General features: G+C 32.7%; 9 protein-coding genes and 2 pseudogenes across 13 annotated transcripts; 8 read left to right on the top strand and 3 right to left on the bottom strand.

Annotated features, from left to right (window-relative positions):
• Nucleotides 1-5078: 5078 nt before the first annotated feature.
• On the top strand, nt 5079-7112 carry LOC100800324 (exopolygalacturonase). The gene is made up of 5 exons (XM_003528582.4): nt 5079-5444; nt 5536-5859; nt 5958-6247; nt 6321-6546; nt 6662-7112. The coding sequence occupies exons 1-5, from the start codon at nt 5235-5237 to the stop codon at nt 6878-6880; spliced, it is 1269 nt and encodes a 422-aa protein (XP_003528630.1). The 5' UTR covers nt 5079-5234; the 3' UTR covers nt 6881-7112.
• A 1468-nt stretch (nt 7113-8580) lies between these two features.
• Nucleotides 8581-10091, top strand: LOC100817927 (multiple organellar RNA editing factor 3, mitochondrial). The gene is made up of 4 exons (XM_014778219.3): nt 8581-9041; nt 9126-9223; nt 9452-9517; nt 9618-10091. The coding sequence occupies exons 1-4, from the start codon at nt 8590-8592 to the stop codon at nt 9836-9838; spliced, it is 837 nt and encodes a 278-aa protein (XP_014633705.2). The 5' UTR covers nt 8581-8589; the 3' UTR covers nt 9839-10091.
• An 838-nt stretch (nt 10092-10929) lies between these two features.
• LOC100799789 (aggrecan core protein) lies at nt 10930-14988 on the top strand. 3 transcript variants are annotated; one of them, XM_014778218.3, is made up of 3 exons: nt 11546-11633; nt 11776-13074; nt 14652-14988. In XM_014778218.3, the coding sequence occupies exons 2-3, from the start codon at nt 11812-11814 to the stop codon at nt 14823-14825; spliced, it is 1437 nt and encodes a 478-aa protein (XP_014633704.1). In that variant the 5' UTR covers nt 11546-11633; nt 11776-11811; the 3' UTR covers nt 14826-14988. The 3 variants fall into 3 exon arrangements, with proteins under 3 accessions (XP_040873359.1, XP_014633704.1, XP_003528629.1); XM_003528581.5 differs by having other exon boundaries at nt 11546-11638; XM_041017425.1 differs by having other exon boundaries at nt 10930-13074.
• A 4343-nt stretch (nt 14989-19331) lies between these two features.
• Nucleotides 19332-20223, top strand: LOC100527415 (APETALA2/ethylene responsive factor-like protein). Its single transcript, NM_001248822.2, has 2 exons — nt 19332-19580; nt 19767-20223. The coding sequence occupies exons 1-2, from the start codon at nt 19391-19393 to the stop codon at nt 20075-20077; spliced, it is 501 nt and encodes a 166-aa protein (NP_001235751.2). The 5' UTR covers nt 19332-19390; the 3' UTR covers nt 20078-20223.
• Nucleotides 20224-26512: 6289 nt separating this feature from the next.
• On the bottom strand, nt 26513-27333 carry LOC100818469 (uncharacterized). The gene has a single exon (XM_006583953.4). It carries the CDS (start codon nt 27203-27205, stop codon nt 26657-26659), a length of 549 nt encoding a protein of 182 aa, XP_006584016.1. The 5' UTR covers nt 27206-27333; the 3' UTR covers nt 26513-26656.
• Nucleotides 27334-30370: 3037 nt separating this feature from the next.
• On the top strand, nt 30371-33942 carry LOC100817397 (putative protein phosphatase 2C). Of its 3 annotated transcripts, none has more exons than XM_041016889.1 (6): nt 30371-30940; nt 31224-31478; nt 31569-31877; nt 32535-32652; nt 32947-33170; nt 33591-33940. In XM_041016889.1, the coding sequence occupies exons 2-6, from the start codon at nt 31236-31238 to the stop codon at nt 33798-33800; spliced, it is 1104 nt and encodes a 367-aa protein (XP_040872823.1). In that variant the 5' UTR covers nt 30371-30940; nt 31224-31235; the 3' UTR covers nt 33801-33940. The 3 variants fall into 3 exon arrangements, with proteins under 3 accessions (XP_040872823.1, NP_001242855.2, XP_006582948.1); NM_001255926.2 differs by having other exon boundaries at nt 30806-30940; nt 31231-31478; nt 33591-33942; XM_006582885.4 differs by lacking the exon at nt 30371-30940 and adding an exon at nt 30975-31146 and having other exon boundaries at nt 31231-31478.
• Nucleotides 33943-34996: 1054 nt separating this feature from the next.
• On the top strand, nt 34997-38303 carry LOC100527697 (uncharacterized). The gene is made up of 8 exons (NM_001249210.2): nt 34997-35224; nt 35312-35442; nt 35805-35882; nt 35977-36021; nt 36155-36199; nt 36311-36362; nt 37290-37386; nt 37776-38303. Exons 1-8 carry the CDS (start codon nt 35116-35118, stop codon nt 37939-37941), a joined length of 723 nt encoding a protein of 240 aa, NP_001236139.2. The 5' UTR covers nt 34997-35115; the 3' UTR covers nt 37942-38303.
• A 1513-nt stretch (nt 38304-39816) lies between these two features.
• On the bottom strand, nt 39817-45412 carry LOC100799258 (uncharacterized; annotated as a pseudogene).
• Nucleotides 45413-49068: 3656 nt separating this feature from the next.
• Nucleotides 49069-50796, top strand: LOC113002169 (abscisic acid receptor PYL4-like; annotated as a pseudogene).
• A 1260-nt stretch (nt 50797-52056) lies between these two features.
• LOC100816858 (uncharacterized) lies at nt 52057-53555 on the top strand. Its single transcript, XM_003529502.5, has 4 exons — nt 52057-52449; nt 52542-52593; nt 52700-52767; nt 52906-53555. Exons 1-4 carry the CDS (start codon nt 52309-52311, stop codon nt 53392-53394), a joined length of 750 nt encoding a protein of 249 aa, XP_003529550.1. The 5' UTR covers nt 52057-52308; the 3' UTR covers nt 53395-53555.
• A 135-nt stretch (nt 53556-53690) lies between these two features.
• LOC100815996 (pumilio homolog 24) lies at nt 53691-60133 on the bottom strand. Its single transcript, XM_003529500.5, has 17 exons — nt 59841-60133; nt 59663-59716; nt 59508-59569; nt 59315-59396; nt 59084-59207; nt 58923-59006; nt 58455-58569; nt 57594-57744; nt 57385-57498; nt 57213-57284; nt 56211-56261; nt 56058-56108; nt 55686-55793; nt 55403-55603; nt 54510-54584; nt 54172-54419; nt 53691-54071 (listed from the first exon to the last, which is right to left on the bottom strand). The coding sequence occupies exons 1-17, from the start codon at nt 60018-60020 to the stop codon at nt 53939-53941; spliced, it is 1905 nt and encodes a 634-aa protein (XP_003529548.1). The 5' UTR covers nt 60021-60133; the 3' UTR covers nt 53691-53938.
• Nucleotides 60134-62536: the final 2403 nt, after the last annotated feature.

The raw sequence follows: 62536 nt of genomic DNA, 5'->3' as shown, positions 1-62536 counted from the left end.
AAATTAATAAATAAATACACAAAAAATGTTTTGGGCCAATGGCTGAATTCCTTATTATTCAGAAACTAATTGTTACAAACAAAGAAAAAAAAATCTTAAGGGATGTCTTAAATTTCGACTGCCCTGAATTTGGTTGATTAGTACATTAATCGGAGCCTCCAGTTTTTGTAGTTTAAAATATTCAATTTTGATCTTTACAGTTGTAATTTTATTTAGCTCTTTTGATATTTTTTAAAAAAGTTTCCAACGCAACTACATCTTGATTTTTTGAAACTGGTACAATATTGGAACCGATGGTGTAAAACGCTAAAAAGATATTTTTGACGATATTTAACTGTCACAAATTTAAAATCAAGGCTTTGTTGTAGTGATTGGTCCATCATAACCAGGCCTGGCGGCTTTAATGAATGAGTTGAAACTTTTGTTGGTGTTTAGTCAGATCCTGCATGGCTGCAACGACTGAGCTTTTTTTTTTTTTTTTTACGGTTTTACATCGTCAATTCAAGTTTGGTAGCGATTTTACAGAATCTAAATATAACTTTGTCAAACAACTTTAGAGGGAGGATTAAGAGTTAGAAAATTGCAACTATAAAAATCAAGATAGGATGTTTTAAACGACCAATAGGGAAGGGAAAGTGGTTGCTACAACTACAAGGAATCAAGAGAATAATTAGAACTTCTTTTTTACTCCAATTACACGTTTCGGCTGAATCAAATGTGCTTCCAATAGATCATGTTTTGTATTAAGAAAGCCACTAATTCTTATCTTATATGATAAGGAAAACTGCTCTGTAGCACTGTATAGTTGTTTTATATAGCTGCAGTAAGTTGCAATTTTTTATCATCATCATTCCACCTTTTCCTAGCCGGTGCCTCTTTTTGGTTTACTTAATCTACTGATTTTTTCTTATTTATGTAATAGTCTATTTTGGAGAACTTGCCTATAATGGACAGATCCTGTAAGTTGTTTTTGTGTGTGTCAATAAAATTAGAATCAATTTTAAAACTCTCTTCTTTTAATGACTTTTGTTGGTGGGAGTCTGTCTTATAATATTTTTGGCAGCTGCTTATAGTTCTAACAGAATAGGTCGTTCGAATACAAATTCAAATAGTTTTGCTAGCATGGGTTTGGTTTTGCCCCCCATGGTCATGTTTTGACCTTTCTCTTTTTTGATTTTTAATGAAATCTTTTGGTAGGCTTCGTCAATCAGTTTTGTTGGGGTGCCAACCTAGTTGGGATCACCAACTTTTCTGATTTCTAACCCAGGCTTATAAAAAAAAAGTGTGCGTAGAATATTTTGGCTTGCTGTTTTATTACTTCCTACATTTTGTAGCTTTGATCATGAGCAGTCAATCACACAAGACTTTCAGGCTATACCATGGATGGTGATTAGTGCCAAAAAATATATAGAAAGGAAGATAAGAAAAGAAAATTGTAAGTGTTCTGCCAGCTGTATTGTTTGTCTAAATTCAATCTTCTTTAGTTTTAAATCATCTGCGAATTGTAAGCTCTGATTTGTAATATTAATTCGATGCTCTGTTTTAACAATATTTCACGTAGAAAAATTCTCTGAAAAATGGAGTGCAAGTGTATTTGTTAAGTCCTCTGAATTCATGTTAGCAATAAAATATTTCTTATTTACGATTTAAATTATGGAATTTGAGTATTTGAAAAGAAAATTTAAATAAATCATGTAGTGCATAAATTTTGTATAATTAATGATTGAAATAATTTGAAAATATATATTCTAAGGGTAAGTTATACACAAAAATCAATAATAAGTTATTAGTCTTAGTGATATTGGACTCGATCTCTTAAATAAAGTTTTAGGTTTGAATCTTGTGATTGAAAAATATAATTGGGACGAGAGACTCATTAAAGATTTCCATGAAGAAGATTAGTCAGTGATCAATATTCAAGATGATAAAGATGTTAAAGAAGTTTGCATGAGCTAGTGAAGAAGTAAAGAAAAATAGGCTTCCAAGTTTCAACCAGTTGTCGTTGATGCGCTTCTGATAAGTGAAACTCGTTGTTCTAACCCAGGAAAGCGTACTTGGAGCCTTATGCTACAAACTCCTTGTTCTGATCATCATTATTTGGATAAATCCATTAGTCCAATTGACGATGCACTTTATTCTTACCTGGTATTTGATGCTATACCATGAAATAGCACCTTTCTATTTTCTATAAAAATAAAACCTTATTCTGCTAGCTCATGGGACCCAACATGTTCTCCCTGAGATTGAAAGGAATAAGCAATGAAATATGAATATCGCATCACTCCAAGTCCAACACTTTATTTGTAATATCTATTACTTTTTTTCTTTTTCTTATCTTTGTTTCTTTATATGTCCTAGAGTTAAAGTTTCTAAATCCTACCTATCATTTTCCAAAAGGAATAATTTTACTGTGAAGATCAAATCATCGAGATGCTTATTTGACAAGCATAATACCACTACTTAGACTCCATTCACCAGATAATGCCATGGTTGCGAAGTAGGATCAGATGCGGTTCTTCTTCTTGTAATCAAACCATAAAGTCCAAATTAAACTGGTTCCACATTACCATAACAATCAAAATTTCAAAATCATTCTTTATTACTTCGATAAGATACAAAATAGACCCATAGGGCAAGGATCAATTCTTAAGCCTGGTTAATGAGGGAGTGATATCAATATCCATAATAATTATACTAGAGGCATTGATTCGTTAATAAAAAAAGTAAATATTGATCCAGTTAGACTAGTAAAGGGAGATTAAGAATTCAAACCTTGATTTAGCATAGAAGATAATCAAGATACTGTACTTTTTAACTCCATATTACTATGGGACACGAGGATCTTTGACAAAATGGGATGATCACACCTTATCAACAGAATATAGCTAACCCAAGTAGTCTATTACTAATTTGGACTTAGGAGTAACGACCTCAACGATCAGATCACCTTATGTGATGCTTTAGTAATTAAATTAATTCAGCAAATTTGGTCCCACAAGGTGGGAAGGTACAGTGCCTTGCGCGGACCTATAATATAAGCCCTCGGTCTTAGACTTGTATTCAGAAAATTATCACTAACATAGTTATCACTTTCTTGAGCAAGACATGAAAACTCAAGAAGCAGAACATGCTAACATTGGACTTGGGTCCTCTGGCCAGCAGAAGAATTTTTGGAACCTTTCATCAGAGCCTCAAATTCTGTGTCAATACAAATTTTATCCAACGTATTTGACTGCTAAGGTCATTCAGATGAAAGTAGAGGACGTGAAATGCAATGAAGCTGCTTCAAGATTCATAGCTGAAAACAGAACAGAGTTGCCACAAAGAGGCTTGGTTGGGTGATGATGATCCGTGACAGACAGAAATCTTCACAGTAGGGAGTAATAGGTAGTCTTTTTTTTTTTTTTTTTTGTGATTTTAATTTTACACCTCATCTCTAATCTTCTTGCGAATGTTTAGTACTCCTAGTCCTCTTGTACCATGTTAAATTGTTAATGTATGAAACAGCTAGAAGATCCACTCAATGGTTTTTCCTGCCAGTTATGTACAAATCAAAGTTAATACTATATACTAACCGTCTTTGCTCTCACAAACGTGTACTGCCTCTAGTGTGATTTGAGTGCAGAAACAAGATTGAAAGTCAAGATCACGGGTTTATTAAATTAAACAGACAAAAAGACGTTGCGAAAAATAGATCAATGTTTATTAAATTTGAATCTTAATTTTATTTATGCACACTCTGATATGTAAGCTTGATGGCCTTTGAATTTTTGAAGTTCAATTGTAAACCTGGTAAAGCCAAATTAAACTTTAGATAAGCTTTTCAAACCGGATTGAATTCAGTAATCAGTATATTGTGATTATATGACGTTGTTTCCCTCAATACCTTTCTCTTCATTCCTTGCATTAATTGCTTCCTTTGAGATCTCCTTCTGTCACTTTGAATTTTACACTCAATACCTATCTATTTCGTGTGAATATGAATATTCAGACCAATTGAACTAGAACTGTTTGCCTCTGGAGTCTGGACAATTCATCAATGGATTTGGGCGATTCAGATTTAATGTAGACAAAATTAATAACTTTGTTAGAATTAAGTAAGTGTTGCATAAGGCAATTCTTTTAAGTTACAAGACTGAAATATGTGAGGAAAAACATTGAAACGAGTATTTAAGTTGAAGAATTGAATAGAATTTTAAAGTTTGAGAATTGGATTAAAATATAAAATAAATTTAAAGAACAAAAATACTAAATTTACGTGTCCCAAAATTTAAATTTGAAAAAATGAATTCAAGATTAAAATGTGTAGATACTAGATACTACTATACTAGTATATATAGGTGATGGTTTAACCAAACCACTTTTAAAAATATTATTCTTAGTATTATTTAATGTTAAATATTTAAGTTACAAAGTTTTTTCTTACTACTGGATCTCACCATTTTGTCTATTAATAAGTCTTTAATTAGATATTATTATCTGATATACATAATTTTTGCAGGGCAAGTGGACTATACATGTGATTGGCTGAAATAACATTTTCATGCAATTAGTTGTAATTTTTTAAAAAAATATTATTTTATGTTAATATATTAGATTAATTTTTCCTTGTGGAAAAATCTATTTACTATTTTATCATTTTGTTATAATTAAATTTTGTGATACAAATTCAATTAGTTATATATAAAATACATAATAATATACGATATTAATGCGATAGATAATAGTACATTTTTTTATACAAAATAAATAATAGTACGTAATCATTTTATTGTAGCACATAAAATTATAGACAGATAAAAATACTGCTAGTAGTATATATATATATATATGCGTTGTAAGTTGAATTGGCTGCTGAAAGCATATGTGTGCCGCTGTGGAGACAGCATATACAATTTTGGATCAATTAATGAAGGGACTAATTAAAGTTGTTTGTTTTTGTCCGTAGCTGCTGTCAGGAGATGTGGCAGCTAGTGAATCGTTCACTTTGGGAAGAACCTGAATACACAGAAGCATACCACTAAAATTAGCTAAACTAAAAAAGACAGAAATTAGAAGCTAGCATGCATGCATCCTCCGTTGATTAAGATGAACCATTTATTTTGGCATGAAGCATGTTATAAAACAGATAGGCAGAGAAAGAGGGATCATTTCCCCCACTTATTTCCTAGCCTCCCAACAAGGAGGCCCCCTATGCTCAACAGCAGAAAATAAATAAAGGGCATTGGGGTGCAATGGCCATTGCAAAGAGTGCTTCCATTCTTATTATTTTGTGCTTTGCATTGGCCTGCAATGCGGATAATGCTGGAAAACCAGACCCAGTTGCTGGTCCTGACATGTTCAGCAATAAAAATGTGGCTAAGGATGTGCTCCTTCCCGGGGAGCAAATAGTTAACGTCCAGGATTTTGGAGCCAAAGGTGATGGCAAGTTCGACTGCACCGAGGTAAATAAATAAATAAACAAATCCAAGCACACCTAATTAATTTTATATATGTATGTTAATCTTTTTATATCCATTATGCAATATATGGCAGTCTTTCATGCAAGCATGGGCAAAGACCTGCCATCAATCCTCTGGGCCAGCCAGGCTTTACGTTCCTGCTGGCAGATTCGTGGTTTCATCAATGTATTTTAATGGGCCATGCAATGCTACAAGTATAACAATTCAAGTACAAGGGACTGTTTTGGCTACCACGGATATTTCCGAATATGAAAACGGCGACTGGCTCTTTTTCCAGAACCACAATGGCTTGAAAATTGTTGGCGGGGGCACTTTCGATGGCCAGGGTAAAGATTCATGGCAATACGCCCAGAATTGCGAGTCAGCCAATGACGGTTCATGCGCCAGGAATCCAAGCGTAAGTTATTATATATATAATTTCTATTCATTGCATGGCATATATATAATATTTGATTAATTAAGCTGATCATATATAATATATGTGGGAGAATGCAGAACCTTTATTTCAGCGGAAACAGCAACTTGGTTGTACAGAATATCAGATCAGTGAATCCCAAAGGCTTTCACATATTCGTTACAAAATGTACAAACGTCAGGTTGAGAAAACTTAAGCTGGTTGCACCGGGAACCAGCCCCAATACTGATGGCATTCATGTCAGCCACTCTGACACTGTGATAATGTCCAGAAATACCATTGCAACTGGGGATGACTGTGTCTCTCTGATACCAGGACTCAGAAACATTTTCATCAACAAACTCAAGTGTGGCCCTGGACATGGTATCAGGTAATTAATTCTATATAAGTTTAATTAATTAAATGTGTTTTCTCTTCCTAATTAATTACTATTTGTTATACAGTATCGGTAGCCTTGGGAAGTATGCAGATGAGGGAGACGTGAGAGGCGTTCGTATCAAGAACTGCTCATTGACTGGCACAACCAATGGCCTTAGAATCAAGGCATGGCCAGAGAGGTATCCAGGTGCAGCGTCAGATGTAAGCTTCAGTGACATTATCATGAAAGATGTCAAAAATCCTATCATCATTGACCAAGAGTATGAATGTTATCCAGACTGCAAAAAGAAGGTACGTAATAATTAATTACTTTCATTTCCCCTGAATTGCAGGTTTCTTAATTATTATAAAATTGGAAGAGACATGCATGCTAATTCAATTGTTGCATTGATTTATTTGTGGACAGCCGTCACTTGTAAAGCTCCAAAATATTCATTTCTCAAATATAAGGGGAACTACAATTTCACCACTTGCAGTGGACTTGAGGTGCAGCGGGCTATTCCCATGCCAAGGTGTTACAATTCGAGACATTGACCTCAAGATTGGACTCACCCCAACCACCTCAAGATGTGTCAATACTCGACCTCTCTTTGGAGGCTTGCTAATGCCCCCTGCATGCGCATAGCTTCCTATCCATCCATCACATTAATTTTCTTACCTTACTTAATTACCAGCTCTGTTGTTGAGAAAAAAAAAAAAAGGTTTTAGAGCTAATGGGAATTTATTATGCTAGGAGCATTTTTTTAATAAAATGTTTGCACTGTAAACAGGAATGGGGAAAATAATCTTGTTTTTTGAAGAATGGTTTTCATTCTCAATTAATTAACTAAATAAATTCCAAACGCCTTCAGTGCCTAGATAGTTCCCTTGCAGTAGTCTGATTTTCTTATCTTCTCCTTCACTTAATAAACACACTGATTGGAATTGGCACTCTCTGAAAGAGGGAGTTTCTTACAAAACAGTGACACAGGAATCGAATTCAAATGCAGCAGCTGAATAATAAGCCATCTTTCAATGCTTAACTAAAAATATTTGAATAAGTTTTACACCATCACCATGGAAAGGCAGAAAATGAATGGAAAAGAATTCAAATGAATAACCGTTTAATTACCTACTATGCAAATGAAGAAAAAATGGTTACATTTTCCCTCTAATGCCTAATAAACTGCGCTGACAAGTCTTTCATTCGCTGCTTTTGTTATTTATATTAAGCAGTTCCCTTATCCTGATCTGATCTGAAGTCTTGTTAAGAAAAAGGCTGAGCGTGAATGAGAATAATGGTCCAAGCTAGAAATTTGACTACATTTATGTGAATTATACTTACACGTTCATTAATTCAATATGCTACATAGGAATGAATATGTTAGAAAATAAAATAAAAATGAAAGAAAATAAATAAGAAAAAAATATACAATTAAATAACAAAATAACAATAATAAAATAAATTTAATTGACAACACATGAATAATACATTTACCTTCTGAACATCAATCATCTTGCTCTCACAAAAATAAGTTTTTTATAAAAAAAGTAAGAGACAATATGTTGAAAGATAAAAATCTATGTGTTCTTTTTTAGAAAAGATGTAAGAGATATATATAAACATTTTTACAACAATAAAATATGACCATTGAAAACAAACATAACAAACTAATTTATTCATTGAAAAAATTTAAAATAAATATTTTATTTTATAAAATAAAATTAATATATATTTATAAATTTTAAATTAAAGCACAAATATTTATGAAAAGAATCAACAAATCAAACAACAAATTTGACTAGATTTGCAAATATTCTTCTGTCACTTCTACACTGTCTGCCTGCCTTTTAAGTATTTAATTTTAAAGTAACTATTGCTGAACTCAAATGAAATACAATGAATGACGTGGGTACTATTATTTTTGTATGTTGCTCTTACGACTCACTTTTAAAATTGGTATTAAGGGGGCAATCAATAAGAATTGATATTAGATTTTTAAATGTCTCAACCAAAATGCTCAGTTTATGAACATTTGTTTCACGGATTAAAATTAAAAGGTCTATTTCTATGAATGTAAGCATAAAAATATAACATTTGTATGTTTATTATAAGTTTTCAAAAATTATTAATTCATAGGAAAGTCATAACTTTTATTTTTATTATATTTTTTCTATACTTTTATTTCCATGAAGAGAGACATGGGAATATAAGAAATTATTCTCTAATACATATGTATCTTTCATTTTATTTTTTTACATAAAAATAAGGAAGAATAAGATTCCTAATCGTATGATTCCTTAGAAATTGGAATATAATTCCGTGAAAAAAAAAGTCCCCTAGAGATATTTGAAATGATGGTTAAAGAGTATTGTTATAACAAGGCGTGGTTGCTTAGAGCTAAAACCCTTTCTTTCAGACTAGAGAGTGAGAGGTGGGAAATGGCGTACCTGAACGCTAGGCGCACCTTAGCATCTACCCTGTCACGAGCTCTTTCTTCTTCATCCGCTAGCGCCTCTCGCTTTCGCTTCGCATTCGCATTCGCGTTGCTCCCCGCCAAACAAACCGCACCCAACCCTCACTGGGCGAGTTTCGCGGTTCGGACTCAATCTTCGGGTTCGGGTTACTCGCCCCTGAACGACCCGTCCCCGAACTGGAGCAACCGTCCCCCGAAGGAGACCATTCTTCTCGATGGCTGCGACTACGAGCACTGGCTCATCGTCATGGAGTTCCCCGATAACCCTAAACCCTCTGAGGACCACATGGTCAACGCCTATGTCAAAACCCTAGCTCAAGTCCTTGGAAGGTCCTTTTTTCCTCTCCTAATTGTTTAATTACCACTCTTATTTCTATTTTCTAATTTCACTTTCCTGATGGTTGTTCATTATAGTGAGGAGGATGCCAAAAACAAGATATACTCTGTTTCCACTTCTACATACACAGGTTTCGGCGCTCTCATTTCCGAAGAGCTTTCTTATAAGGTCAAAGGTGTGATAGATTCGTTACTTTTGTATCTTTGATTCTTCATTTTGCTTCAAATTTTTAGCTGCTTCACTTGTTAGGCCTTTGTTATCAATGATGTTGTGCTACTATCAAATTGATTGCAAATCTCATCTTTTAAGGATATTAATGGAGGTTAATTTTATGGAATACTTTCTTTGAGATTTTTTTTATTAAGTTGTAATAGGAAATTTGTTTGTCTCTGTTGTGGCTTAGAGTTACCTGGAGTTCTTTGGGTGCTGCCAGATTCATATCTTGATGTTCCCAACAAGGATTATGGTGGTAAGTGGAGGGTTCGAATTCAGTAAGAGCTTAGTTAATTGTTGGATTGCTCTCTGTTTTTCATTGTCGGTTGTGTTGATTGCATTTTGGGGAATTTCAGGTGATTTATTTGTTGACGGGAAAGTAATTCCCAGGCCACAGTATAGATATTCGGATAGGCAACCCAGTAGGAGTAGACCTCGGCCACGGCATGACAGACGGCGGGAAACGATGCAGGTTGAAAGGAGAGATCAACAGAACTGGAACCAAGGTCAGGGGGGACCTATGCAGCCATCCACTGCAATGAATGGCCAAAACTTTGCTTCCGGTGGAGAGCACTAAGAAATGCTTAATAGGAACTCTGCTTTAGAAATCATCACATATAGAAAACAGAACCATGTTTTTCTTATGGGGGAGTGATGATTTAAGGTTCTGAGGTCATATTTTACTTATGTCTTTTTTGTGTGGAGAATGGCTGTGCCTGACCATGAAGGACTTTGATAAATAATATACGCTCATAAAGTTAATATTTTACTTTTGAGAAGTTGTGTATGCTCTGCTGATGGGAATGAATTTCGTTTCAGTCTTTTCCCTACATGTTTTAATATGTGATGTGTAATTTGGATCACTGGCTGTTAAAGTTGATAGACTTTAAACAAACTTTGTTTTTGCATCTGAACCTGTTCTCAATGTCAATGCCCTGTGTTATGTTTAAAGTGTATCATAAAACCTTAAATTTCAAGGTAATCTCGTTCCTTTTTTTTAGTTGTTTAAAGCTGCCACTCTATGGGTCTCTTGCTTGATTGCATATATTTTGATTATTTTACCGATTTTTCCTTACAATATACTTAAAAATAATGCATTTGTTTGTTAATATTTATGTATCATTCATAATGATAGCCATCAGAGGTTTGTCGGCGCATGTAGAGTACTTTGTATTTCTACCTAAGACTGCTGATTTTTCTTTCATTTTTCATTGGCGGGGGCAGGAGGCCTTGTTTTCGGCTCAACACTGTTGGTAGGACAGACTGCTGCATGTTCATCTCCCTGTCTAGTTATTTACGAGCACTGTCTAGTTAAAATTGTTGATATATGTTCCTTCTCTCAAAAGCCAGTGCTAGTTAGTTCGTGCTTGGATACATTCTGGTAGTCTAAATCGTGGTGTGACCATGAAAAATCATAAGTAACAAAGGGTTGCTTCAATGTTACCATGAAAAAAGATTGAGGTTGCATCACCGTGTCACTCATCAAAACACAAGCTTAATTGTTTTACTGATAAATCAATTTTTCTATGCTAGTGTGAATAATGATTTCGGGACAGTTTTGATCTAATTTCTTGCCCTCTGGCCCACAATCTGCTTCTATTCGAATCTTGGAAATTTGCCTAATGTAGTGCTGGTTTTGTTTTTCACATTTTTTGTAAAGAGCCTTTTTTTTTTTGTTTAAGTTGGGTAATATTCAAGGGCATTTATTCTAGTGTGCTGTAACTACGAGGTCGAACAAATCGGGGGCTGCTTTTGCTTTGATTCTTTAATATTTGAATAATTGAATTGTCATAGCTAACAAGTTGGCTATATGCAATGGTGCCCAGAGCATGTATTATAACTATTAAATAATGGTTGAGTTTGTGATAAAATATACATGTGTGATAAATTAAGTTTTTTTTATCTCTATGCGAAAAATATACATGTGTGATATATTAAGTTTTTTTTTTATCTCTATGCAAAAAATATACATGTGTGATAAATCTTTGGTAGCATTGTCGTGGGAAACAATAAGATGAATTATATTGATGCTCCTGAGCTTGAGTTAAATTATGCTAATATTTAATAATTGTAAACTTTATCAATTTTCTTAATTTATATCATAATGTCATGTATTATTCTTCTTAACCCGTACCTCTGAGGCTCTTAGTTTATTATTCAAATGAGGTCAATGAAAGAGATTTTTTTTCAAAAAAAAAAAAAAATAGATATCAACAACAATTCAAGTATTCAACCTGAATTCAATAGGTATAAATATAAATGGCATTTGCTCTATCAATGAAATTGGTGTAATTGCCTTCTTAAGGAGCGATATGAAAGAAAATTGCCGAGTACATTGTAGAATGGAAAAGTATAAATTCTCGTAACGTAGGGTCAGGTCTATTAAGAGTTTGTTTTTATTATAAAAATATTCTTTTATTGTTTATTTTTCAAATAATTAATGTAATTTTGTAATTGAAAAAACACAGAAATTATTTCATGATGAAATTAAACTGTGATTTGATTTGATTACAGGTGGTATGTTCCGGAAGATTAGATTAGATAAGGCATATGCGAGATTATTTTCCAATCCACCGTAGCAGATCTCATTCATTCTTTTCTTTTCTTTCCATTCAATCACGCCCTCTCTTCCCTTCCCTTGGCGCAATGAATTCCAACTTCAATTTCGATTTCGATCTCGGCATCGGATCCAACCGTCCCAAATCCCTTAACGACCAGAAAAACCCCAAACCAACTCCCTATTCTTCCTATTCCACCACCACCACCGCTTCCTATTCCTCCTCCCAACCCAATAAACAACCTGCATGGACCCACCAACCCTCCCCCACTCAGACCACCGCCTTGCCCGGTGGCCCCCCCTCCATGGTCGGAGACATCTTCGGCAAGAGCTGGGGAACCCCTCAACCTTCTTCTGCTTCCAAAAACATCGGGATCGTCAATAAGAACCCTAACCTTTTCGGAGATTTGGTAAGTTCTGCTTTGGGCCAGGGTTCCAAGACCAACGTTCCTCTTAAAAATGCTCCCACTCCCGCGCCCAATAAATCCACCTTTTCAATGGGAAATATGGCTGATTCTTTGCCCAAAACTGGTTCCACGCCGCAGAGCAGTTCTACTTGGGCATCGTCCTCTGGGGGTTTTAATGTGAGTGCCAATAAAACCACTCTCAATCTTGGGGGTCCTTCATTGCGAAACATGGGTACTGGAATTGGAACCAATTCTAATAACAAGGATCCCTTTAGTTCTTTGTCTGGTATTGGATCCAAGCAATCTGCTACTCTTAATTCAGCTCCCAAAGGACCAAAGGTTGATTTGGGGGACGATGGTTTTGGTGATTTTCAAAATGCTTCCAAACCCAGCTCCACTGCGTTTCCATTCACTGCTTCTCCTGGAATTGATATCAATTTTACTGGATCAGGTGATAGTGGTGATCCAATGGACATGTTTTTTACGGCAACTTCCTCCTCGGCCTCTGGTGGAGGTGCTGCTGCGGCCTCTGATGGATTTGGAACACAGGATGATTGGGGTTTGGATTCGGAGTTTGGTGGGGGAGGCCATGATGTAGGTGGCACCACTACTGAGCTTGAGGGGCTGCCTCCTCCTCCTTCCGGGGTGTCAGGTTCCACTGCCAAAGGCAAAGGGATGGACAATTACAAGCAGGGGCAGTTTGCCGATGCTATTAAGTGGCTTTCGTGGGCCGTCATCCTTCTACAGAAAGCTGGGGATAGTGCGGCCACTGTCGAGGTTTTGTCGTGCAGGGCTTCGTGTTACAAAGAAGTTGGGGAGTATAAAAAGGCAGTTGCAGATTGTACAAAGGTATCACATGATTTTTTGAGTTGCTATATCACTATTGTCTGCTGTGTTGCTAAGATTGAATTGTTGGATGATTTAAAAGAGCTAGCTGCAATGTGTTATACTGTTGGTGAATTAACTGGCTAAAAGGCAGGAGATGAAAACAAGGTTAATCTTGCTAGAAAATATTAGATTCTGCAGGAAATGCAAGGTGTGATAAAACATATTTGGAGCAAGGAGATAAAAACAAAGTTCTTATTACCTCTTTGGGTCTTGCCTTGCAACCCATACAACACCTACTTGTTATAGAATCCTTAGAAAAGCTTAAGGAATATAACACACTTGAACGGTTGAACCATGAATACATAGTGCCTTGTTTTAAGAAGTAATTCCTAATTAGAGTAGTGCCTTACTTTAGGAACTAGTGATTATATTTACATGCATCGTGACTTTAGAAATATATGAATTAATTTCTAACTTATTAGATTCATCAAAATTCACTAGTGAAACCACTGTCAATATACCAGACTCCCTTCTATTTGGAGATGCTAGATACATAGAAAATATGCTACGATGTGCCTTCCATGTTTTCTAAAAACAAGCTTCATTCTTCTCCTTCATTGGATAGTTTCACCTTGTGATCTGAATTTCTGCTTTTGGTACATTGTTTAGACCAGCCCTGGTTGCTATCATAATTGTTTTTCTTGCAAATAGAGCATTGAGGAGTGGTCCTGTCATTGTTCCTTGGCCTTACTTGGTTTGACCTTCCTCTCTCACATTCTCTACTAGATCTTCATCCTTTGCTTTGTGGCTGATTTCTGTTGTACCTTTTTTCTCTCTGCATCTTTCTTTTTATAAAAAAAAAAAAAGTGTGATTGTAAAGGTTGCTCCAAGGGCTGATCTAAAAAAGCCTGTCCGTTCTTTCTCCAGGTTTGCTCAAGAGAATTTGTCAATTCTTTATACTGCGTTGTATATTGCTTCAAGAGATTGTGATAAAAAGTTTGCATGTGTATAACAATCTATGAAGTTATTTATATCCAACTCCTTTGATTTTCTCAGCAACTTGTATAACTTTTCACATTTCCCTCTAAAGTGAATCCATGACCTACTTGGTTTGTAACTCAACTGATTCAACACCTACTGCTATAGAACTCCTTGAAAAGTTCTATAGTCATACTTGAACCACCAGGACATAATGTCTTAAGTTGAGTAAATAATTCATAATTAGTTTGTTGCCTTATTTCTAGCTACTAGTGCTTGGGTTTATGGAATAAAAACATACATCACGACATGACTTGAAATTTCAAAATTAATTTCTGACAGCCCTGTGCTCAAATATCCATGTTCTAGTAAATACTTTTTTAGCTTTAAACTCCACTAGTAGATTAGTGCCTGGTTCTATTTATATTTTGCTCAAGACCTTATGCAGCATGTTTATTCAATTCAGTAATTGAAGTTTTAAAGTTTAGGATGGATGGCTTCACGGTCCATGAGTTCCACTATGCATTTATGTCGCCTTTTATGATGATCTGAACCATGTCATTTTCTCTTGATCAGCATATAATAATAAGGAATGTTCTGAATCAGTATTTGTTGTGCAGGTTCTTGAAAATGATGAAACCAATGTATCTGTCCTGGTACAGCGTGCTCTGTTATATGAGAGTATGGAAAAGTACAGACTTGGTGCTGAAGACCTTAGGACTGTGCTGAAGATTGATCCCGGTAATAGAATTGCTAGAAGCACTGTTCACCGGTTGGCTAAGATGGCTGATTAGGAATTCTTTTGTCATTTTCTTTTTCCTTTAACATGCCATATAGGTTTTTACATCACCAACAACCCCCATTTCCTTTGGCCTTTATAGTTAGGGGGTGATACATAAGGACTGCTTTTGAATGTTGTCACCCTTCATATGATATTGTGATGTATGGTTTATTTCATTTTGGCTATGTCTTGAAATTAAAATTCTCGTTGCCTTCTCCCAGATTTGCACTTAATAGGATTGCCATATTCTTTTTCTACTTGTTATCTTGTGTTTGGATTGTTTGCATATTAAGAAAGACATTTGTTATTTCTTAAAATTGTGAAGAGAGAATGCCTTCCCGTTACTCTATGGAAAGAAATTTGATTTACAGAATATTTGTTCCCTCGTTCGCTGGACGATTTTGTTTTGCTTGTGAATTTATGTATAGACTCGGGAAAATCTTGGGCCTAATTTCGCGAGCCTTAAGAAATTTCTGTAGAATATGAATTAAGTTTATATATTCTTGCATACTTTGTATAAACTAGGCTTGATTGTATTTTTGTTCCCAAATTTCATAATGTAAATTTTGAGACTTTTACCAGAAGGTACAATTTTTTTTTTGATTTTTTTATTTAGAGTCAATTTTAAATTATTACTGAAAATGGGATAAGTCATAATAAATGTTATAAATTCTGAATTAGAAGTCATAACAATGATTTATGACTTCAAAGTGGTATAATTTTTTTTTAATCTTACATTTAAAGTTATAAGTTTTTTATTTTTTTTACCTTTAAAGTTTTTCCTTTTAGAATTTTTTATTTATTTTTATTTTCTTCTGTTTTGCTTTCATTTTAAAAAAATTGTAGATAATTTTGTTTATTTAATTATTAAATAAATATAATATATTTTTTATTTTTTATGTTAATTTTTAATTTATATTATTTATTTTATATTTATGTATTATGTTATTTTTAATTTAATAACTATTTTTATTAATAAATTATTAAATGTTCTTAATAGTAAGTTCCATTATATAAAATAAATAATATTATTTCATAAATTATGAGTATGAGTTAATATTAATAACATAATATTTTAACATTTTTTAAAAAATTTAAGTTTTTTAAAATTTAAGTATTTAAATAAATTAAATATTCAAAAAATAATTAAAAAACATTATGTTAGTTTTTTATTTCATTTTAAAAAAAATAAAATTCAATAACATTATTAAAGAATTATCTAGAATTTAAGTATGCAAAATATATTAAATAAAATAGTAATAAAAAATAAAATAATATTTAAATAATTGAATAAATAAAATATTTACAACTTTTTAAAAAATTGAAAGCAAAACAAAAGAAAAAAATAAATAAAAATTCTAAAAGAAAAAACTTTAAAGATAAAAAAAAAAACTTACCACTTCAAAGTTATAAGATTAAAAAAAAAATATACGACGTTAAAGTCACAAATAAAAAAAAATTAAAATGAAGTTGTAAATAATCAGTTAAAAAAAAATAAAAAAATAATACATCATAAAAAATATTATGACTTTTAACTTAAAAATCACATGTTATAACTTATTCGATTATAATTTGAAATCAATTCTAAATGGAAAATTGGAAAAAAAGTTACACTCTTTTGCTAAAAGTCCCGTGAATTTTGCTCTCAAGTTTTTCGCGAATATTGATCCCTATTTACAGATTTACAGAACATTGCAAACATTACTCCCACACAGTTACAATTAATGAAAAAAATGTTACAAAATGTCTTCTTAACTGTGGCAGTTTAAAGGGAAATCCACCACAAAATATCTTAATTGTGACAATTTTTTTTGTGTGGGCAAAATAATGAAATTAACCCTATAATCTATTAGAATGCCAAGTAATTTGAAATTAATAATTCAAAGTACGATAGTTGATATAATTGGAGCCATCAAGTTTTCCAGTCTAAATAGTGATATCCTTCCTGGGTGCGGTTACAATCTTATGGTATCATCATACGATATCATATTGTATCTATCTTCATAGTATATACAATTCCAAAGCCAGACGACTCTGTTTAGTGTCATCAGAGTTTACACATTTGTCTACATAAAAAATCACTTTGTGTAGTTTTCTCATAGTAAAGATTTTTTCAATTCCTAGCTAGCAGCAACTCCGTTTAGAGTATCATCAAGCCCATAACACCCAAATTAGAAGGAAAAACAATCATACAACTCCTATATTATAACTGCGGCTCAAAAATATAACTTTTAAAAGAAGAGTTCAAATTTTATCCACTCTTTGACCAAAAAATGTTGTCTACACAACCACTCCCATAATTAAATAATATTCATTCATTATAAATATAGTCCTAACATGTATCAAAACTATTTCAAAGGCACCTCATATTCTCAGAAGTGAGTTGGGACTTGAAAGTATGACGAAGGCAGGCAGTAACAGAATATGTCGTTTTTGTATATTCTATATTTGGCCATTAATCGCTAACCCGTACACCATTCGTCATTTTAAAGTGAACATGTGATGATGTATTATGTACAAACTTCTTTTTTTCTTCAATGTTTCTGGGTTTTCTTTTTCCTCTGATCCCATCTTTAATTGCTATCTTCAAGCTGAAGGTGTTTTCTAGTTGGTTATAACCACGTACGTACAATGTACATGTACGTACATCTCTGATACGGCTTCGGTTTGCGTATGTCGTAAGCAACAATGAATCCCTCTAACCTCTCTCACTCAGCCATTTCGCATATGATAACTCTGTCATCATTTTCAGGAGGAAAAGAAAAAAGAATATCATTCCAAAGATACAAGAATGAGGAAATTAAATTAAGGATGATATAAACTTTGAAGGATTCGGTTTATGTTGTATATAAGTCAAATTCATTCTTGAATTATCTAATAATTCATTTCAAAACTTAGTCTTGAACTACCAGAGTTAAAATTAGAAGGAAAAAAAATCATACAACTCCTAAATTATAATATCAAATGCTACTTTTTAAATCGGAATAATCGAGCCAAACAAAAATCAAAACAGTTTCCTAACCAAACATTAAATGAATAATTGGAATAATTTTACTAAATTTTAATTATTATTTAAAATTTTAGTATGTAAAATGTATCTTTATTTTAGTTAAATTCATTGGAATGAATTATATTTGAATCAAATTTATGTGATAGAGAAATCAAATAAAAAAAAATGCATAAATGTAATTTTGGTTCTCTTATTTTTTTTAAATTGATAATTTTAGTTTCTCTATTTTAAAATAAAGACAGTTTTTATATTTTTTAAAATTCATAATTTAATACTCTTATTTTAAAATAAAAAAATTTAATCATTTATTTTTTGTAAAATTTATAATATTTATTCTTCCATCAAATTCAAAAAACATTGACAAGTGAAAGATTAACGTAATGTAACCCAAATTTAGTGATCTAGCACGCGATTATTTATTTAATTCATATTATATTTAATGTTAATCTTTTAGTAGTCAACATTTCCAATTTTACAAAAAAAACTAAAAAAAATTATAGATTTTATAAAAGTGAATGGTTAAATGTTTATTTTAAAATAAAATTGTAAATAAATTAAGTATAGAAAAGCATAATAGCATACCCTCGCTAGGAGAAATGTTATATATATATATATATATATGGAGTCCATCGTCTTATCTCATTCATTTTTATTTTATATTTTCTATTTATACTCAAACAAACACTGGGCTTGGCATTGTTTGGGTCAGACTGATTTTGTCCGTTCATACATCTGATGACCTTTGGTTTGAACTTTGGATATCAAACTTTTATTTTTAAACTTGCGGAGGAGATAACTCAACTCGTTAATGTAATATATATTTTTTAGTTATTATTTATTTATTCACAATTATTTAAAGTTTTCGGACGTGATAGACTCAACTCATTGATTGAATTTGTTTAATTTGATATTAATAGGAAAAAATGCACAAAATAGACCTAATCCAAATTGAAGTATTTTGATGGAATTCAGCAAGAAATTTAGTCAAAATTGATTTAGCTAGACTCATCTACACTCCTAATCTTCTTGGAACCTAAATGCTATATACTTTCTAAATAAAGAGCATTGAATACTAAAAGATAAGTACCTCTGCCTAACAAAATTAAGTGAATAATTAAAAAAGAATGGACTATAATATCATTTAAATATCTCCACGTCATTTTTTTTCATTAAACGAACGACTATAATATCTTTTAATTTTCACGTTCCTCTTTTCCTTTTCACGTTATTTCTCAGATACCAAACACGTTATAAATCTTTGAAATACTAAATCGATGTAATAAAAAATTTATTAACAAAATTTAAAAATGAATGTAAAATTAAAACTACATTTCTTTACGGGAAAACTAAAACTACATGAACTAAATAATATAGTTTAGAAAAATGTTTGTTGAATGGCTACCGTGTGATGGTGGAAGAAAGATCCGATTTCCACATGCGTGTAGTGTCAGAGATAGGGATCCTTGCCTTGCCGACTTCTATAAATTCATACCCTTTCTCTCTCATATTATTATTCATCTGTTCTCAAAACAAAAACACTCATCACTCTATCTCTCTCAAAAGTGAAAATGTGTGGGGGTGCTATAATTTCTGATTTCATAGACGTGAATTTGAACAGTGGTCGGAAATTGACCACCCACAACACCCATCATCAGCTTCACACTTTCTCTGATTTCCACGCCACCTCTTCTTCCAAACATCAACCATCCTACCAGGATCCAAACCTCCCTAGGCCTCCTCCGCTTCCAAACAACCAAGGTATACCTTTTCGTTTTATTCCATGTCTAGCATGATGTTTTTTCTTGTCTATGATGCTATGGGATCGAGCATGACATATATATGCATCTGTTTATGTCAGTTTCTTTTTTGTATGTGTGTGTTTTCCCTGAGTGTTAGATACATCACACATAGACGTATTTTTAGATCTGAAATAAAAATCTGCAGGAGTGAAGTTGAAGGCTTTGACTTTGAACACTGGTCGAGTACGGAAGAACGTGTACAGAGGAATAAGGCAAAGGCCATGGGGGAAGTGGGCTGCAGAAATAAGGGACCCACGTAAGGGTGTGCGTGTGTGGCTGGGTACTTTCAACACTGCTGAAGAAGCTGCTCGTGCTTACGACAATGCCGCCAAGCGCATCCGCGGAGACAAGGCCAAGCTCAACTTTCCCGACAGCAAGAACCCATGTCTTAATCCCTTTCAACTCAAACACCTCTTTTCCAACCTCGAATCCTTCCTTGGTTTGGACTCGCTCTAATCACTCCCATTCTTGTCTGCTTCTTTTCCTTAACTCTTTCAAATTATCCTACTGTAATATTTATAACTATGTCTACATCTTTCCTCCTTTTTCTTGCCTCTTCTTTTTCACTAATAATGAGTATTGTTTATATATAAAACTTTTGCAATAACTTTTTTTTTTTTTTTTTACTTTGTTCTATAAATTGTATAAGAATTACTCATTTCGATCTCAGAATATAAATTGTATAAGTACTCAATAGGAAGTGCGCAGCTGAAAGGTGATTCATCAACACTGATTTTCGCAAGCTGACAGGTGAGGTACGTACCCACGCCTCCATGCAAAAGCTTCGGGGGAGTAGCTACTCCCTAGCTTAATTTCCGGTACTGGTATAAGTTACGAATATTGCAAGAAATTCACTTCACTATTATTAAATATTCAGACTTTATTCTTAAATTAATGACAATTTCAATTTAAACAAAATTGTATTGAAAAAAAGAAAGTTGGATCACACTTTTAGTCCATTATATTTTTGTATTTTTTGTTTTGTTTTGAATATATTAAATTTTAAAAGTTTTATTTTGATCATTTATATTTTTAAATGTTTTATTTTTTCATTTAAAACATAAATGTTATGCTAATATTTAAAATATTGATTATTAAAAATCATTATTATCGTTATTTTATTTAAAAGATTATTTTTTAAAAATTATCTTCTCTAACCTAGATTGTGAACTCCTACTTCTACATCCAAATTCTTCAAGGCCAACTTCCACTTTTGCATCTAATTGCCATCGTCTTCAGTCTCTAATGGAATGGTCTTCAATCTCTAATAGATACACACAATGTTTTTTATTTTTTATTTTTTTTATCATGGTATCTATAATATATGGATACGCATGATGTAACTTGATGAACTAAATAAATCAGAATCCATTTTTTTCTCTGTATTTTATATAATCATTCTTCTTTGTGTTCTCTACGTTGATGACACAACAGTAGCTAGTACTATGATATCTAGCACAAATGATAAATTAAATTTCAACTGAAAACAATTGTCCAAAAAAATTGAACTGAAAAAAGGAAGATGAGAAGGTGCATGAACCAATCCTCACTTCGTATAGTGGGACCCAGATATCTAGAACGTTAGATCTTAATTAAAGTGACACTACAACATCTTAATATTAATAATTTACTTCCTATTCTTCGAAGATATTCAAACAAAGCGAACGTTCTTATCTTTAGGGGGGAAAAAGCGAACTTTCTTATCTTCTAGCTAGATGAAACAGGAGAGAGAGAGCATAGTAAACATACGAGTTGCATGTAAAATGATTAAATGATTAATATTAGTTTTCTTCCAGTAAAAAAAATGTTAGTTTTCTTATAAAAAAATGATTGCAAGATAACATATAGTTATTTAATCCTAAAATAATTATCATCTTAAAATATTTTAGACAAACAAAAATAATAAATAAATAAATAAAATAATTATTTTATAAAATTAATCTTTTATCATTATATATTTTTTTTCATTAATATTACATAGAATATAAATAAAGAAATAATTAATATTACATTAAAAAATTAAAATAAAAATTATTTTGAAATAATTTTTTTCTTACACAAATTATAATGGGACGCAGGACGTGTATCTTAGTTGGCACTTGGCATAGCTTGTGCTTAATTAACTGAGATTTCATATACATACAAATTGCATTTAAAAAACGATGAAGTATAATAAATCTAAATTAATATAAGATTTTTTAAAAATAATCTATATGACAACAACTTACAAACCAATAATATATTTTGAGTTAAAATTATTAATTCAATGAAAAGGTTATTGAATGATATTAATGTTTATGTAACTTACATCATTGTAATTAAGTTGATAGCCCATCTCTCTCTGTATAGATATATGTGTATATAATCATTAATTGATAGCGAAGCTTATGCTTTCAGTTCAGTTCCATTTCCATCCCTTGGTTTGTCTGGTTGATCGCGCAGCTCGCGTCGACGTCACACCTTAAAGCTTTGGAACGATAATTTCACTTCTCAAGGACATTATTGGTTAGTACTTAATAATTGTTCTTCAACATATTATGAAATATTAATTCAACCGTTGAATCATTTAATATTATCTTTTTTATTTTATATTAAATTTCACATTGAATATTTGTTGATAAATTATCTAGCCGTGAAAATTTATTTATATTTTAAATAACATATCGCATTACACACACATATCATTACAATATCTAGACAACAGTGCAACCCATCCGATGAAAAAGAATTATTCCTCAATTGAGAGTTCAATCTGGAAAAAATATGTTTTATAAAATAATATTGTATTAATTTAAGATTCAGGTTCACGCACGTCTAAAAAAATATTCAGGTTCATTTAACTTGGTTTGTTTTAGAGGACAAATCATTCAGATTTTGTAGTTAACCTATTCATATTTAGTTAGAATTTGGGTTTCTTTTAGTGGACACAATGTCAACTGGGAATATCATCGATTTTTTATTTTATCTATTTGCACATATTCAATCATGAACAAAGAATCAACTTGCAATATTTATTCTTGATTTTGTCGTATTGATTGGCCGAGTCCTAAGAAATAACTTTCATAATTCTGTCGTGTTCGACTGAGATATGAAAGGAAAAAGTGTAATTAAACTAATTATATATTCTATAACTTCTGCAAAATCATTTCCGGAATTATCCGGAAGTGTAATTTTGAAATTATTCACTTCCAGAATGTAACAAGCATAATTTCGGAAATGTTTTTCTGATTTTTTTTTATGTATTTTTGAAATGGTTATCTGAAAATAAATGTAAATCAGAAAAAAAAAAAGCCTACTTCGTTTGAAGTATATGAAAATCGCACCGCAAACCACGCCATTTGCACCTTAAGAGTGCATCAACAAAGGAGAAATGAGAAAATAAAGGAAGTTATAATTTGGGGATACTTAAGAATATGGGGGCGCAGGAAGTAATTTATTGGGTGCACGAAGCAATTGACTTACTTCAGTGGGAGGCTCGGCGCCCACCATACACTGTGAAGTCCAACAGCTAGAATATTTATCTGCTATGTTTCCCTGTGTTGGGCTAACGCCCTTAATAGTCCAAGAGAACCAATTTTGGTAGGAGAGATCAGACGGGTATCTGGCCCTTTTGGTCATAGCCGTTGGATGAGAGTTGGTGGACAACACAACACCTCTTTTGCATGAAAAATCCAACGAGAAAAACTTGTTCTTCTCTATATAGATGTCATTGATGGGGTGTTGGTGAGTGAATGTTGTATTTGAGAAATTTTTCCTTTTTTCTTTACCAGTAACGACCCCTGAGAAACCGAGAGATATAGAAGGAATTTATCCTGTTTTTATGCTTCAAATTGGAGAAGCATAGGACTGCTCTTGTGGGTGAGAAGAAATCTGAATGAAAGAAATTATTAGATTACTATACATTGAGGTCCGATTTCAAATGGAGTGTGGATGCTCGTAATGCCTTCGGATCCTCTCTTGCCACTTTTCTCTCTCCAGGGAAAATCATCCCCGTCCATTATGCTAGTCAAGATTTTTTTTTTGTTTTTTTTTTATTTATAAAAAGTAAAAGCCAAAGTGCTTTTCAAATACAATACTACAGGTGCACCTTCTTGTGTCACACATCCTATAAAAGAAAGCTGGGCAAAGAGCATATAAAAAAGCATAAAAATTTGCAATCTGCAGCATTTCACGTAACTCTAATAGAGCCTTATCCAGAAGCAAGAAGTGAACTTGATACACTCTATTAATTGACCCATCATAGCACACAAACGGCTTATGCTAAATGTACCCAACATTATTATTATGCATCTAACATTTTAAGTGAATTAACAAAAATGTCTTCCACTCAAGTTAATCCGTACTAGTTATATGGATCAAGTTGATATACATGACTCATACGGATCAACTTGATCCATATGAATCATACGTGATTCATATGGATCAAGTTGATTCGTATGATTTATACGGATCAACATAATCCGTATGAGTCATACGGATCAAGTTAATCCATATGTATAAATTATATTTACAAATCAAATTCATCCGTCCAAATCATATGGATCAACCATAGGATAATTTGCACAAACTTTACAAGCAATAAAGTTGATACACCTAACATCACACATGAATCATTAAGTCCAAAACTTTTCAATATGAGTAGTTTAGTAGGCGTTTAATTGTATTTTGTTTTCCTAATTTTATTTTCTGTTTCCATTTTTTAAGTACAAAATTGTCACATTGTTTTCAACGTGTTTTCTATTTTTAGGTTTTGTACAGAAAACAAGAAAAAGTTGATTTTAGTATTTCATGTACAAATCTTTAAAAATAAAACACATTAAAAATTTAAAATATGCTGACAATTTTTTATTTAAATATTAAAAATAGAAAACGAAACAAAACAAAAAGTAAAAGTAAACTCCCCCTTAGTTGCCACCAGATCGCAACTTAATTGCCTTTTCTCAGCATGAACTTATTAGCATACCACATTTTACACACTGACTTATTTTAACATACCCCATTTTACTACACACGTATTGAATATATCGCAAATATAATGGTAGAACTTTGAAGATGGGCATCGTGCACAATATAGGTGAACAACAAAAGTTAGATGTACTTTCAATTTTAACCAAAAAATTGCCACAACAGGCATTCCTGCAAGGAGTTAGATGTATCACAGAATTCTCAGTGGCAGTGTCATGTGCGGAGTTAAATGTCGGAGGCACTGCAGAATTCTTGGTGGCAGAGCCATATGGGGTGGTGGCGACCAAAGGGAAGCGGAGGTGGGTCTTGAGGTTGACATTGACTTTAGATCCAACCCAACAATCTAAGGTTGATGGCAACCAGGCAGAGGTCGGAAGATAGGCTACAGCCTTGCCATTTAGAAGCAAGAAAACCACGTCTTTTGATCTCAAGTGAAGAAGAAATACAACACACACAAAAAAAAAAACATAAAATTGCTGGACGAGTACACAAAACCACTACAAAATTAAGCAAAGAATGACCAAACAAACATCAGAGTCATGCTCGCACAAAGTTCTCCTACTAAATACCAAGGTACTACTATAAAGTTTAAACAAAGATGGTCTAGTAAACAAATGGAACAATATAACTGTATCCCCTGTCCCCGAACACCACACTCGTTATCAGACTATCTATTATATTATGATATAATTACTATTTTTTTTTAAAGGCAAAAGATAATTATGAAATAATTATTATAATATAACAGTTTGCAAAAAAATACAAGGTGACTTTTTTGGTCAAATAACATGTGGGTCAATTTCAATGAACTCCTCCACACATTTATTGGATACGAAAATAGGAGGTAAAGTAAATCAAAATTTTCTCATTAATTCAATCAATTTACATACATCAACTTCTGAAGAAATTAAATGAGTAAACTTTTAAATATTTAAAGTGCATAAGGTAATTTTAACCCATGAAAGAATATAATTCTTATTTTGTTATCCTATAAATACTAGGTATGAAATTTATCCACAATAGCCTATATAGCAAATAACTTCCAATAACTCCTTCCAACCAATTTCATCATTTTGACTCCATATACAAGTTTTCTCTAATATCATTAATCATATTAAAAATTAATGCATTTGTTACCAGGGACACAATTTTCATTTTTGAAGGCAATGGGATGTTGAAGACTTACATGGTAGCCGGGAAAGAACAACCAACAAAGAGAGCAACCCAAAGAAACAAAAATAAACTAAATAGAATCTAGTTACCTATTTCTGACACACAAGTCAGCAAGAACCATTGTAGGGCAAGCATAAAAATACACATATTGGACATTCCTTTCGAATAAACAAATGGTCAATAGAAAGTCACATTATAAAACCCCTAATCTAAGTTCCAAAAAAAAAAAAATCACTGAGAGCAAAACAAAAGCACAATAAGTTAGTGCTTCGTTGATCATATAAAACTTCCCATATTCTATTTGGTGTATGGACAATTCATTCTACTGACAAGGAATATTTTTCCACAACAATAACTATTGAAGGCAACAAAACAGTAAAGAATAGAACACGATAGATACAAACACCAAAACAAATCAGAATTTTTACAACATAAATTGTAAATTGTTGGCACCAACACCGAATAGGCACAGAAAAAAAGATGTGACCTCGAATTGGAAGATTGAAGCTATTATCAAGAAACATCCATAAAAGTCCTAGCCACTCTACAGGATTAATATAAAAAACATGTAAGAGGGATAATACATGCCTTCAATGCAGTACTTCCCCAAATGATGATGCGGTAATTAATCATTCAACCTAGACGCTTATTTCTTCCACTAAACATGTAAAGGATATAACTTAGGCTGTAAACGAGTCTATGTACCCAAACTATCTATCAAATTATAAACAATTCACTAAGACAAACCATAAGTACAGGAAAATAATTACCTTGGAATTAGTCAATTAAATGATAAATTATTATATACAGCATTATTTACAGCAAATGCACAATTAAACAGGGATGCAATGTGTATTAGGAATGATTTGATCGATGAACTGGTTTAAAAGGGTCAAGTCAGCAAATTGGAGCCAATCTGGCGGGAACCTTTTCCCTATCGGAATCCACAATCGAGCCCGCCGCAACAATTCGAACAATCCTCTTGAACGCAAAATGCAAGCAATTCGAGAGCATAATCCACGACAGCACCTGATACACGAAATCGAACGCAGGGTCCGGCACCGAAGACGAAGGTTCATCCCAATTGTGCCCACTCCCAAATCTATTAAAATTCCAACCACCACCGCTACCACCGAACCCACCACCGCCGCCAAAAGGACCGTCTCCGCCGTCACCGAAGAGGAATCCCTCGTCACCGGCGTCCCCGGAGTCGTCTCCTGATAATCTGCGTTTGGTTCGTTGTTTTCTCCGGAGGAGCGTCCGGCGTCTTAGCCTGTAGGTAGTAGGCTTGACCGGCGGCGGCGCGACGGCGTCGTAAGTCTGAATCATGGCGGAGATCTGATCGGCGAGGGAAAAGTTACAGGTGGATTGGCAGGCGCGAAGGACGCCGAGGCCTTTGGCGGTGGTTACTGCGACGGTGTCGGCGACCATCATCACGGTGATCATCGTGAATTTCACGCAACTGGGTCTGGGGATCTGAGAAACTATTTGTTTCTTTGAGTTGAGATGAGAAAAAGAATAGAAAATTGAAATGGGTTTTCTCGTGTCGTGGGATATTATGGAGACTGCACGTAACGCTAGCGTGTCACTTTGATTTGACCACTAGATTTAGATTTAGATTGCCACGTGTTCTTTTTCGGAAAACACACTGGTGGTGGTGTACCCAATTCAAGCACGGGTTGGGCTTCTGGGCCTTTTGACATCAGCCATGTTGGGCCGAGATCTGTGAAATAGCCCAGAGTACTATGGGAATCACCATCTGGTTCCTTTTTGGACTAAAAAGGTACTTGTTTCTAAAGCCCACTTGATTTTCAGCTCCATGGAAAGAAAGTAAGTGATACTACAGATCTCTCAAGGCAAATTTATTTTCATGGGGATACACTACATGGTTTATTTATTTATTTTTACTAATTTCTTTCGTACTGTTTCTATTTTTTCCACTTATTTTACATGGTGCTTAATTGCTTATGCTCTCGTAAGCTTGCGGTTACATTGAAAATAACATTTTGGGAACACGGGTAATATTACTTGAATTGCCATAGTACTATCTTGATAATGGTCAAAATAGTAATAAGTATTGCGCTTGGCATATCTTGTGCTAAAGTTTTTTTTTTTTTTTTTTGCCTTTTGCTGTTAACAAAAAAAATATTTTGGTAATGGTTGGATGGATAAAGTTTAATGATGAAAACATTCATAATAATGAGTACTATTAATGCGCATGGAAATAATAATAAACAAACTGTATGAAATAATTCATATACTTATGGAATCAAGTTAAACAACTCTTCCATGAATTAAAAATTTCAAACTTATTGAAAAAAATTGGAAAACAATTATAAAAAACACAAGAAAATATTTAAGATATAAGATTGTTGTTTCTGTCACAAATGAATTGAACACTTATCCTTACATTGAAGGGTCTTCTACTGTACCGAAGGATTTTTTATTATGCCAAAGGGTTTTCTCTGGTGGCTCCTTTGTTTGTGGATGATGCATATAGTGAATATCCGAGAATGAATCAATTCTCTTACTTGGGGTTCACCCCTTTTTATACTAGCCTTACTAGGCGTGAGGTCTATAGACCTGCACGTCTTGACTACCAGTTGAGTAATACATCTCTTAATCATGTTTAGGTATTTCTAATCAAGTAATTATCCTTAAGAAAGTTTATTGGTGATAATTATGGTCAAATGGTACTTGTCATTTGCAAATGTTGAAGGTCGAGACATGTTGTATGAAATATGTGGATGTGCACCAAGAGGATACTCAATTTGGATGAATTAGGTGTCTTCTCGACCTGATCGAATACTTTATCCAATATACTTAACCTCAATAGGATGGTTGCCGAGAGGGTACTAGATTATACCGGAGGGGTTTCAAGTTATAGTCGAGAGGATACTATGTCATGCCGAAGGGGTGTTTTAGGTTCAGGTGGAAAGGATACTAGGTCGTACTAGCATAATTACAATACACAATAATATTTTTTAAATGTTTCTACATCATATGAAAAAAAAACTTATTCATATACACAAAAAAATAACATAACATTGATTATATTATTAAAAAATAAGATGTATTGTGATATTTGCAAGATTCTTTTGCATATTGTCTTCAATTATGATCTTTAAGTCACTATGGAGAGATTTTTTTATTTACAAAATATTGTTTTGAATTCTTGTCATTCATTGAGAGATTTCTTCCAATAAGGTATTTTTATCCTTTTCACTATTGTTATATTCCTTTTTTTTTTTTCTTTCTATATTCTACATTTTAATTTTCTTGCCTTTTTTTATTTTGTCAGAAATTCTAGTGTGTCATTACCTAAATTCTATTTTATAGTAGACAGTAGTAATCTCTATTGTCTCTAAGGACTTAGATAATTATTCCTGAGCATATTTTATAGACAAACGCTACAAATTTATCAGGATTTTTTTTTTCCGGAATCAGGATGTCTTTTCTTGCGTACCTACCCCATTGTTTATTTTGGTGGAAATAGAATAAATGAAAATAAGAAAAAGGAAAATAGGATAGACATACTAAATTTTCGTAATTTATTTGAGAGAAGAAATTGGAAAAAAAAAGGTAAGACATTTTGATGAGACTCACAAAAACACTCTTTTCCTCTAAATTGGAATGAAATAGGAGGGAAAAGAAAAAGATCAGACCTGCTTTTAACCAGAGCGAGTACTATGCTGCTCAAGTTTTCTATTGAATATATGATATCTAATTATTCAAAACATCTTATGAGATTATTTTTTTCAGACGAGGTTTATATTTTATTACTTGCAGAATTCCTTTCTATAGGTGATCAGTGGCGAGAGAGAAGGAAAAAAGAGAGGATCCAGTTAAGATATTCTTGCAAAACATGTATCTGCAACTATTCATTGTTGTATAAAATTCATTAATTTTTTAAATAAAAAATGACTATCAAATATCATTTCAATTAGGTATTGATGTTACTCTCTGGTTATATATTTTTAATTAATTTCAACAAAATATATCCATTATCATGCTTTATTGTATTCCATCCCCACCAATCCAGTATCTATCTTCCCTTTATGGTGGGCGGCAAATTATTGTCTAAATCGTTATACATGATTTAAGATATTGCAATCAGGCCTCCACACCCAAAGCAACCTTAGCCATGAATGTTTGGTCGGTAATTTACTAAATCCGTGGTGGGTCATAACATATACAAATGTCCATTTTTTTCTGTTGTATATCCACAAAGAGTCATACCCATAAAACATTCAACAAATGAACAAAGAGATACATATAAATAGAAGGAAAAAAAAGTGAGATAACATAGATAATGTGACGGAAAATGGAAGAGAAAAATGAATTGTAAAAATATATTATAAGAAATTTGAGTACGATTATAATCACTCCTATAGAAATGTGCACTTTTATTGATTTTATTGACCCTTAACATCCTGGGGCCCTCCCAAGACAACTGGACAAGCGATAGCCTTGTATTTGGTTACATTCATTGGGAACTTATTATAGAATATCTCAAAAGTCACTTTTTTTAAGTATTCAGCCTGTTTGACTTCGTGTTTAATCAAAGATTGAAGATATTTACCGAAGAAAGCAGAAAGAAAAGTTGAAGATCAATTTATTCAAAGCCAACCACTAACCACAAACGAATTGCAACCACAGAAATAAGTTATTTAATTCTCTATAATAGTAGTTGTTAAATACCGACCTCGTATGACAATAATTGCTCTTTTATTGTTCTTGTTTCAATTAATTTTGTCACTTCTTGTTTTACAATGTCTTGATATTAAATACTCTAATTGGTAATACATCTGTTTATACGCAAATTCTGGTCTATTGAAATTAATATATAGATTTTGCTATCTAATCAGTAACTATGCCCCCAAAAGTTAGGGGTCGTATGGTCATAATGACGTATAATCACCTTTCCTTTTCCAAAATACCCCCTTGTTCTGTATCTTATGGTGGCCAAAGAGAGGGTAAGAATGGTAAAGCCACCCCACCCTACGTTACTAAGTTACAATTACAAGAAGTCACATCGATCTAGTTATAGTGATTGCGCTTGTGACTTTGCAACTTGGTACTGTATCGTGGTATAGAGTGTATAGCTTCCAAGGAATCATCTCTCGGTTCCTCAGGCTCTGATAAGCCTTAGAATTTGCTGGTGCTGATTAAAAATCATAGGCATGTATATAACTTGTTCTTTTACTTCCTTAAATTCTTCCGTTTCATATATTATCATGAAAAAACTGCAACTGATATATCAGATATACATAACTTATTTTCTCACGATCAAATAACTACTAAAACTAAAAACTGTATTCTATTAGTTTTCTGTTTGTGAAATAGATGTGAAAAAAGTGATGAGGTTGAAGGTCCTTTGCTAGCAGGTTATAAATGTTTGCATTTTTATTAGAATAATAAGTTAGAAACTTCAAGTATGTATAACCAGTAACTCTATGATTGGAATGCAGTTACCATGGTCCTTTTTCCATCTTTTGTGAATGGATTGGTAAGAACTGTGTCAATCAAGAAGGAGAAGAATTGTCAAAGGGAGGACGGAAGAAAAGCTGTGGAAGAATTGGCAAAGGAAGCAAGGAAGAATGAATTGCTATTGAGTTCATCTGGAGTTGTGAAGTCAACCAAGGCCAACAATTTTGTTTCTGTGTTCACTAATAGGGGCCAGAAAGGAGTCAATCAGGATCGTCTTCTTGTTTGGGAGGTAAGCCAACACCTTTTTCAAGCCTTTAGGAGTTAGCTTAGTGTAGGAATTATCATAATGTTATACTTTGTTGGTTGTTGATGATGCTAGGAATTTGGTTGCCAACAAGACATGATGTTCTGTGGAGTTTTTGATGGGCATGGTCCATGGGGACACTTTGTAGCCAAAAGGGTCAGGAAACTAGTACCAGCCTTTTTGCTCTGCAATTGGCAGGAAAATCTGGCTACAACATCACTTGACCTGGATTTTAAGATGGAAGCAGACAAAAATATCCATGGATTTGACATATGGAAACAATCTTACATAAAGACTTGTGCTGCCGTTGATCAGGATTTGAAACAGCACACTGGGATTGATTCCTACCTAAGTGGCACTACAGCATTGACAATTATCAAACAGGTTATCTATATTCATGTGATATGCTATTTTCAAGTTTTGATATGTTTGATTTACTTACTTGAATCATGAAATGTTTTGAGCAATATGTTTCCAACCTTACATATTTTTGTCAACACATCATGCTTCCAATGTTTAAAGTTCATTTTCTTTTGCTTTTTTACTTTATTACCTTTTTCCTTACTGACAAAACAGGCATTAGGAGGATATGGTTAACGAAATATTTATTTCCCGGCTAAAATTTCATAATAATTGATGGAACTTTTTTGGATTTGATGATTATAAAATTCAACATAATCAATTTCATCATCTAAATAGTTGAGAGGATGGAAGAAGTAAAATCAGTGTGTTAATTGATAGTTTTAACTTAATTAAAACTCCTAAACTAAACACTTCCCTCCCACACGTAATTTAATTCAAGATGATAGGGAGTGAAAGAGATTAAGGTAAGTAACTTATTTTTAAAAACTAATTCAGTTATGTTTTTTTTAAATAAAAAAAACACTACTTCAAATAACTACATAACATGCTGGCTTGATAGACATAATTGCTCTTAATTACTCAATTTCAGTGGCCATGCTCTCAACTTGCAGTGCTATACTAGATCTTACTTTGACGTAATAATCAGAAGTGGCCTGAAATGTTTCACTGATGTTTCAGGGAGAATATCTTACTATAGCAAACATAGGTGATTCTAGGGCTGTCTTGGCAGCTACTTCAGATGATGGCACATTAACTCCACATCAGCTTACCACTGACTTCAAGCCAAATTTACCACGTGAGATTTATCTCTCTTTCATACCCACATAAGAAATGATTTTGTTTGTTGAAGAAATATAAGTGAGTCAGGGATGAGCAAATGAATGAAATTGATTTTGAAGTAATGTGATTTATGTTTATAGGTTTTTTAATTTTAAAAACAAATTAATAGTAAAATCTAGTATAAATTTTTTTATCCAATGCAAAAGCAATCTAAAATTACTTAAACTCAAAATCAGTTGTCTAACATGACACCAAATATGTAACATGAATTAAAACACTCAATCAGTCTTTTTTTTTCTGTTGATTTCAGAGGAGGCAGAACGCATAACACAATCCAGAGGGCAGGTATTTTGTATGGAAGATGAACCAGGAGTGTACAGGGTCTGGATGCCAAATGGTAAAACACCAGGACTAGCAATATCTAGAGCTTTTGGAGACCACTGCATGAAGGACTTTGGACTAATCTCCGTGCCAGATGTGACACACAGAAAAATTACCCCCAGGGATCAATTTGTCATCTTGGCAACAGATGGGGTATGCGTCTTTTGTGTTTAATGCAATAACTTCTTGTTTAAAGGACAGGTTTTAATTTAACAGAAGTTATAAGGAAACATATTAAGAAATAGAAACTAAGCCATGGGACAAAGTGGTTAATATGCTGAAATTAAGGTTAAATCATTTAAATAATACCTAGTTTGATTATTGACAAAAATAATTAAGGTCAGACTTTAGTTATTTTCTGGCTAAACTCCAAATTAGCCAGAGTCTCTTTCCTCTAATGAACTGGAGAATTATGACCAACAAAAATATTAAGAAATGGAACAAAATTGGTTCTAGTACCTAATAGTGATCATACTTGATTGGTGTAATAGTAATGGCATTAGAGCGAGTGTACCACTTGGTAAATAAGAATTATGAATGTTTTAAGTAACTGCCTTTTTCATTCTCTCTCAGGTATGGGATGTTATATCCAACCAGGAAGCAGTGAAGATTGTTTCTGCAACGTCACATAAAGAAAAAGCAGCTCAAAGGCTGGTGAAATGTGCCATACATGAATGGAAACGGAAAAAAAGTGGCATTGCTATGGATGATATGTCAGTTATTTGCCTCTTCTTTCACTCTTCCCCCTCCCATCAACTCCCAGCCATCAAAATTGTTGATTAAGAATGTTGGGTGGGTAAACAGTTCATCACAGCTTCCTTGTAAGTTGTAACACAGAAATACATATAGACTTGTATATAAACTTATCAATTAAAATGACATTTGTGGTTGAGTCTATAAGACTGTAAAATCTATCTTCGTAACCATGCATATAGGCACAAGCATTTTGTGTGTATTAAGAACTTTTTTTTGACTGACTGATCATGCTGAAAGTGGAGCATCAGAAAACATCTACAGGGGAGCATAATCAATCAATTTAAACAAAACCATCCTCAAACTAAACAAAGTCTCGAAGTTCTTCATTTTAGACTACTGAGTGAATATACAAGCACTCAAATTATGGGCCAATCCACAGAAATGGCTAAAGACTACCTTCACTAATTCTGAGATGATGTTTAAAAAGAGAAAATCACATGCACCACTCAGGATCTGCTACAGTCCTTGGTTGTGGGTCAAGTGTCCCATCCCAAAACCTTGCCATTTTGATTACCACATCGAAGGTTTTACAAAGCTGAATAGTAAGAACTCACTCATAAATAAACTAGAGAAGACTTATATAGGCCAATCAAATTCAATTAATTGTGGATGTTACCCATGTGAAAGGCAGAATAAAAAATAAAATAATATAAATTTCAGGGACTATATTGCACAATATAAAATATGAGAACTGAAAACATATTTATCCTATTTTCTATTTAAAAATAGAAATTATAATTAATTAAAATATTTATTTAGATTACGAATATTCACTTAACATATATTTTATTTAGAAAAAAAAACTTAACATAAATTTTATTACGCTTTAAATATCTATAATATATCAAGTAAATCTAAAATAATTAAAAAGTTAATTTTGAGAGTTAAGTTATATAGGCGAGAAATTAGACAAATGTGGAAAAAATAAATAAGCTCACCTACAGGAGCACTGCAGCAGAATATACCTGTTTTTTTTTCCTTCATTTTTCTCTTTCTCTCTCTTATTTTTTTTGCTAAATAGAGTGTAAATGAATTGTAAAGGTTTCATTAAAATACAGATAATATCTTTTTTACTGCATACAGATAATATTTTAATTACCTCTGGATCCGATGAATTGAAGATTAATGACAAGGAATGTTAGTAATAATTAAAAAAAATGATTGAGTAATAGAAATGATGAAGCGTACCGGTACAGCGAATGTGAGGTGTGGGTGCATCAAGTGGGCACACTTGTGCAGAATAAAAAGGGTGCGTGCGTTCTTATTTGTTGGTTGCTCCAACCATTAACCAATCAGTGCAAGAGAATCGCCCTCCATCTTCTTTCTTCTTCAATTCATTCCGATGGCGATTCCGTTGCCCTCTCTCGATCTCACTCACCACTCCGATTTCGAACCCTTAGTCTCCCCAGACGGTTACATCTCCATTTGCGGCTACGGTTCCCTCCTCTCCGGTAACTATATCTTTACTACGTACTCTTTATTTGTCCCTAGCCTATGTGAATGAATGTCACTGTCCTTATTGTAAATATTTGACACAGAGACAAGTGCCAGAACCACTTTCCCCGACCTCGTCAACTTCCGAATCGCCCGGTTAACTGGTTTCCGCCGTCTCTTCAACTCCGTCGGACGCATCTTTTTCACTCACCGTGTTGCCAATATCAAAACTCAGGTCTTCTTTTCTTTTCCCTGCCTTAAATAAAATTATATTAAATATATAAGATGAGCTGGATGGTTATATTAAAGAGAACAAAGATCTGTCTCTCTCACCAAGAAAATTAACATTCTCATATTACATTTGATAAAAAAATAAAAATAAAATTATACAACTTTACATTTTCCTTTCTATTGCCCTTTTTTTTTTACTGTTCTATTTAATTATTTAATTAGATTAATCACAACTAGTGTAGAATTTTAAAAAGAAAATTTAGAAGAGATACAGTATTACTAATCTAAAAAAATGTGAAGAGGAGTTTTCGTATGTCAATAATTGGTTGTTGAATGTCTGCATTTAATGGGTTTGTTTGCTTCCAGGAAATTGCTGGCCTTTCTGTTGAACCATGTGATGGTGAATTCGTTGTTGTAGCTGTTTTTGAGATAAAGAACACAGAGGTACTAGTACTACTGTCTGTCAATTACTACTTGCGAACCTATTTTTTAAGATTTAACTGATCAATTGGACTTTATTTTCTTTCAACGGATTCAGATTCCAGCATTTATTGAAAGGGAGCGCGAATATCGTTTTTTAGCTGTGAGTTGTTAATTAATTTGCTTATATATGCTTTTGTTCCCGTGATAAATGTAATGTAATATCCAATTTGACACCTGCTTCAAGAGTTCCAAATATAATTTGATATATTTTTATTTTTTTTTGTCCCTAATAGGTTGTCCCTGAAACACTAGATGGGAAGCCCTTTATCAATCCAGCAGTATGTTATTCAAATGTTATTTTTAGCGTTTATCTTGTTTTTTAGTTTAGTAACTTTTATTTTTGCTAGATTTATTCGTAACGTATGTATGGTGTTAATTGTTAAACGCAGGTTCTCTGTGCTTCTTACACTGATGAGGAATTCTTTAAATTTAGATGCAGTGGTAATGTTACAGCATCCAAGTTTATATTCTGTCAGAAAATATTAGGTTATGCAAAAACACTGAACTGCCTTACGCTTAGGGTTTTAAGAGTAAGAAATGAAATGGATTGTCTCTTCTTTTTTAAATTTTACTGGTAACTCATACAACATACTTTTTGTTGTTGTTGAAAATACAACATACTTCTTTTGCAACTAACTTGTAACATTTCCCATGTTATCCGTATTGCTTCCAATATAGTTATCCTATCAGTTTATTATTTATTTATATATAAAAGAGTGTTAACAATATATTCTTTAACACCACCTTAAAGGACATATGTGATATTTTGATCACTATACCATCCTTTCCATTGAACCGTGCTCTCCTTCTAATTGTCTTAAAATTGAAAAAGTAAAATTTGTATTTGTTAATTGAAAAATTTATCTTGATGTAAATGTATAATTAAGAAGTTAATAAGGTCGACTTGGTATGCAGCAGAAGAGAAGGAATGAGAAATCATAAGTTCGATTGTTCTCATTAACAAAACCTACAACTAACGCTGATTGATAAATAAAATATAAATATAAATCCCAATTAATTTAAACATCTTAATCATATTTATCAATTTAAAATTAAACTAACTAGAAAAAGTTATAAGGGCATGTCAATTATATCTTCGACATGAGAATGCAAATTTGGAATTATCAAAGAGAGGCTGTCATAATTACCTCCTAGTAGCATTGGTTCCTTGTTAAGGTTTCTTAATATTTCATTATTACTTTGAGCTAATAAGAAGCCAGCATTGTATTGAGTTTGCATCACATCAAACTAGATTAATTGAGATGTTACAGGGTGAAACTTACTCTGCCTCGTATCAGCGTGTGAGTTTTTATCTTTTCTCCTCCTCCTATATTTACATACCATATGTCTGTGACCTTTTTTTAACAGAGGGCAGGGAAAAATATTTTGAACAATACGGAGAATATAAGATCCATAAGATTTGGCGGGATGATGTTTTCCCATGCCGTGTTTATCTTCGTCACTGGTAAGTAGCCTGTCATATTAATTAATTAATAACACTAAAGTCATTGCTTATGAGGTCTTATGTTTTATTTATTTATGGATTCGAAATACTTAAATGAAAGTGTTATATTAGCCTCTTGTGTTTTAACGTATCAGTTAATAGATAAACTATTACTGTATTTGCACACAAACATTTTTTTTTTCTGGGGCACTGGGTTAGATCATTGTCTAGCATGTATATTAATCCTTTATGTATCAAACCATATGTTTGTCACAATACTATATCATTGCTAGTGCAGTATATGTTATATTTAAGAGAGGCATATAATTATTTTCTGTTAAATGACGTTTAACACTAATGTAATTTGACATGTATTTATAAAATTAACGGATGGTATTGAATTGTTGCAGTGTCCTGGCTGCAAAAAGCCTTGGCGATGAAGTCCACAATAACTTTTTGGATCATACTTTCCTTGCTGACCGTAAAACGACCATACGTCAGTACTTTGAAAAAGTGGGTACAAGCATCTTGGAAGAAGAGCCACCTGAGTCTTTGAAAACCCGTTATGGTGGTTGATTGATGTCATCAGAGAGTCGATACTCGATACAGTTCTCAATTCGCCATTTCTGAATTTGGCTGTTCCAATTATTTCTTATTATAGCATCTGCCATCTGGATTGAAGATTGAAGAGTCACTGTGGCGAACGTTGAATGGCGGTGACAAGTAGTAGTTGTTAGAAAACCAACAAAGCAGATTTCTATTTTCTAGGATGAAGATATATTAATAAATTAATAGGGCCAGCAAATGTTTAGAATAATATTTATATATTGTGAATAAATTGCTGGTAACAGTGCCCGTTCAACAAATATTTATAGAAAAATGTTTGATTGCAATATTTTTCCTCTACCTCCTATTATATCTATTGTAATGTAATAGTATATTAAATCATTTGACATGAAAAGAAAGAAAAGAGATAAAAAAAAAACTACATTATAGTTCGGGCAAAAGAAAGTGTAATAAAAAACTGTGACAAAGTATTTTTTATATATAATTATACAACAAACATAATGATAAAAATTGTTGTAACCCTTTTATGAAGGTAGATAAATATAAATTAAATTTATTTTTTTATACTCAATATTTTCTATTTATTAATGTAATTAACATAATATAATCAAAATACAATTTGTACAAATAAATTATATAGCTTAACATTTAACTCTTCAACAATTTCCAGACTAACTTATTAATCTAATAATTCAAAAGTTCACGTAATGCTAACAAAAACTAAAATACAATACATGGTTTTTATTTTGATTATTTAAAAGACTCATTTATATATAGCATCATAAATATTTAAAGAATCAAATTATTGGCGGGTAAATTTTTAGAATAGTCCAATCATTTGAGTGAATTTTTATACTGTATACATTAAAATATATACTTTTAATTTTAATTATAATAACCTTCTATTTAATATTTATTAAAAAAAAACATTGAATAATCAATTACACTACATAAAAAATTCAAAACAGAATTCAAATTTGCACATGTAAGAATTCTAGTTCTATGAAATGACTGAAACGTCCCATTGCAAGTCCCACATCGGACATTTCATAAGCTAAAGAGTGGGGAGCTGTCTATAAAATAAACCAAAGCAGGTACAAACGACCGAGAAATTCTTTCCGTATCACATACGAGGAAAATGAGATCTCCAATTCAGGCATTATTTTAGAAATTTCCAACTGCTGAAAGTTGAAACTAAGATTTTACGGTCTCTTCTGTATTAATTGAAAGGGCGTCCCACTATTAGAGGGACACACTCCCTCTGCATTTGTGTGGAAGATGTTATGAAGAACAAACTCAACAGAGAAAAACCTTACTCAGTGAAAGGCAGTTAAGGTTAAAAAGATTAATGAATTAAGGCTACAATAGGTATATGATTGTCTATTTATTAGGAGTTTTGGGATTTAAAGTTGAAACAAACAAAATAACGTTGCAAGTCCCACATCAGATGTTTTGTAAACTGAAGAGTGGGGAGCTGAATATAAATAAAGCACAGCAGGTATGTTGAAACCAACCTGTCCTGTCAGGGGGTGAAAGGCGACTCGTCAATGATCGTTTAGTGACGGTGGGTCGCGCCAACACCTATTATTTCGAACACACAATACACGACGGGTGAGTCCTGCCCTACTTTGGTTAGGGTTTGCCCGTCAATTTTTGGAAGCTTCTCCTCTCAGGAGAGGCTCTATACCAGTTCTAGAATTTTTGGAAATTATTTTTGGGGTGTTCATTTGTCCTTATATAATTGGTACGAAAACACTTCATTCATATGGCGAAGATTAACAACAAAATAATAGTGACATTACAAATTATTGATTCTTTAATCATTTTGTGGTGATTTAATTTATTCTTCATTTTGTATTTGCTTGAATTTTTGTACTTGGTATTCTATTTCACATTTATATCCTTCTCTAGTTGTTGGATTAATGGTTGGATCATCTTCCTATATGTGGGCATGTAATGATCATTTATCATCGTTCTTGAAAGTCTGAGCTTGCTATACAGCTGTCTAGGTGTTTCATATAGTTTGACATGTTCCTCAATGGAGTTTGAACTAGAGTCATCTGACGAAGGTGCGGAGATAATATGCATGATTTTACCTGGGGGATAAAAACGATAGCTATCTACATTGTGAGATGGTGTGATTGAATTGCTGCCTTGTGCAGCATCAATAAGCTGATTCTCTTCTTCAGTTATCTCTTTTTCTACAGCTGCCTCTTCTACCTGCGCCCGGATGTTCAGGATATAATTCTGTTTTTCAAGTTCCTTCTCCAGCTCATACCACAATTTTCCTTCAGCAATGTCATTTACCACAGAAGAGGTAATGTGCTTGTTAACATCAAGGAGTTGCTATTCTTCATTTATGGCATCAAGTCCAGATTTTTCACTTGAGGATAATAGATGCATTAGGATTGCTGCAAATGCAGTGGATCAGCTGTCCCTTATGTATAGCTGGATAGCTGCTCTGTAAGTGCAAACTCTGGCCAGTAACCTCTCTTATATTCCTGAAGAGCACTTTGTACTCTAAATGTCAAATGCAGACAAAGAAGCTTGAAATTACCTGGGTGCCACTGGTCGCAGGCCGTACAATAGCACTTGCACCAGCTACCTTGTCTTTTGCAACAGATATGGATTTTAAGTGAGATCCAAGTGCAGTTGCTGAGTGGTGGACGACTTTCAGAACTTTTGTATGCTCCACCTGATCCCATAAATCACTCAACCAAGATGACGCAGCGACCTAACAAAAACTAACTTGAGTAAAGAACAAAACATTATCTAACAAATAACATTAGAAACAAACTAATTAACAATAATATTTGCCAAAATCATCTAAGGTTGGGAGAACTAGCTAGAGCACCTCAGAGCGAAGATCATCAACAGAGGAAGCTGATAATGTGGGTACCATAAAGTGCTTCCCTGATTCAGCTAACTCCCATGTCATACAAGCAGCTGCAAAAATGACAATAGCGAAAGGTCTTAGCAATAATGGGCAAGACTCCTATATTAGAGAAAATTCAATGCTGTAAAGCAAATTCCGCAAGCAAAAATGTAAAATTATATATCTTCTTTAAGTTTGATTCGAAGAAAATAGATATCCAACTTTAATTTTGCAACTATGAAGTCAAATTAGGCATTTCTACTTATAACAAAATAATACATATCACGCTAAATAGATATCTAAATCTGATGCTTGTATGTCAAAACAATAGTGATTGACTGATAAATTTGAAATCTCATATCACAGCCCAAACTGATTAATGATTATAACAATAGCTCCAGCTCATTTCCAACACCAACATTGACCATTATCAAATGAAAGGATAATTCAATGTAATTTGCACGATTATCATTACTCAATTCAATAATAACTTCAAATGTTAAGTTAGTATTATTACATGCCTGGGACAAATGTGACACAGGTGCTGGAAGATAACTCTTTTTGTTCTCTAAGAATATAGGTTAACACTGCTGCAGTACCACCACCAAGTGAGTGTCCAACAATCTGTGGTATGAAAAGGCAAGAATATGATGAGTCGTGTGATTAAATAAAGTACATATAATTTCATTTTAAAAGCAAACATTAAAAAAAGAATATGGCATTCTAGTGAAAAGATAGAAAAAGTAAGAAACGAAAGGAAAAACTGAAGAATTCAGAATACAGGGCTGTAGCACCATAATATTCTTCTAAGAATAATATAGAACAATACCTTGACTTCTGAGTCTGGAGATTCATTGAGAGCCTTAAGTAGTGCAGGAGTGCAGAGTTTTGCAATCCAATGAGCTGCAGCAACCATACCAGAGTGTGCATATCCTAAAACCAAGTTGCTTATCCCTCCGTCATTCAAAATGGAATGGTGAAAGGGAACCCGGGACCAGTTGCGGCTGTCAGTGTGTCGTTTATGATGTGAGTTCCTCGGATCAAGAGAAGGAAACATTTTGACTGAGTATCATGTATAATTGTGAAAGCAGGCTTCAGAAGCTGCAAGATTTCATGACATTAAATCAGTTGTCAGTTACAACTGAGCAATAAAATGATGACACTATGTAAAAACAGTTTAGCAATTAAAACATGGAAGTTAGATAGAAATCAGAAACAAAGGGAAAGAAATAAAAAGAAGCAATGCATATTTAACATGAAAAGTAGAACATGTTTTGTAAAATGTATCAAGTACTATACCCATAAAGAGTAGCTATGGAAATACATCAATAATAGTATTATTTTCAGAAGTAAAACATACGAAAACACTCAAACATGTTTTAAGGCACATAACACCAAAGTTCAAGCCTCACGAATCAGGATTCCAGCAGCATCAAAAAATTAATAGGGGGCATTTGTTTAGGAATGTACACCGATTGCACTAATATAATGCGTGCAAATTTTGTTAGTTTATGAAGAGCATACATACTTGATTATTCATTTTTATCTAATCAAGTTTCAGGGGAAAAATATCAGACATGGATTATGCTAGCTTATGTAGAGCATTTCCTAGGACGTGCATATGAGGCTATTTTAAGCACGGATTTGGTTTGGTATATTCCTGAAAACTAATTTCTACAACAATCACCTATTGATAAAAACATGACCCGGAAATTTATTTCCAAAAAGGGTATTTCTGAAGAAAAAAAATATTGACTAAATTATAATTTTGGTCCTTTGATATGACGTATTAATATTGATATCACACTTATATAAATGGTTAACATAAGATTTATGTGACAAAAGATTAAATAAAATGAAAAATAAAATTTTTTTTAGTAAAAGTTGAATTCATGACCTCTTACATTTAAACATAAGATAATGAATTATTAAAATACTTACTTTTTTTAGTTAATTTAATAAACACTATTTGATATGTATCATTAGTTAAGAGTTATTTTTTAATTATAAAAATTATAAATTAAAATAATATTTAATATGTAATTTTTTTTAATTTTATTTTATATCATTTTATATATTTTTTATTTTAATTTTATCAATTTATAATTAAATTTCATAAATTAATATATAAATTTTTTACACAAATTATTTTGTAAATTTATTTTAATATTCAAATTACTTTTACTCTAATTATATAAATCAATATAATTACATCAATTAATATGTAAATTATACAAATTATGTAAATTATTTTTATTCTAATTATATAAATTAATAAATTTTAATATTTAATTTTTTTTAGGAAACTTACGTTTTAATATTTTCATTTTAACTATAAAAAATTATTGGGTAAATAATTTTTTAATACGAATTATATAAATCAAGATAATTAGATAAAATAATATGTAAATAATTTATATAAATCATTTTATAGAATTTATAAAAATTATGTATATTTGTTTTTATATATAAATAAGAAAAAAATATTTTAATTATAAAAAGTAATAAAATTTTAATTTTTTAGATTATTTAAATATTATTTTAAATTTACATCATTTGTATCAATTACATAGTATAAATAACCTATATATTATTTTATGTATTTTTTAAAAAATTATAATAAAATATTAACATTTTTTTTAACTTATATTAAAATAAATTTTATAATAAAAAATACATGTAAAATTAAATATTAAATATATTGTTTTAATTTATGAATTTTTATAATTAAAAAAAATTAATATCTATTGACTAATTACACATGTAAAATAGTATTTATAAAATTAACTAAACAAAGCAATTATTTTAGGGGTTTATTATTTTGTTTTAAAAAAAGTCATGAGTTTAATTCCTATGAAGATCTTTTTTATTTTTCACTTTATTTAAACCTTTGTCACATAAGGGTCATGTTGACAAGTTATATAAGTGTAACATTAGCATCAATACATCACATCAAAATCAATATTTGACTTTGAACGGTCAATTGATGGAAGTATCAAAATTACTTATTCTAAAAAATAGAAAAATTAATTGTCTTGATTTGGAAATATAAAGACTAAAATTACAATTTTTTCATATATATATATATATATATATAGATCATGGAGGGAGAGTGCATTTAGTAACTAGGGGAGTGTATTTTGAAATTGTCACCACAGGTCCAACCAGCCATATAAAATAAAATTAGACCCATTTTTTATTTTTGCAAGGCCTTTGCTTTGGGTACCAAGTGTTTTTGCTGGGACACCCAGTAACGAAGGTGAAAGGGCTAAAATGCCCTTCACCTTTTGCCTATAAAAAACAAGAGCGACTCGTCGGTACGAATCACTGTTCATGTGATATTTTCATTTTTCTTCTTTCGGTCTTCTACCTGCACTTCTTGTGCCACTATGGTTCTTCTTCTTCCTTTTTCCTGTGTCGTTTCACTCTATTGGTGCTTCTTCTTCTTCCTTCATGCATGTTGGTCCTCTGTTTGTGGTTTTTCTTGCCGGTGGCTCCTGATCCTTTGTTGTTGGCCTTATCATACTTATTTTTTGTGCATTGTGTTGCTACTCCTTCATTGTTGTTGTTGCTTTTCTGAATGAATGATTGTATTGTTTTGGATGTTGTTGATATTGGTTTGATGTTGTGGTTTGAAGCAATGTCGCAAAAAAAATGACATTTTTCTGGAAAAACTCCATACAGATCAACAATTCGTATCGATCATACGGATTGTCAATCCGTTTACACTAAGGGTGTGAGATTTTGCGGGAAAAAAAGGCGCTGCAAAAATGAAAAACCAAACCTCTTATTTGTAACCGAGGGTATTTTCAGCATTTTCAAAAACTGGGTGTCCAAGCAAAAATGTTGGGTGATCCAAGCAGTTGCCTTTTTGCAATTGGCCCCAACTAATGACATATTCACATACCCAGTTCACTTCCGCCAAATTTTCCAAGTTCCAAGACCCACCAACGAAAGAAGGTACCTAACCTTAGCTTTGTGGTTGTGAAGAAGAAGAGCATGGTCTAGTGAGAATCCAGCAGAATCTAAAAATCGGGAAACGATTTCTTGGAGAAAAGCATGCACAAGGTGAGCAACCTCAGAAGCTCTTGTAACTCATCTACAACTTCAGGGCCTTTCAACTCCACACAACCACTTCCACCATACACACTCGCAACTGCCAAATCACCTTGCATGTGTCGTGTCCTGTCCATTCTTCAATCCCTAAAATAGAAATTCAATTCACAATGAGAAATTAGGAAACTGACTTGAACCTGTTTGCGCATGAAGTAATTGATGCCGAAGGCTTTGTCGGCGATTGGCCATTTCCCAATAGTCTCCGAGTAAGTGAACCTCAACATCTCTAATAACGTCGCAATCGATTCCAACATATTGTCAGTGCTTGAGCTGGCTTCACCCTCCACGTTCTCGGTGTTGGAGTACAAGTGTAAGGTGAAATCCCACATCCCCCACATCGAGTAAAAGTTGAACACTATATGAGTAAGAAGAAGACTCATAAAATAACCTTTAGATTTTGGATTAAAAATCAAATTGAGGAGAAGACTTTATGTGTCAAGTTTTCTTATGTGATTGTTCATGTCTAATTGGTGTAAGTCATCATCTCGTCTCTCGTTCTCACTCCTCAACTCACTCTCTCAAAGGTTCAGAACTAGTTTTTAAATTCAAATGTGCAAATTGTTTTTGATAAACCAATATGAAATCAAATTAATTTTAAAGAACCAATTCTTAAAATCAATTTTGAATTACTTTAATAACTAAATTGATTATTAAACTCATTTTAAACTACTTTCTTACAAAAAAAATTAAACTAATTTTGAAAAGCAGTTCAAGTTCAGTTTGTTTTAATATAACTGGTTTGATTCAAAATCAATTAATTCAATTAGAACCAAGATTTTTTTGCACATCCGTACCTGCGAGGTAGGAAGTGGTATCAATAGTTTATGGTGTCATATGGTTAAATTACTCAATTCATTTTAATTTATTCAAAAAAAACATTATTTAGGCGCCTAAACTAAAATTAATTAAAGTCTTGACTTAAACAAAAAGATCTCCAAAGTTAGTATAGGAGAGTTTAAAACTACTAAAATATAATAATTTATAGCAGTTTTAAAAATCTTAAAAAGTCAATTAAAAATTTGTATAATCAATTACTCAATTTAAAAAATAATTCAGGACCAGCGAAGCAATTTAACCAAATAATTATCATTTTATATATTGTATACAGCAGTATGTAAATATTTAGATAGCAAGAATTCTATGGTTTACTTGCATATAGATATAAAATTTTGAAGATGATACAATATAGATATAAAATTTTGAAGATGATACGATGATATTAGTTACGATTTTCTTTTATAAAAGGTATTAATTTATCAAAATTAATTATGAATAATAAATTTCAAAATATATATCAAACATTTTTACATAATCCATTTTTTTTACAGCCGTCCTACGCACGAGCTACGTATGCTGCTGTTAATGTATGGTGTGGGTAAAAAAAAAAAAAAAAAATGTAAGGGATAGCATTAGCATAGCAGCTTCATTTGGAATTCAGGATCTTACATTGAGTGGTGTTAAAGCAAAAGATGAAGTACTCTTATTTTTGACCAGAAGATGCAATTAATGTACTGTCATTGTGTCATATGCAGAATAAAGACCTTCAAAATGAAGGCCTAGATGCTAAACTTTTCCTTTATCTCTGTTTTATTTTATTTGTCCCCTTATCCTCTTTTCCAAAGGTGTTGAGAGCAATATACTATTCTTATCATTGGATTAATTGGGATATTACCAATTGGCCATGCCTCCAGCAAAACCACCTCATCACTAACTTGGGTAGTAGAAAATTTCCTAGGACGCCTCATGAACAGCGCCACATACATAATTAAGCAAATAGCTAATAGGCTTGCATAGACTTCGATTTCCACCCTGTCCCACAATTCCGCAATTATTGTTGACCTGTATGTTGGGCCATGAGAGCTTCAAAATAACATAATAATAATTTTTGTACTACCACCTTACCCTACTGGAATTTTGTCCCCATGCAAAACAAAGCTTGGATGCAGTTGCTAAACTCAAAACAAAAGTTCAGTTACCAATGTCTAAAGGAACAGTACAACGAATTATTTGATTCAAACTTTATACTACTTCATGTGAAGGGAACATTTAATATTCTGCTTCAGTAATAGTCGAAATGTACAGAATAAAACTCTTCCTTGAATCAAATCCCTAGTATGCTCCAACTCACTGGTGATGGGGAAAGCCTCTAGTCCATCCTATATTGAAAATTGGAAAAGGTACTAAGCTGTTTGAAGATTGAGGGCCAAAACCAAGTTGAAGCAGGACAAGCTAGCTTTTCCCTTAAATAGTTGTTACATTTTCACCTAAGGCTCAACTAATACATGACAACGAAGAAGCCGTTTTTGTTGCTCTTACAAAGCAAAAAAACAACTTATATATACACTCATCTTTAACACACTCTTCATTAAATTAGGTAAAATTTCATAAATATAGGTTTAAATATTTGTTAAGAGATGTCTTCATATTTAGTATTAGACAATGCCTTGAATAGGATTAAATTTAAAAAGAATACTTGTGGGGAGCCATAAAAAAAGTTAGGTGACTTTCATTTCTTATGTAATATATTTCTTTTCTTATTTTCATACATTCTCAAGTGTTAAAACATTCATTGCAACATGTTAATTTGCGCTTTCAAAACTTATTTTAATTGACCAACAACAAATAATCAAAGCTGAAGTTAATAAATAATTAAGTTCAAACACTTGAAAAGATAATAAAATAAAGCATTCCCTTATCATTTATAAGTAACTTCAACCAAACCATTATAGTTAGTGAACACCTAACTTAGCAGGTAATTTCCAAGGAGAGAAGGTTATCAGATGCATTGTACACGGCACCCATAATGAATTAGAAGAAGATGATGAAAAACTGATACGTTCTTTCGAACAAAGGGACACAAGGTAGGGACCTATTAGATGATTTGATTATTTTTTTAACCTACTCAGAGCACCTTTTTATGCTAGCTTCAACCGGGCATTATATGAGTGGGTCACCCTACTTGAACTCTCCCATCCCATCTTCACGGGTAATTTCTCGTTGAATTTAAAGACATAGTACCAAAATAATATTGCAATCTACCTACCCCAACAGTAGCATAACCTCTCCCAAATCCATGCCCCTTCATGTATTTTCTACCAGCAATTGTCACGTTTCATCTGCACAAGTGTTATGTGCCTCCAAGTATGAAAAAAGGAGGGTGCTTCCTTTTCATAAATGTTTTGTGAGTTTCTAATTTTTCACAATACCCTCACAAACCTCACAAAATAAAGCAATACTTTAAATAGATATTGAGATAGAAATCATTAAAAGTGGCCAGAGTAACTGGTAAATGACTTAATCCAATTACATTTGATTCAACATCTTAGATTTAATCATTCTTTCAAAATTCTTTAGAGAACAACCTCTGAACTTCTACAACTGTCGTAGTTGTTTATGAGGTTCTATTTTCAGCCCAACAATATGTTACTACTTACTAGTTGAAACTTGAAAGTTGCATAAAAAAATAGGAGGCGGTAGAGAATCATAACTCTTTTTCTCCACTTTTACTAGACCATTTTATTCTTCAAAATTTAGAATTGAAAACTTAATTTTAAATAATAACAACCTAATAATATAAAGTATCAAGCCAAAAGATAAGGTATATTTAATATATAGTGAGAATTGAATTTTTATCATCAAGGTTTAGGTGATTTAAACGTAAAGTGAAATATTAGATTTGACTAGATAAAACTTATTTAAATGGATGTATTAAAAGTTATTTTTGTTTCAAATTTCAAGAAAACTTATTTATTATAATTGATGGCAATCTTTAGTATAAAAAGAGAAAAAGAGTAAAAAATTAGTGAAACAAACACACATGAAGAGAGAAATTATTGTGAAACAAACTCATTAGTGTTATCATTCTTGTAAATTATTCTTGTTAAATTTATATGTTTGTTGGTTATTATTTTTCTTATTAGTAGTCTTTATGTTGTCACTTTATTTTTATGATTGTGAGTTTGTTTGTAAGAGCATTCATTATGCATCAAGTTGATTATGCATCAAACTCCAAAAGTGATTGAAACCTTAGACCGGATCCCTCCAACTTCACTTAACTTCTCTCTCTTTCTCTCAAAACGCACCAAATCATTCATTCATTCTTAGTTTCATTCAACAAATTCATAGTTTCACTATGAAACTAAGAAATGTTACCTTCCACGATTGTTTCGGACGTGGTGGCTCACCACCACACACACGCATAGGCGGTTTAGGCCCGGCTACCCTGGGCAATTGCCCAGGCTCTGGGGCCACCGAGCCATATCCTCGTTAGATATTTTTTAAGCGAATTGGGCAAAAAGGAAATGATTTTGAAAACAAGATATCAACTTTTGAAACTTCATCCTTTGGAGTTGACAAGCCCGTACCTTCCCTGGTTATTTTGTAATATGATGCTTGTTCTAGATTCCTTGCACTTTGCCACATCCAGTTTCTTTTTCATTCTTGTATTTTTTGTGGTTTTTTCTTTTCTTTTTGGAAACCAGTGGTGTTTGTTTTCAGATTCCGCCCGTGCCTCCATTGTTGATCAACTATAAACATATAAGAGACATGATATGTTTGGCAATTAATAAATTTGAGTAATTAATTATTTTCCCTAAACTTTCTTAAAATTGATAACAAATTGATTATTTTTGTAAAACATATTAAAGCGAACATACAAAATTTAGTCATTTTAGGGCTAATTTAATTATTTAAAATGATATTCCCTAATTTAATCACGTGTTTCAAAATAGATAAAGTAAATGATATTATCTCGAGAAATACCAGTTCGGGGTCGTTCAAGAACAGAAGGGAGGACTATCACTAATCTTCATCATTACCGTGCAGAGATTTTTTATGTTGCTATTGATAAAATATGTGTGGAGATGGATCACCGCTTTAGTGAAGGAAGTAACATTATACTTGATTGCTTCTCATGTCTTGACCCCAAGAACTCTTTCTCCAGGTTGCTCGTCTTGCTGATATTTATCATGCAGACTTTTCTGATGATGACCGAGGAACAATTAGGGATCAACTTGAAACTTATGAAGATGTTCAAAGTTTGGCTATGAAGATGGTTCAAACTGAGAAACATTTGGTATTTCCATTGGTTTATAAACTTATTGAGCTAGCTTTGATATTGCCGGTGTCGACAGCATCCGTTGAAAGAGCTTTTTCAGCAATGAAGATTATCAAGTCTAAATTGCGCAATAAGATCAACGATGTGTGGTTCAATGACTTGATGGTATGTTACACCGAGCGGGAGATATTCAAGTCACTTGATGATATTGATATTATTCGAACATTTACCGCAAAGAAGTCTCCGAAAGGACACTTGCCTCGTAATTTTATTTAACCCGCTATTGTAAAATTATGTTTATCTCTTTTATTTTAAACTATATTTTTGTTGACAAGATGACGAGTCTCTTTTATTTTGATTGATTACTATTTACATATTATATACAATGTGAATTTGCTATCTTTAAATTTTTGCCCAGGCTTTATAATTTTTCTGGCTCCGCCACTGCACACACGTCGTGTCCCCGCACCAGTGGTACCCTGTCGTGGTGTAGGGGATCGATGCCCCGGTCTCCATCGTGTGGTCCATCGTGTGGAGCTTTGACAGCCCGCAAGCCTACAAGCACTTCGCCAAGAGCTGCCACGACATCCTCGGTGACGACGACGTCGGGACCTTCCATGAGGTCCACGTGATCTCTGGCCTCCTTGCCGTCGTCAGCATCGAGCACCTTGACATCCTCAGCGACGATCGCCACATCATCGATTTCAGCATGGTTGGCGGCGACCACCGCCTCTCCAACGACCGCTCTGTCACCACCCTCTACCCCTGCTCCGCCGTTGGCACTGTCGTCGTCAAGCCCGACACAAAAAAAAAATAATGATCTAAACAACGAGAAAATTGAAAAGTTATATAAAAAAAATAGCCAAAAAAGGTAATGGACACAAAAAAAAATATTTTACAAAGTTAATAATAAAAGAGTAGTGAATGAGTTGAAATTTTGAAATTAGAAAATTGTGAGTTTTTAAATAATAATATTTTCCAATTTAAAAAAAAATAAGAGTCAATTTTCAAATAATAGTGGGGTTTTGCCTGAAAGATACGAGAAGGGGTTGCTACGTGATAAAAACAAATTCATTCATTTGTAGGCATGCTTTCTTGTACTTTAATTATTTTCTAAAGAAATAACAACAGAATTTCATTAAAATAAATAAGTGCAATATTTTTTAAAATAAAATAAAATAACACAAAACTGATTCATAATTTTATGGGTTTATCTTTTTTTTAAAATAACAATAACAGTAGCTGGATTTTAAAAGTGAAACAGAATTACATATAAAAAAAATTAAAATTGAGTTTAAATTTATTAATTGTAAGAAAAATTCTTGCATGCATAGAGGCAATAAATGGTGGTAACATAGGAGAGTGTTGCCAGTTGCATGTTTTGTGATTGAGCAGTATTGACAGTTATTGTCTGTCTGATTTTTTATAAACAATAATATTTACTTTTTTCCATTTATCAAACGTACAATATAACCAAATAACACGTTAAAAATAATTATAAATATCTTAAATTCTATCGTGTATTATCTCGATGTTATATCATAGTTATTTTATTATTATCACGATTTCATCATTGCATGATTTAAATTAGTATTCAAATATCAATTATTAATCAACAACAAGTTTTAACCTATTTTACCAAAAAAAATTGGTAAATTTTATTTTTAACATTCCCTATCACATCAATTTTTTTTTTATTTTCATTGTTTCCTTCAAAAATAATCAAATGTTAACATAGTATTTTTTTTTTCTTATTAAGATTCTATGGATGGATAAATATAAGTCAAAGAGAATAATTTATCGTCTTTTCATTTTTTCTCTAAGATAAATTTTTAATTTTTTTCAAACTTCATAATTATTTTTATATATTTTATCTAATATCTATTGACACGTCTATTAATATATATTTATTAAAATTAAAATTAAACAATTGAAAACGTATTAGAAATCCAAAATAATAATAAAATCACTCTGTGAATTTTAAACCCATACGAGACACAATAGTGAAATAATAAAATTAATATATAATTCAATACATAATAGATAAATTATAAAAATATATTAATTTAAATATATGAAAACACAATTCCCTTATACTTCTCAATAATTGCCATTTGGAGAGATTAACGTTAACCTCTTCATATACCAACTGATCCAGTGTCAAAAATCTCCTCCGCAAAGGTTGCTATTTTTTCTAAACCGCTACATCTCTGTTTATTATTACTGCCCCTCCCAAAATCAACTAAAGGAAACGACCTTCACTATTTGTAACCCCCAATTCGCGTTTTGTCCTTCACTTCCAATATTCGCGCAATCATATCACTCTCAAATGGGGAGAATGGGACAAGAATCAGACTCCAAGACCAAGTTGGTATTAGAGATTTGTTCCATTTCCACGCGTTCTGTGCTCTGTGTTCATCATACACTTCTCTCAAAACCAACCTTCGTTGATTGGTACTGCATTCTTGGAGTAAGTTCTTTAACCTTTCTTTTCTTGTTGAAGAAAACCATACATAGGTTACTTATTATGATGTAAAGTTTCTCCATATTGGGTTCTCATAGGTGGAAGAAAATGCAGGGGTGAATGCCATTCGCAAGAGGTACCATAAACTGGGTATGTTTAACTGGTTCTATGGCTATGAGAAATCTACATTTTCCTTTCTCTCTCTTTTTCCTGAATAATGAGGAGCTTTTCTTTCTTTCTTTTTTTCCTACTATAGCCTTACAAGTTCACCCAGATAAGAATAAACACCCCAAGGCTGAAATTGCTTTCAAGCTCGTTTCTGAGGTATTTTTTATGATTTCTTTTCTTTTTATGAAGGTGTGTTATTAACACCCCATGCAGAGGCATATTCCATAAATTCTCCCACCCAATTATGAGTAAAGTGGATCACAACTTCATTCCCTGCCCCTGGTTTTCTTGCAGGCATACGCATGTCTATCTAATGCAGCAAATAGAAAAGCCTTTGACTTGGAGAGATGTAAGCATTTCTGCTTCGAGTGCAAAAGAATACCTTATACATCGAGCAATGTCCCTGGCAATTCAAGTGGGCCAGGTTTCAAGGCATGGAATATCATCACCAGATCAAGATCTTTTAAACTTTGGAGAAACATTAGGGACATGAGAGAAAGATTCATGGACGAGGCCAAGGTGATAGAGAACTGTTTGCGAACAAATTCAATGTCAAGGAAAGCATCTCCATCTTACGATCCGGTTGGCTTTCTACATAGAAGCAAGTCATTGCATAGATTCGAGAAAGAAACCCCAGTTTTCAACCCATCGGACTACTTGCACCAAGGCTACCCTCATCTCAGGAGCAATATTTACAAGAATTCTTCAACATTTTGGTACTTGCAGAGAAATAGTATGCTTCACAATGAAAAGGGAGGAGCGCTGCACGCCTCCCGTTTTTGAGGTCAAATCAAGGAATTTGTTTGCTAGCAAATTCACTTTTGTCCCATCAAAATGTTAGCTAGAAACATTTTTTTTAACGCAATGCGATTGTCAGATTCTCGCTTCTTTAAAGGATTAATTGCATTTCGTTATGAAATTGTGATGAAATATGCAACTCATTTAGAACCGGGCGTAAAAAATGCATTGATTAATTAAAAAATTACGGGCAACATAGCTTGAAAAATCAAATTAAACAGTTGAACACAATAAGAACGTTAACACATGCATGGTACAATAGACCGGTAGCACTCCCTGTGTTGCAAAATTGCTGCATTTTAAAAATATGCAAAAGTAGATCATTACATCAAGTAATTTTTACTGTTTCTTCTGGTTGTCAAAATTACCACAGCAGCTTTCTCGATCAAATTTAGTTTGAGCCTTTTAACTCATTATCTACAAATCCAGAAAAGAAGCTAGCTACTGCCTCCACATCATAACTTAGCCACTGATAACTTGGGCCAAACCTGTCCCTTTGAGATATAGCTCCCTTCTCCATACATGACAATTATTGGTTTGCTTGTTCTATAGGCTTAGGGTTCTTGAGAATTCCAATGTCAATTAAAGGCTGTAGCTCTTTTTTAACAAGTTTTAGTACAGTCGGATCTGGTGATTCCAAAAATGCAGAAATAACCTTACAGCTGCAATCATATTGAGAAGACAAAAATGAATATGTAAGAAATCAGTCCTTTGCAACCAGCTTTCATTGGAGAATAATCTTAAAGAGTAAATTAAATCTACCTGTGGCCATGCACCCATAACTCACTTTTCCCTTTTAAAGCTTTTTCCCATAAGGTGGAAGCAAAGTTGGGGCAATCCAAAATCAGTTTTCTAATGGTGCGACTTGAATGGAAATTTTCAAGGACATGCTCCTCTTGTGAATCTTCTGATTTAGGCAGTGCTGCAAGAGAAGCTACAGCGTTGTGGAGAGAATTTATCTTATCATCCAAAACTGGGTGCATTATGCCATCAGAACCCCCTGTTGCAACCTGCTTGTGCAATTGAGGACCAAAACTGCAATGCTTGCTAACAAATTTAAAGAACTTGTGAAATTATAATATCAATATCATCTTTATTACCTCATACAAGACCTCTTTGCCAAAATTTGACCGTATCAGTTCTCCCACGCTCTCGATACATATATCAAGAAGACTCTGCATAACAGGTTACAATCAAACAGCATTTTCAGCAACACTTCATAATTCTCAAGTAATTGACCTGGACCCAGATCTGCATATCATAAAAATCAGTACTACCTAAGTTCCTTTTTCAAGTGTCTTTTAAGGCTGCTACATGGGGGTTAAGAAATACACTTAATGTTCTATTTTTTATTAAAATTATTATTAGATTTCCTACTACATAATTTATCTATCTCATTGATTGATTTCTCTATTATTTATTATTCTTCATTTCTCTTCCTCTTTAATTTCATGATAAATGTGTAACATAATTAAATTTTGGATTAAGGGTATAATTGACAAAATAATAGTTAATATTGTCTTGAGAAAAAAATCCTGAAAAACTGACTTAAAAGTGATCAGAGGTAATATGATTATGTGAACACAGTATAAGAAATTATTGGAAATAATATATTCATGTATCACATGATAAAATACATTAAGTACTCAAGGGTATTAGCGTGTAGGGAGTTGCACTCAATATTAACCTAGGAAATAGTCTCCAATAAATCTATGAAGAGTCTATTGTTTGGATGATATGAAGAACCTATGTATTACATACTCTCTTGAATAAGAAAGCTTTTCATCGTCTAAATTCTCTCTAACAGATTGTTTTCTCTCTCTAAATCTCCCCCTCTAAATTCAGCAGAAAATGGGTAAAGAAATTTTCTTTTTTCAGAATGAAATCAGGAACAAAAGATTAAGGAAAGGAGGCAGACAAAAATCAGCATAAAACACTTTTGAAACATGAAAAACATAAATTATTAGAAAATAAAAAGGCTAAAGCAACCCACATCTGCAAGTCCACTCTTGATCAATAGCTCCTGCCTTCTGACAAATGGGTCTTTTTTCCCACTCTCAGCTAGGTCAGAATCATCCGCAGAAGTTTTATCTTTATTAACTTCATCCACTGCCACCTCTATGTCTTCCTTGGATTCCTTGTCACCAAGTGAAACCTTTGAAGTTTCTGTCAGAAAGCTTGCTTCTGACTGATCCTGATAGCAATCAAGTGAAGAGTGTGACTAATATAGCTGCTTCAAAGTACCAAAAAACAGAAAAGATAGATTTAAAAGTAACCTTGAGAGACAGAGAAGGTATAGATAAATTCAGAGAAGCAAGATCATCAGGACTGAAATAGCGTGAACTATTAGGATGTAGTAATTGGAGTAAGAGACGCCTTCCATTCTGTAAAATTCAGAAGTAAACATCAGAACTTAGAAACTTACAACCAGAAAATGTAATAAACACATCATAAGAATATAAATATAAAACAAATGATCTTTCTATATTGGCTGGGTTCAAATGGGTTAAAAAAACTTGCAAAAAATACTAACTGCTCAGATTCATACAAGGATTTCTAAGAAAATATTTATTTAATTGATGAAAACTACATTGACTTCTCATTTACAATGCTTGTAAACATCATATGTAAAGTATGCAAGGAGAAACCTTATCCAGAACAAGCTCCTTTAGAATAGACTGAAGCTCACGAATGATAACCTGCAACATGAATGCTTTAGTGTTTGATATGAAACAAATTTTGTTGTGTATAAATAAGGACTATTTATGGGAAAATCAGAATAAAACCAAAACCAAACAAACCTTTGTAATCAGTTTTGTGTCGTCAACAACAGAAAGGATGCAAACCAGCACCTGAAAATTTAATCACACAAACGGAGTGTTCATACTAAAATCTGAAGAGAAGGTAACTTAAGAGAAACTAGAAGTTAGGGGCAATGACATAATTCTTTTTCACTGATAAGAGAGTTATTGCTTCTTTTAAAGTTGGAAATATATCATTCTAAAACAAATAGAAAATTAAGAGTCATGGGTAACAACTACATATGAGAAAGAATTATTGAGTCAATAGACTTGCCAATGACCCAATGAACAGTATGGGCATATAAATAAGTGAATCTAGAAGGCCAAGAATCAGGAGGATGGCAAACTCAAACAAGCAGAGAGGGGTAATTTAATAAACAAGGTACAGCCATATGACAAGTCAGTTGTGGAAATGTTGGTACTCGGTACTGGACATCTGGCAGAAGAAGAATATCAGAGGCAATACTGGAATATTTCTTGAGGAGGGTACAAACAGTTTCCAAAGTAGGGTGGGGAGAGAGGGGAGGTATGCAATTATTCAGAATTTGTGCTGTCTGCATAATCCCACAGGAATGTTTCCTTTCATTTACTTTTCTGTGTGTTCGCCTGTTCAGCTGGTGGATCTTGGGAGTTATTCATTTTTCAAGGAGCTAGCCTCCATTGTTTGAGAGAATTCCAGTTCTAAATTTTAGAACCCAAACAATATGTTAAACAAGCATGCCAATTCATACAAGCATGTAAGGCTTTCTTACCCCCTAGATGTTTTGTAAAAACAAATCCCCATCAAATGACCTGGGTCCAAATTTGATTCACAGCTATTTCCAAATTTATTGTGTCCATTTTGACCTTGGTTCACCAGGCCAAATCTTTTACCTTTTTTATTTGCAGCCAGGGAGAGGAGGCATCAGCATGACCAATAGACTTTGATAAGTGTAAGGTATAACTAAACCTTACATATGATAGGCAACCAAAAATATAGCCCCACAGAGTCAAATTACTTACCATGCACCCATATTGATGATAAGCTGTTTTGTCTATGTGCCCCTTTAATCCTTTGATAATCTTCTTCCTTTCCTAAGAATGGAATTTGAAGAAGAAAAAATCATATGCTGCATTCAGTCATCATGAGTACTCCAAACATTTTTATTGATAAGAAAGAAATTGATAGACACACCTTGGCATTCCCATATTTTACACAAAGAATTCCAATTTTGGCTCCATCCCTTGTACCAATCATTCTAACAATGAGTGGACTTGATAACTGTTGGATTATATCTGTGACAGATGACTTTTAAAAAAACTTATTTAGATAACAGAACATTGTGAAATTTGTTGCTGTAATAAAAGGCATGAAGAAATATTGGGGAAACGGGAGAGAAGTACCTTATCAGCAATGCTAAAATATTCCATTAAGACTCTGTGTAAAATAGAGTGGTCAACTATCCCTTTCTCTAAAATTGGCTGAATCACTGACGTCATGTGTCGCAGAACTGAACCTTTCTGTAGACCCAACTTGGACATCACATCTGATAATCTGACATGCAATAAAAAGCTAAGGAAAAAACTCCAGCAAGAGAAAAATAAATAAATCACCATATTGAATGTCTTACACATCCACTTAAGATCAGTAAAAATAAGAAATTAAGTAACATCAATTCAGGGAGGGAAAGGAGCGACTATTGTAAGCAGAAATTGTCCCTGACACTACTCTATACATTGCCAGATTCATAGAATAAAATTATCAATACAAATTACTATCAGGCGATTACTCATCTGCAAGCATCTAAATGAAAGTTGACTTCAAAGAACTAATGTACTATGTTTCCTAATTAATGTATTTCAAATTTAACTTATTTCAAAATCTCCAGTGTACTCACATATAAAGTAGTGGAATATCAAGCAAATAGTAAAAAATTAATCAACTAAATTTTGCATAATTTTCACTTCCCAATTTCCATAACCCCTGGGCCCTCCTAAAAATTCGCTGATAGGAATTCAAACAGGTCTGGAAGAAATAAAAAAAAAGTTAGAACAGAAGTTTCATCTTTTCTTCCTATGTAACTTTTGCAGAGGGTCGATATGTCCTTTTGCACTCTCTCTCCCTCCATGAGAATTGAGAACAGTTACATATTTCAGATTCCAGTAATTATTTTAAATATGTAACAGCTTATAATGATGTAGAATTGTAGATTACCAACATTATCCAAGATGCTAAAAAGTAATTCCTAACAACTGAGTCTTTACCTGCTCTCTTTCAATGAGACTAGATCCTTAAACAACTGAAGTTCTGTGGAGTATAATTCCGAAAGCAGTTCTTGCTTCTGTGCAGCATTTGCTAACTCATAAGCATGCTCAACAACTGCATAACATGTAGATACACAAAACTAATTGTAGGGAAGTTGACGACTCTGGCTAAAAGCTGAACATTCAAATTTTTAACACTGAACAATTTCATATCAGAGCATGAAAATCAGCAGAAATTTAGTGAGAAGAAAACTTGGACACCCCCCCCCCCCCTCTTCCTTGTTATAGTCCATCTCAAACCCTAAACAATCCAGATCCAAAATAAGCTTAATGTCAATAAACAGCTAGATACATAAAAAGAAAAAGTGGCAAGCTTTCCTTTAGAGAGTCATCAAAATTTTTGAACCATATCTGAAGTAAACCATGAACAGCCACGAGCAACATACTGCCCAAACCTAAGTTACATACCAATCGATCCAACCATATGGCGAAGAAGAGGAGCAACATGACCACGGAGAGTGGAGATAAAGCCTGCTAGTTGTTTCTTGGAAGCTGAAAATGGAGAATGACCAATTAGAAGAAAAGGTGACACTGACAAATAACAAAGTATATTTCAAGTAGACCATTACCGTTGTCGAGCATCTTCTTCACTAAGTGAACAGCATAAGCGCTGAATGCTAGAGTTAGAAAATGTGGCCGAAGCTCTTCAAATACTGCATCTCTTTCAGCTTGTGAACAATGCTTGACACAAGTCTATCAGTTAAAACAAAATGAAAGCAAAAGATTTAAAATGCAAGTTCCTCTAAAAGTATGTAAAACTGAAATTGAACGAAAAAAAAAAGGGATACCAACAAGCATACCTGAAGAACCCGAGATGAGATGTGAGAGCCCACAATCTCTGGAATCTTCCCCTTCATCTTTCGTAAAGCTTCAGTCACTAGCCTTCAATTATGTAAAAGTACCGAGTAAGACATAGTAAAAAGAATTAAATGAAAAAGAAAAAGGGTCAAACAAAGAAATATCAGTCCTTAATGTCTTGTTGTAGGAACATACTTAGCTCTGTCCTCTTTAGCAATCTTGTGACGTCTCATCTTTTCCCACAGACGTGCAAGCTCCTGTTTAGAATTAAATAACACCTCGTGAATTCCCAGCCATCAAGGTTACAGCACTGATGAAAGAACAATAAATAAATAAATAATATGTCTTACTTGCTCAAGAGTGAAATGTCGCTTTCTCTTCTTTTTTCTAGCATCTGCTAGTTCCTGATACGAAACAATCATAATCTCATCTAATCAATCAAAAACAAATAATCTCTAAATGCCTCAACAATTAACTAATATTGGCATAAAACAAAACAGAAATTGCTATTTATTGAGGAAGAGAAACCTTGGCATGAAGACGACGTTCTCGGCCGGTAAGAGGGGCCGTCTTCTTGTTCTTGTTGTCTTTAGCAACGGAGTCTGGTTTGTGCTTCTTTGAGGCAACGAGCTTCGAAGCCTTGGGAGCTTCAGTATTGAGTCGCTTTCTCTTTTTGGTGTCCCCGGCGTCCTGCTTCTTCGCCGCCATTGCTGAAGCTCTGAAGAGGAGGTTGAGTTACTCGCAGCTATCGCCTGTCAATGGAAATGAACCCTCTCACTTCCAGGTTTACGATTGCTAGGGTTTATACTACGTTTTTTTTTTTTTTTGGAATTGGGTTTATACTAATTTCACATACCTATTTTGTTTTTCGTAATATTATTTGTTATTTATTTGTGTGGTAAAAGAAAATGCTCCAAGTTTCATATATTTTATTATTTGTTATTTAATTTAATTTATATAAATGTTACTTTAAAAATATTATTTTTATACATACATTTGCATTCTTTCTATCTTTAATTACAAGTTGAAATATCATAATAAAAAAAACACTGGTATAACAAAGATATCTTACCTTGATAGACAGAGATCTCTCGTCGTGAGAAATATATGTCATTGTTGTGTAAAAATATATAATACTTAAAAAATAGAATTGATTCAGCACATAAGTGATTCTTTTCTCTCAAAAAAAAAAAAATCCAAACGAGGCCAAAATTATATTTTTGGTTAATAAAATAGTAAGTTCTATATTTGGATTTCAATAAGTTCCATAAGATAAATTGAGTGGTTCCATATCTCTACAATATATTTCTACAATAGTCTATTTGTTTATGTTAGTTAAAGATTAGAACTTCGGATAATTCCCTATACATACATAATACTAATGTCAAAAAAGTGTTCAAGAGATTTCATGATGTTTTTAATATAAGTTAATGTTATGGGTGATAATGAACATCCTCGTTGAAGTGAATTATTTAATTTGTGCTATGTAGAATTTTGTATTTTTGGATCATGAAGTAGAAGATAAAAATATATAGCAAATTCAAAATATAAAGATCAATGTATCAACGTGACTCGATTAAAATCAAGAATCAAATAATTAATATCAAGATTGTCCCTCAATGAAATGAATCCTCACAAATAATTGCAATAATTGAAGAGTTAGAATTTATAAAGATTGTTTCAATGGAGCAAGCATCTATCATCTATGGGACTAAGAACTCATGGCCAAAAATTGAGCAAAGACAAATAATCATGAGGATTTTGTTGAAATTAGATTAAAGTGCACTTCAGTTCCAAAAAAGCATCTCATCAATTGGCATATCAAACCATCCTTCTATTGTAGGCATTCAAATCGGTTCACATGAATATGTCAGCTTATCTATTATCTTTGCTGGCTTATTATAGTCCAATACTTTTTCAAAGAAGAACAGGTATGTTGAGGAAGAGAAGTGAAGGGGTAGAAAAACCGAGCACAAACAGATTTAGGAAGGAGTTGGATTTGGACCATTTATTTTTTACTCAAGGTAAACAATTTTATCTTCTCATTTCTCACACTAAGTAATTCCCTGACCTGATATGCTTTATTAATGACAATGATAAATTAGACCACATAATTAGGGACGAATGCAGGGGGACTAACATCGCTGTAACCATTTAATGATGATTCTTTTAAAATTATCGTCAATAAAATGTGATGGTATTTTTATAAATAAAAATAATATTTTAATGATTTTTACGAACACATCGTTATAATCATAATATGACGACAGTTTTTAGAAAAATCATCATAAAATCAAGTATACACAGTTTTTTAAAGTCACCTTTAAATGTGACCAATTTTATTTTTCTGAGCTCGCACCCTAGGGCTCTTTCACTTACATAGTACTAGCTCCGTCGCTTCTAGTTTGGCAATGATTGATGATTTTCTCCGGACACTCTCACTCAAGATCTACTTTTTCTTCTTCATCGCCATCACTTTCTTCTACTTTGGCGACCTCTAGTCCAATGCCCACCAGTAACTCGTATTATTTACTCAATAATTCAACTAGGATGTAAACTTGAACTCAAAATGTGGATATGTTTAGTTTTGGTTTGAACCAGAATGTGGATATGTTTGTTGCAAACCAAGATGTTTGGTTATCTGAAATAAATTAAAATGTATAGTAAAATTATCATTAAAAATTGAAATAATGAGATAATAGTATAACTTAATTACTATTAGTTAAAAAATCAACAATATTAAATTAACAGAAACACAGCAGAAACTCTAAAAAAAATACTTATGTCAACGTCATCCATTCATTAAGAAGACATTATTAAAAGCGCCCAAACAAAATAAGCCTACAAACACTCCGTGTCTTAATTTTTAAGAATAAAAGAAATACAAAGATTACAATCAAACTAAATTTTCTAATCCTAAGAGTTGAATGATCAAAACATAAATGGCAAATGCAATAGCTTTTATAAAGAGGCACCATTAATATTATATATCGTCTAAAGAATGTTAATTTCTTAATTATGTCAGAGTTTTTGGGTAAGCATAAGGATCGTTATAGGAAAAGACTTACTTGTACAATACACATTATCTTCTCAAATAAAGATGCTATTTTCTAGGAAAAAGATATGAAGCTAATTTATTAAAAGAAATGATGCAAACAAAAGATATGATGCTAATTTATTATTGCTTCATATGGCATATTTTATTATTAATTATGAGGACAGCA

The sequence above is a fragment of the Glycine max genome, chromosome 7 (genome assembly GCF_000004515.6).
Source record: "Glycine max cultivar Williams 82 chromosome 7, Glycine_max_v4.0, whole genome shotgun sequence".
Taxonomy (NCBI): Eukaryota; Viridiplantae; Streptophyta; class Magnoliopsida; order Fabales; family Fabaceae; genus Glycine; species Glycine max.
The sequence above is the reverse complement of the archived record's forward strand: the minus strand, read 5'-3'. Positions and strand labels throughout refer to the sequence as shown.

Excerpts from the sequence above, each read along its gene's own strand:
- LOC100799789 (XM_041017425.1), top strand. The coding sequence starts at position 11,812 with ATGCGAGATTATTTTCCAATCCACCGTAGCAGATCTCATTCATTCTTT. Across the intron at positions 13,075-14,651 it reads CAGTTGCAGATTGTACAAAG|GTTCTTGAAAATGATGAAAC; the intron begins GTATCACATGAT and ends TTTGTTGTGCAG.
- LOC100527415 (NM_001248822.2), top strand. The coding sequence starts at position 19,391 with ATGTGTGGGGGTGCTATAATTTCTGATTTCATAGACGTGAATTTGAAC. Across the intron at positions 19,581-19,766 it reads TCCGCTTCCAAACAACCAAG|GAGTGAAGTTGAAGGCTTTG; the intron begins GTATACCTTTTC and ends AAAAATCTGCAG.
- LOC100816858 (XM_003529502.5), top strand. The coding sequence starts at position 52,309 with ATGGGGAGAATGGGACAAGAATCAGACTCCAAGACCAAGTTGGTATTA. Across the intron at positions 52,450-52,541 it reads ATTGGTACTGCATTCTTGGA|GTGGAAGAAAATGCAGGGGT; the intron begins GTAAGTTCTTTA and ends GGGTTCTCATAG. Across the intron at positions 52,594-52,699 it reads CAAGAGGTACCATAAACTGG|CCTTACAAGTTCACCCAGAT; the intron begins GTATGTTTAACT and ends TTCCTACTATAG.
- LOC100815996 (XM_003529500.5), bottom strand. The coding sequence starts at position 60,020 with ATGGCGGCGAAGAAGCAGGACGCCGGGGACACCAAAAAGAGAAAGCGA. Across the intron at positions 59,570-59,662 it reads GACATTTCACTCTTGAGCAA|GAGCTTGCACGTCTGTGGGA; the intron begins GTAAGACATATT and ends AATTCTAAACAG. Across the intron at positions 58,570-58,922 it reads CCATATGGTTGGATCGATTG|TTGTTGAGCATGCTTATGAG; the intron begins GTATGTAACTTA and ends CATGTTATGCAG.
- LOC100817397 (NM_001255926.2), top strand. The coding sequence starts at position 31,236 with ATGGTCCTTTTTCCATCTTTTGTGAATGGATTGGTAAGAACTGTGTCA. Across the intron at positions 31,479-31,568 it reads ATCGTCTTCTTGTTTGGGAG|GAATTTGGTTGCCAACAAGA; the intron begins GTAAGCCAACAC and ends TGATGATGCTAG. Across the intron at positions 33,171-33,590 it reads TCATCTTGGCAACAGATGGG|GTATGGGATGTTATATCCAA; the intron begins GTATGCGTCTTT and ends ATTCTCTCTCAG.
- LOC100800324 (XM_003528582.4), top strand. The coding sequence starts at position 5,235 with ATGGCCATTGCAAAGAGTGCTTCCATTCTTATTATTTTGTGCTTTGCA. Across the intron at positions 5,860-5,957 it reads CATGCGCCAGGAATCCAAGC|AACCTTTATTTCAGCGGAAA; the intron begins GTAAGTTATTAT and ends GGGAGAATGCAG. Across the intron at positions 6,547-6,661 it reads ATCCAGACTGCAAAAAGAAG|CCGTCACTTGTAAAGCTCCA; the intron begins GTACGTAATAAT and ends ATTTGTGGACAG.
- LOC100818469 (XM_006583953.4), bottom strand. The coding sequence starts at position 27,205 with ATGATCACCGTGATGATGGTCGCCGACACCGTCGCAGTAACCACCGCC.
- LOC100817927 (XM_014778219.3), top strand. The coding sequence starts at position 8,590 with ATGATGGTTAAAGAGTATTGTTATAACAAGGCGTGGTTGCTTAGAGCT. Across the intron at positions 9,224-9,451 it reads GCTTTCTTATAAGGTCAAAG|AGTTACCTGGAGTTCTTTGG; the intron begins GTGTGATAGATT and ends GTTGTGGCTTAG. Across the intron at positions 9,518-9,617 it reads TCCCAACAAGGATTATGGTG|GTGATTTATTTGTTGACGGG; the intron begins GTAAGTGGAGGG and ends GGGGAATTTCAG.
- LOC100527697 (NM_001249210.2), top strand. The coding sequence starts at position 35,116 with ATGGCGATTCCGTTGCCCTCTCTCGATCTCACTCACCACTCCGATTTC. Across the intron at positions 35,883-35,976 it reads TTGAGATAAAGAACACAGAG|ATTCCAGCATTTATTGAAAG; the intron begins GTACTAGTACTA and ends CAACGGATTCAG. Across the intron at positions 36,022-36,154 it reads GCGAATATCGTTTTTTAGCT|GTTGTCCCTGAAACACTAGA; the intron begins GTGAGTTGTTAA and ends TGTCCCTAATAG.